The 71,075-nt window shown below is 45.6% G+C and overlaps 2 protein-coding genes across 5 annotated transcripts; one reads left to right on the top strand and one right to left on the bottom strand.

Moving 5' to 3' along the window:
* Positions 1-23,803: 23,803 nt before the first annotated feature.
* Positions 23,804-30,966, top strand: EGR2 (early growth response 2). 4 transcript variants are annotated; one of them, XM_078150731.1, is made up of 4 exons: positions 23,804-23,982; positions 24,259-24,269; positions 26,921-27,038; positions 28,464-30,966. In XM_078150731.1, the coding sequence occupies exons 1-4, from the start codon at positions 23,892-23,894 to the stop codon at positions 29,714-29,716; spliced, it is 1,473 nt and encodes a 490-aa protein (XP_078006857.1). In that variant the 5' UTR covers positions 23,804-23,891; the 3' UTR covers positions 29,717-30,966. The 4 variants fall into 4 exon arrangements, with proteins under 4 accessions (XP_078006857.1, XP_020853909.1, XP_020853910.1 ...); XM_020998250.2 differs by lacking the exon at positions 24,259-24,269 and having other exon boundaries at positions 23,910-23,994; XM_020998251.2 differs by lacking the exons at positions 23,804-23,982; positions 24,259-24,269 and adding an exon at positions 25,334-25,412.
* Positions 30,967-36,955: 5,989 nt separating this feature from the next.
* On the bottom strand, positions 36,956-38,265 carry ADO (2-aminoethanethiol dioxygenase). The gene has a single exon (XM_020998181.2). It carries the CDS (start codon positions 37,901-37,903, stop codon positions 37,046-37,048), a length of 858 nt encoding a protein of 285 aa, XP_020853840.1. The 5' UTR covers positions 37,904-38,265; the 3' UTR covers positions 36,956-37,045.
* Between the last annotated feature and the right edge of the window lie 32,810 nt (positions 38,266-71,075).

The raw sequence follows: 71,075 nt of genomic DNA, 5'->3' as shown, positions 1-71,075 counted from the left end.
TGTTCAAATCCTTGATCCCATGTTCCCATGAATCCCTGTTCTGCCCTTTATTGCCTTGTTATCTTGGGCTAGCCTCAGTTTCCTCACCTATCAAATGAGAAAGAGTGGGATGAAGATACACCTGAGATCCCTTCCATAGCTAAACTGATGATACTATTGAAGGCAGAGGACTTAGATTCAAATCTCGGCCCTGTCACTTACGTGTTTGATCGACACGTTGATTTACCTCTCTAGACCTCGGTTTCCCTATTTGTTGGATGTTGGACTCAGTGGCCTCTAAGGCCCCCTTCCCCCACTCCCCAGTTTATATCTGTGATTCCTAAAATGGCTCACAACGTTTGGACAGTGCCTTTTAGCTTGTCAAATCACTTTTTCCTCCTCTTCACCCTCCTAATCACCCTGCAAGGAGGAAGGTTGGGGCTCTTCTCCCCATTGAACCAATGAGAAGGCACTAGTTTGCTGAAGTTCACACAACCCCAAGGGACCAAAGCAGGGGCTTGAACTGGGGTCTCTTGACTTTTTCTCTTGGGCTTTCTCCACTAGTCTGAGCTTGTACAATTACTTCTGCCCTATTTCATGACCGATTATGGAGCTCCAGCACCTGTTTGGCTGTGGGGCATAGGAGTTTGTCAAAGTCAGTCATACATGTTAGAGTTAGAACAAATATGGCTCCCTGGCTCTCAGTAGCCAGAAATGTGACTATTGTTGTTAGTAAGAATAATTGAGCTGTAAATTAAAGTTATCGCTGGAAGCCGATAATTGTGATACTAATGGTCTCCAGTTTCATTTTCTGTTTGTAATTGTTTTATCACAGGTTCTTAGAACAGTGACAACAATGAATCGATTAATGTTTAGCCCTGCAGTAGGATGTAGGATCTCTGAAAGCAGGGACCGTTTTCACTGTTTGGTATATTTTGTAAACCCCTGTGGAATGTGAGCTATTGAAGGGCAGTCACTGCTTTGTTGTAGGACAGCATTTTACCCAGTGTCTGGCCCATAATAAACTATTATTATTGATAATTATTAATAATGGCAGACATTTATCCATCTCTTTAAGGTGTGTGAAGTACTTTATAGATATTATCTTAATTGAGCCTGACAGTGGCCCTGTGAAGGCAGTGTTGTTATTATCCCCATTTTGTAGAGGAGGAAAATGAAGCCAACAGAGGCCAGGTGACTTGCCCAGGGTCACTCAGCTAGTAAATATCTGAAGTAGGATTTGAACTCACATCTTCCTGACTCCAAGTCGATGACTTTCTCCAAACTTAACTGTCTTAGTTGATGGGTATTAAGTACCTACTATAGGCCAGGCACAATATGAGGTGTCAGGAGATTCAAAGACAAAACAAAAATTTCCCTGACCTCCAATAGCATTGGTGTCTTGGATAGGGTACTGGGTTCCAATCCCACCTCAGATACTTACCAGCTGTGTGGTTCTGGACAAATCACTTCACCCCTTTGGATTTCAGTCTCCCCCCATCTATAAAATGTGGGGGTAGGACCTCTAGTTCCTTCCAACTTTAAGTCTCCCATCCTATACTCTTAGATTGCATTCTTCTGGGAAGAAACATCATAGACAGAGGTTTAGTAAATCCTGTGCAATACTGTGAAATAAACATAGGATCTGGAATTCAAGGATCTGTATTCAAATCCTAGCTCTTCCTGTGTGATCTTGGGTAAGTCTCATCCCTTCTTGCACTTCAGTTACTTTTTCTGTAAATTAGATCACCTCTGAGGTCCCTTCCCACTCTAAATCTGTAAGATGGTTTGAGGAGGGAGAGAAGACTGACCATTTGGAACATCAGGAAAGCCTGCCTGTAGGACTGGTACCTGTGTTGAAACTTGAAGGAAGCTCAGATTCTAAGAGGTGGAGGCGAGGAGGTGGAACGTTCCAGGCATGGTGGCCAGGCTCTGCGAAGTTGAGGAGGCGGGACACAGAGCTTGGGGTTTGTGGCGTTCCTGGGAGGTCAGTTGGTTAGGGTCAGAGAATGTGTCAGAGAGTCTGGAATATGTCTGGGAAGAGAGGTTGGCACCAGATGACGGAAGGCTGTTAATACCAGGTGGAACAGAACATGCTTTATCCTGGCGGCTGTTGGGAGCCATTGAAGCATTGAGAGCAAGGCAGTGACTTGGTGAGACGTCTGTCTTAGTTAATTTTTGACAGCTGTGCAGAGGATGAATTGGACAGGAGAGAGACTGCAGGTTCAGAACCTCACTCCAAAGCTCTTTGCCATAGTCAAGGTTAGAGCTGCTGTGGGTCTGATGCGGTAATGGCTATTTGTGTGAGAAAAAAAAAGAGGGACAGAGGTGAGATGTGTTGTGAAGTTAGAGACAAGGTCTGGCCACGGATTGGAGATGGGAGTAAGAGGGAGGAGTCAGAACGAAGCTGATGTTGCAAACCCGGGTGACTTTGGAAGGCTGGGGGTGCCCTCCACAGAAAAGGAAAGTCTGGAGGAGGTGAGACTCTGTGGTTCTAAGAGCCAAGGGCTAAATGTCCCTTACTGAGAAGTATCAGGAGATTCTTACTACCCTAGACCCTGGGGGGAGGGGGACAAAGTATGAACCTTTGAATGTGTTTTTGAAAAAGTCATCACTTTTTAAAATTACTGGCCTGCTGGGGTAGTAGAATGATTTTGTCCTTCCCCATGAGGGGAGCATGGGGAAGTGACTTCCCTATAATGCTCTAAAATTCACAAAGTGTTTTGCCTGTATCATCTCACTTACGACCCAAGACAGCCCTGTGAAGCAGGTGCTACAGATACAATCACACCCACTTTACAGATGAGGAAATGAGGTTTCAAGAGGGGAAGGCGCTGGACCATGACCACACAGAGAGTGTGGGATTCGAACACAGATCTTCCTGACTCTTACTTCTGGGCAAGTCATTTCCCTTCTGGAGCTTCAGTTTCCTCATCTGTAAAATGTGGTTAAAAAAAATAGCACCTTTGAGAGGGCCAAAGGAGACCTGTAGTCATAGAAAGGATTTAAAGCGCTATTTAAATGTTGGCTAATCTTCTTCTTCATAACAGTGACAGCCTCTTCCATTTACATGGTCCTTTCCAGTTTGTAAAGCCTTCTTCTCATTGTCTCTGGGTCTCTGGAAGGTTCGAGGAAAAGACCTCCCCCACTAATTTCCAGTGCCCAGATCGGTTCCCATCCGAGGCTGCTCTGAGCCTCCACCCGGAGAGGGTGAGAGTGAGCCAGAGTATCCAGACTACAGAGGCCAAGGAAGGAGGGATGTCGGGAGAGGAGAGTCAAGGATGGGGAATCCTGGATCATCTTCCTGGCACAGCACCTAATTTTGTGGCTTTCTGAATATGACTTCACTGCTCCGGGGATGAGTCATCAGGAAGGCAGTTGGAAATTCTCAGATGCAACCTGCTCTTTAAGAAAAAATATGATTATCACCGATGACTAATAGCTGACAAAGTCATAGTAAGAAAATAACTCAATGGGGTAGCAAGGGAACGTCCTGATGGTGTCATTAAAGAGAAGAAGGAGAATTACAGCTTTGAGCTGTGAGATGGACACCAAGCAAAGAATGCGACGGCCTAGAGAGCAGATCTGAAGGAAGCTAGCTAGAGAAGCCTGCAACTCAAACAATGGTATCTATTCCCATAATTTTTTATCATAGCTGAGTCTCAGGTAATAGGTCTGGTTCTAAATCTTGGAAAGTTAATTAAAACCACTGAGACAGAACAGAAAGAAATCTATAATTATGTCCATTTCTCATCCAATCTGAAATATCCATTTTCTTCTCCCGGAAACTTAATCCAGACAGAAACTTTGTTGACCTAGGCCCAAGTTGTGTTTACTTTGCCAATCAACTCCTTAACTTCCTTCCTAGCTGTCTTGTGGCTCGGTTTTAAGGAGTCAAGTCAAGTCAACAAACACTGATTAAGAGCCTGCTAAGTGCAAGGTACCTGCACTGAGTACTAGAATTAGGAAAAAGAAAAATCTTTGCCCTCAGGGTGCTTATCATCTAATGGGGAGATAATGTACAAAGAAGATACAGGCTTGGATACTGAGTTAGGCTCTACACTGGGCTGATGTCTAGCTTAAATCACAAGTGATAGATGTCCCCATAGATCACCATTCTGACAAGACAGACCACTTTTAACAGACGGGAATGGTAGGTTTCAGTTTTGGCTTCATATAGGATCCCAGTGCAGACCCAGCCCTAATAGAGAGGAGATTGCTTCTAAATTTACCCACAATTCCATTCTACTTGAGGGCCTCAAATTCTTGATAGAAATATATATATATATTAACCAGGGGTGCCTAGGTGGCTCAGTGGATAGAGCACCGGCCCTGGAGTCAGGAGGACTTGAGTTCAAATATGGCCTCAGTCACTTGACACTTACTAGCTGTGTGACCCTGGGCAAGTCACAACCCCAATTGCCTCACCAATATATAATATATATATATATATATATATATACATATATATATACATATATATACATACATATCTATGTATCTATCTGCCTTTTCTAAGCTGAGCTTGTCCACATAAAAATTGGCTATGGAAATTTCTCAATTCCTGGTCACATCAGGATCAGTGGAGCCCCAGAATCTGGGGGGCTGGATCAGTCTACAGAGATCTACATTCAATCCACTTTAATTACACAAAGAGGCAATTCAGTGCAGTGGTGGAAAGTCCTGGACTTGGACTCAAGGCCTTGGGTTGAAAGCCCATCTCTGCTACCTGCATGACCTTAGGCCAGTCCCTTGTCCTCTCCAAATCTGTTTCCTCATCTGTAAAATGAGGAGATGAGGCTCTTTCCCACTCTAGATCAACAAGCTGATGATCTATGACCTAATTCAACAAACATTTGAGGAAATTCTGTGAGCACAGCACTAGACAAGGTACAGAGAGAGATGTAAAGTTTCCATAAGACAGAGAGTCTGCCCACCTTCATTCAGCCCACAGTCTAGCTGGGGAATAACACCAACAGATATTAATATTAAACAATATGAGATGTAAACCTGAGAGGCAGTGTGATCACATGGTTAGAGCTCTGGTCTAGCCGTTTGAAAGATCCGAATTCAAAACCTGCCTCAGCCACTTACTAGATGTGTGATGCCGACCAATTTGCTCAACGTTTTTCAGCTTTGGTTTCCTTATCTGTAGCTATGGCAGCTAGGTGGTGCAGTGGATACAGCCTCGGGCCTAGAGTCTGGAAGCCCCGAGTTCAAATCCAGCCTCAGAGACTTACTAAACTGGGCCTGACCCTGGGCCAGTCGCTCCATCCTGTCTGTCCCAGTTTCCTGGGGAAGGAAACGGCAGACCACTCCAGCATCTAGGATAGTTACAGTGAGGATCAAATGAGCTAGCATATGCTAAGTGCTTTGCAAACTTCAGATTGTGAGGTGGTTACAGTGTCATTGTGGTATGCCCTGGGGATTTACCAGCTGGACTGGAGTCAGAGGGCAGGCTTCATTTACCCGGAGGGAGCGAGGCCGAGGGGAGAGCTGGGCCTTAGGGTCTGGAGAGATCTCGCTTTTAACATTCCTGGTACCTACAAAGTTGTTTGACTCTAGGCAAATTCCCGGGCCTTTCTGAAAACACTGATTTCCTCAATCGCTCAAAAGGGGAACACACTAGCTCCCCGGGGGCGTTTGGGATGTTTGGCTGGAGGACTGAATGAAACAAGCTCCCGGGAAAAGTTTCTTTTTTTTTTTTTTTTTTGTCTACCGGTAAGCATTATGTAAATGACAGCTATTATTATACTGGCTGGGCCTCTTAAGTAGCTGAGTGACCCTGGGCTAGTCATTTAACCTTAACCTTAGGTTTCTGCTTAGTAAAATATGGATGATTGTACTTGCCCAGTGCACTTCTCTGGGAGCTCCGAGAGAAAGTGTTTGGTCAGCCTTAAGGGGCACAGAGAAGCAAGTGGTGGTTTTGCTTACTAGGACCCTGGCTGCTGCTCTCACTGCCTCCACGTGGGTTTGGGCTCATCTGCTATTTGGATTCAAACTCGTTCAAGCCACATTTAGGAGAAGAAAGCTCAAGTGTGGGTAAATGTAAGAGGCTGAGCAGGACACAAACAGCTGCATCTTGGCAGTGGGTCTATGATGTGATTCTGTCTCTGTCTTTGTCTCTCTCTGTCTCTCTCTCTGTGTCTCTGTCTCTGTCTCTCTCTCCCCCCCTTTCCCTCACTCCCTCCTCTTCTCTCTGTCTCTGTCTCTCTCTGTCTCTCTCTATTTCTCTGTCTCTGTCTCTCTATCTCCCCCTTTCCCTCACTCCCTCCTCTTCTGTCTCTGTCTCTTTCTCTCTGTCTCTCTGTCTCTCTCTGTCTCTCTCTCTGTCTCTCTGTCTCTCTGTCTCTCTCTCTCTCCCTCTCCCCCTTTCCGTCACTCCCTCCTCTTCTCTCTGTCTCTCTCTCTGTCTCTGTCTCTCTCTCTGTCTCTCTCTCTGTCTCTCTCTCTCTCTCCCTCTCCCCCTCTCCGTCACTCCCTCCTCTTCTCTCTGTCTCTCTCTCTGTCTCTCTCTCTATCTCTCTCTCTGTCTCTCTGTCTCTGTCTCTCTCTGTCTCTCTCTCTGTCTCTCTCTCTGTGTCTCTCTCTGTCTCTCTGTCTCTGTCTCTCTCTGTCTCTGTCTCTCTCTCTGTGTCTCTCTCTGTGTCTCTGTCTCTCTCTCTGTGTCTCTGTCTCTCTGTCTCTGTCTCTCTCTCTCTCCCCCTTTCCCTCACTCCCTCCTCTTCTCTCTGTCTCTGTCTCTGCCCCCATGGGAGCTGATTCACTGATCCATCCCTTACTGTAGCTGGACATTGCAAAAACATAACAAAACAAGCAAAGAACAATGCACTCTGCATTCTAATAAAAGCCCACTTCACTAGTACTAGGTAAATGAGGCAATTGCAGTTTATGGGGAAAAGATCTGCATTTTTAGGTGCATTGCAAGCTTAAAAAAAGCCAGCAGGCAATAACGATGGCAAATGCAATCCAAGGTTGCATCAAGAGAGGCCCAAGAGAGGGAAATAGGTGGTACAGTGGATAGAGCACCAGCCATGGATTCAGGAGGACCTGAGTTCAAATCTGACCTCAGACATATAACACGTACTAGCCGTGTGACCCTGGGCAAGTCACTTAACCCCATTGCCTACCCAAAAAAAAAAAGAGAGAGAGAGAGAGAGAGAGAGAGAGGCCCAAGGCCCTGATTTAGGAGGTGATAGTTTCCTATAGGCTGCCCTGATGGAATCACATCGGAGTTTTGTTTTCAGTTCTCAGTATCTCATTTGAGGGACAGAGGGCATCCAGAAGAGGGCCATCAGGATGGTGAAAGGCCTCAGGATCCTGCCACATGAGGACAAGGAACTAGGGCAGTTCAGCCAGGAGAAGTAGCCTTCTGGGGACAGGGCTGTCCCACAGAAGGATTAGATTAGTGAGAACTGAACAATCAGTGGAGGCTGTTGAGAGGTAAAATGAAGCTGGACTGTGGGAAAAACCTCCTAGCCTTCAGAACTATGGTAGCATGAAGCAGACTGCCTTAGCAAATAGCGGATTCTCCTCTTTGCTGGATGTCCTCAAAGGCTAACCCATCACTCTTAGCTTCTGTGGGAGTGGCTTTGTTTAAAATGTGGATTGTTAAAAATTGGTGATAGGAATGGACAAGACTGGTATGGGGGAGGTGGACGAATCTGGGACATCCTGAGCAATGCCCAGTGAAAACACCCAGGTGACCTCAATACGGAGGGAGACTAGTGACGCTGGGAGAGGGGGGATGGAGGAGACCCTCTGGAATGGGACTCCAAGAAGAGAAAGGAATGGACTTGCTGATCACTTATTCTAACTAATTTTTCCAGCTAGTCAGTTGATTCCTTTTTTTTCTTTTAAATTTTATTTATTTATTTTTAGTTTCCAACATTCATTTTTTTTTAACTTTTTTTTTTTGGCTAGTAAGTGTTATGTGTCTGAGGCTGGATTTGAATTCAGATCCTCCTGAATCCAGGGCCGGTGCTCTATCCACTGTACCACCTAGCTGCCCCCCCCACATTCATTTCTACAAGAGTTTGAACTCTAAATTTTCTCCCCTTTCCTCTCTGCTCCCTCCTTACCCAGACAGTGTGCAGTCTGATATAGGTTATACATGTTCTGTTGATTTTTCTGCAAGAGGCCTGTCAGTGATCTCAGCACTGTCTTCATCGGCACCCTCGAGCAAAGCCTATTGGCCCAGCCTATGAATCAAAATAGCAAAGGATGAGTGAGGCTGGTCCCTGACCTCATGGAGCTTGGAGTCAGGTTTGGCATCGTCCTGCACACTCTGCGGTTTGAACAACAGGGGAAAAGACCACCCCACCTGGATGCGTCCTTGTGCTGTCCGCACCTTAACGGGCCGTTGTTCATTTGACCGGTGAGTGTCTGGGAGCGTCTAAGCTTTTCTTCTGTGAAGTGAGTGGGTAGGACCTGATGATTTCCAAGAGGCAGGTGGGGGATGGTGACAGGGTGGGTATTCAGCTCCAACATTTGTCGTCCCTGAGGAAATGACAGTTATGTCCTGCACTTGGAATCCAAGTGTTTCTGGAAGGCGACCCAAATTCACGTCTTCTCCCCACTTCCATTTGTACCTTCTGTGCACTTGTTGGCTGATGCTGTTTACAGTCAGACACAATTAAGCCAAAATAAGTTAGTCTTGATTGCATAGAAATTATATAAGCCGTAGTCAAATTTCTATGGTCCAAATTAAAGAGCATCATCGAAATTAGCATAAGCCTATAGGAACGCCATTAAGAGACTTTAAAGCCTGACTCTGGTAATAATGGTATTAACTTACTGAAATTTAATGGTACTCATTCAAAAATCAACATGCAGCCCAACCTGCTTCAAACTAACAACAAAACTCACAAAACCGAAAGCCTTTGTACCCCAATTATGGAGAAAAACATTCATTCTTTCTCTTTTCATCTTTCCTTTTCCATCTCCCCTCTTCCTTTCTAGTCTTCTTCTAGCTTTTCCTTTCTTCCTCTCTCCTTCTCCTTCTCCGTCTCCTCCTTCTCCTTCTCCTCCTTCTCCTCCTCCTCCTCCTTCTCCTCCTCCTCCTCCTTCTCCTCCTCCTCCTTCTCTTCTCCTCCTTCTCCTCCTTCTCCTTCTCCTTCTCCTCCTTCTCCTCCTTCTTCTCCTCCTTCTCCTCCTTCTCCTTCTCCTTCTCCTTCTCCTTCTCCTTCTCCTTCTCCTTCTCCTTCTCCTTCTCCTTCTCCTTCTCCTTCTCCTTCTCCTTCTCCTTCTCCTTCTCCTTCTCCTTCTCCTTCTTCTTCTTCTTCTTCTTCTTCTTCTTCTTCTTCTTCTTCTTCTTCTTCTTCTTCTTCTTCTCCTTCTTCTTCTCCTTCTTCTCCTCCTTCTCCTCCTCCTTCTCCTCCTCCTCAGCTCAAGTACCATCTCCTAAACAACTAGGTGGTGCCACAGTACACAGAGTGCTGGATTCCTGGAGTCAGGAAGACCTGAGTTCAAGATACTCACTAGCTGTATGATCCTGGGCAAGTCATTTGACCTTTGCCTCAGTTTTTCATCTGTAAAATGAGGATAATAACAGTATCTACCCCAGAGGGTTGTTCAAATAAGATATTTGTAAAGTGCCTAGCACAGGTCCTAGAACATATATAAAAAAGCATTCCCTTCACCTGCACAAGGCCTTTCTTTTTACCTCGTTACTTTATTTATTTATTTGGGCTAGGCATTGGAGTTAAGTGACTTGCCCAAGGTCACACAGCTAGTAAGTGTTAAGTGTTGGAAGCTGGATTTGAACTCAGGTCCTCCTGAATCCAGGGCTGGTGCTCTATCCACTGCACCACCTAGCTGCCCCACAAGGCCTTTCTTGATGCTGTCCCCCAATTACTTTGTCTGTACTTCATTTATATTTGCATTTACATATGTCTCTGTGTACTTGTAATCTTCCCCAATGGAATGTAAGCTCCTTGAGGACAGGGACTCTCCCAGAACAATGAATACTAAAGGGGTGGTTGCTGTTGAATGAATGACAACGTGAATGAGGACGCTCTGATGTGGAGATGAAGTATGGGGCGACCTTATGACTATTCCTGCAGAGTGGTCCTAAAGTCAACTTGCTGGTGCTTTGGTAAGGATAAACTCAAAGATCACCCTGAGAATGACTGCAGATGCAGCGAATCGCCATCTCTGACACAGTGCTGATAGTCCAGGTAAAGAGATGGATGCCAACCCATATTGAGGACTTGGGATTACATCTGACTGAAACTCCCCGTGTGGCAACTCCCTCCATCAAGGAAGGCCAGTAGAAACTCATCTATAGCTTAGAGTCTTGGGAAGTTGCCAGGAGCTCAGAGAAAGCTCAGTGGAGAACATATAAGAGAAGACACGTTTCCTCTAAAGAGATAAATAACATTTCTAGTGGGGGAGCAGACCTATGATTTATTCTTTGTGAGAAATGCTCACTGTAGAAATCACCTCCACCCATCCATATTGGCCACTTGTCTGCAACTTACAGTTTTAGAGAAACATCTAGGACACAGAGAGGTCCCACAGCCACTAAACGGCAGAGGTGGTAGTGGAGACCGAGTCTTACTTGACCATCACGACTGAAAAGTCGTGTAATTATTCTCCCCAATTCACAGATAAGAAAATCGAAGCACAGAGAGCTCAAGTGGTATTTACCTAGATCTCAAATTCACTAAATGGAGGAACAAGAACTCAAACCCAGATCTTTTTATTCTAAAGGGTGTGGAACCTTCCGGCCTCTAGGCCACATGGGGCCTTCTAGGTCCTCAGGTGTGGCACTTTGATGGAATTCAAACTTCACAGAACAAATCCCCTTCATAAAAGGATTTGTTCTGTAAGACTTGGACTCAGTCAAAAGGCCTCACCCGAGGACCTGGAGGGCTACATGTGGCCTCGAGGCCATAGGTTCCCCATCCCTGTACCTAAACCTGTTGGTCTAACCACTCAACCACATTGACTGGGAATCAATTTAACATTTTTAACAAGATAGAGGGACTGTCTTGTTTGCTTTTATATGTATCCCAGTAAGTACTTTAGAAACACTTCTTTCAGAGCAGCTAGGTGGTACAGTGGATAGAGCACCAGCCCTGGAGTCAGAAGGACTTGAGTTCAAATCTGGCCTCAGACACATAACACTTACTAGCTGTGTGACCCTGGGCAAGTCACTTAATCCCCATTGCCCAACCAAAAGACAGAAAAAGAAATGCTTCTGTCTCTCTCTCTCCCTCTCTCTCTTCTCTCCATCCTTCTTACTCTCTCCCTTTTCTCTCTCTACCTCCTCTCTCTCTTCTCCTTTCTTTTCTCTGTCTTCCACTCTCTTTCCCTCTCCACCTTCCTATCCTTTATTCTTTATCTATACAGCATCTACTTATTGATGACATTGTCACATTCTGGTCCCTATCAGAGTTGGGCTGGCCACACCTTGTCTAGAGCAAACTTCTGATCTCTGGCTGCCCCCAAAGACAGTCTAACGGTCTTAGGAGTCATTATCCACTAGTCAGTGTCAGCCTCGGGGAAATGAGCTGAGATCATATCTAAACTTCCACCGATGACCCACACTCGCACAAATGGACAGACGGCTCCAAGCTGCCACTCCTGCAGAGGGACAAGTTCAGGATTCCCTTTGACAAAGGGACGAGGCCACCGGAGATAAACCAAATGAAAATGTGTGATCTGGTAAAGTACAAGGGTGGTGTCCGTGCACCGCTGCAAGAATAAAGACGACTCCAGCTGTGGCTGACCACAAGTCATCAGTGTGGCCCAGCAGCGAGGGACGGCTGTAATAACCATGAGGCATCCTCACATCACAGCCTCCGGCTAATATTCCCAGGAAAGGACTTTACAACTACAGAGGGATGGAGAAAATCCGACCCAATCTTGTCCAGTAAGCATGTATTAAGGATCTATTATGTGCAAAGTGCTTCTCACCTCTGTTCAGACCCACAAAAAGGAAGAGAGACTGTCTTTCTTTCTCATCTGGCCCCCTTCATCCTGTCATTTATTTACCCAACAAGGATTTGTTAAGTTTCTACTATGTGCTAGTCCCTGGGCTAGGCTCTGTGGGTCTGGAAACAAACCAAAAACAATCTTTGTCTTCAAGTAGTTTATGTTGTCCTTGTGGGGTGGGGAAGGAACAGCAAGAAGGCAGATAAGGAAATAAAAACTATACACAAAGTCCAATATTAGGGAGAGGGATGAGGACCCAAACTATGGTAGCCAAGGGCCTGAAGAAACGCTCCCTCCCCTGAATGTTGGGGTGGGCTCTTGGGGAAGTTTTATAAAGGACACAGACAGAGTGCCATGGGATGATAAGGCATGGAGGGCTGGTGCCACTGGAGGGAGGACCCCTTCGTTGAGATCACAGACCCGTCCATGTAGTAAAGTCATATGAACATTGTCCTTTGATGTTCCTTGGGCAGCCACCCACCTTGTCCTCTCTGAGTCTGATCTGGTCTGATGCTCTAAGGTATCCTCCCTCCTTATTCCATCCACTCTGGGGTCAACAACTGGCACAGGATTATGTGAAACCTCAGGATATCTCTCAGAAGAAGCAGAGGGGTTCCCAGAGCCAAACAGGTTAGTGAATTTGTGGAAAAGACCTTAGAATTCACTTGTCTGGTCCCCCTCGTTGTACAGATCGGAGAACTCAGGGTCCACAGTTGATGGATATTTCCTGCCTTAGATTCTTGGAGGACCTACGGAGAGCCGATGGCATTGGGGAGGGCCAAAGGTGGTCTAGGGATTCCATGGTTGTGATAAATGTAAGCCTAGAGGGGAGATTCATGTCGATCTTTCTTCTCTCTTGAAAGAATGGTCTCTGTAGACCAAGTGAGGTTAACCTATGCTGTTATTCGAGTAATTAATTATATTTAAAAACAAACTTTATAATTTCATGAAGCTGAAAGTAGCCAAGTTCCTGGGGTATTTCTGATTGTGTGCCTACAAGGCTGTTGATTGAAATTGCTGTATTATCCAGGAGTGGCCACACGCCAATACCCAACTCCTGAGCGCAACCACACTTCAGGCAGGCACACATTCTAGCTATTCGAGCTCATTCAAATGGGAACCTGACCCCGGGGACAGGATTGTTATTAACACCTGGAGTTGTAGATGAGCCAAATCCCAAAGCCCCAAGACTTCTTGCCCCCAAACCCTCCATAGACATCCAGGAGCTGTCTGTGTACACACACACACACACACACACACACACACACGCACACACACACACACACACACACACACACACACTCACTCACCCTTAGAGTCAACAAAACAAAGATGATGGTGAGAGGGAACGAATGGGAGGGGGGAATGGCTATGGATAAAATACCTTGCTCATTAATAATGGCTGCAATTCTAAAGCTCTTTCTTCATAACAATCCCCTCCCCCAAATTTCACAGATGAGTAAACTGAGGCTCAGATAAGTTAGATGGACTGCCCATGGTCACCCTGCTTGGATGTGTCAGGGCCTAGATCAGAACTCACTTTCTTCAGCCCTAGGTCTGGAGTCTTTCTAGGCCACCCTGCTTGGAACATGAACTGCTAATTGCCTCTGTCTTGGAGTTTAATGATCCACATTCACTTGGTCCCAGAAAGCTTCCAGAAGCCCCTTGACCGTTTATTCCTAGACCTTAGGGGCAACTAGGTGGTGTAGTGGAAAGAGTGCCATGCCTGGAGTCAGGAAGATCTGAGTTCAAATCTAGCTTCAGACACTTACTAGCTGTGTGACCCTAAGCAAGTCACTTAACCCTGTTTGCCTCAGTTTCCTCATCGGTCAAATGAGCTGAAGAAGGAAATGGCAAACCTCTCCAGTATCTCTGCCAAGAAAACCCCAAATGAGGTCATACACAACTGAATAACAAAGCAATTTTTACATTTCAAAATACAATAGCCCTTTGAGGAAAGTAGAACTAGTACCATTACCTCCATTTTAAAGATTGAAAGACTGAGCCCAAGATGGGTTAATCGTCTTGTCCAGGGTTACTTCTTATACCAGGCTGCCTCATTGACTTTTTCTGACTCAGAAGGCTACTGTCCAAATTCTCTACTCCTCTGCTTAGTAGCTGTGGGATCTTGAAGGGATGATTGGTTTCTTTATCTGTAAAATAGAGACAAATACATGTGATCTTAGTTTCCTGATCCTTGGTCACATGTTCCTTAGCCATTCTTACAGAGAATGCAAGGCCTACCTTGCTCACCAACCAGTCAACAAACATTTATTAAACACCTGCCCAATAGGGAAGGTGATTTATAAATCTCAAAGCATTGGAGAAATGTGGGCTATTAGTATTAAGGCTTCATCACACTCTCCTTAAAACCTCAGGCCTTTTCCTCATCATCCCCTACCTACTCAGCCACAGGCCTGCTTCCTCCCCCATGGCAGAATCTCTTTCCTCTTTCTCCTACTGTAGAGATCAGTTCCATCAGATTCAGTGCTCGGGGTCTCTGGGCCCTCCCAAGGGGGCATATGTGAAGTGTGTGATCAGCATGGCAGGCTTCCTTATCAACCACAGTTATGAGAAAAGATGTCTTGGTGGTCAGGTGATAGCACCCCCCATCACCCTGGGTGTATTTCCTATGTATCCACGTAAGGGTCTATCTCATCACAGACCAGGCTGCAGATAATAATGAGGAGCTAAGTTCATAGTAAAAGGGAGCCATGTCCGATGATCCTTTTATGAGGTGCCTGAAATGAAGAAGGGAGCATCTGGTAGGGTGAAGAATGACAAGGTCATCCTTAAAAGTTAGTTTTCAGCAAGTATAGGAGAGACCCAGCACCTTACAGGACAAGCAGGAATGTCATGGAGGTGGAGAGATGATGGCTGCAGGAAGCCACGGGGAGAGGAGCGGAAGGGCGCTCAGCCAGGGGGGGCAAAGCTGCTTGGGAGGATCTGGTGGAAGGCATGGCCTAACAGCAGCTGTGTTGCTAAACCCCCGCCCCAGTAATCATGTATGTGATTTGCCCCTCTCAGCTTTTTTATGAGAGTCTGATGTCTGAGATGTGGGGCAAAATTTCATCATTTTATTTTGTATAAACAGCATTAACCACTAGCAATTGATAGTTTTTCCTCATTGGGATTCCAGTTGGAGGAAGCAGTTGAAGGGAGAATCATCCTCAAAGAAGAGCTAGAAGGGGACATTCCATATTGAGGTATTTTGCCAGAAGTCGTGTAAGGCCGAGGGCTCTAATACACTAGAGGAAACCCATCCAGACAAAGAATCAGGAACAGGCAGAGGGGCAAAGGGGAGCAACCTGGATCCCTCTCAACACGGCCACACCCATATTTATAGAAAGCCACTTTCTCCATAGAACGGAAGCTCCTCCAGGGCAGCGACTGTCTAATTTTTGTCTTTTTATCCCCACTACCTAGCTCAGTGCCTGGCAAGTGGTAGTCACTTAATAAATGTTAATTGATAGATTGATTGCAGCAAGGGTGAAGACTAGAAGCTGGGGATCTGGGTCTTGGGGCTTAATGGGTAATTCAGGTAAGGGAGTTTTGATTAGCGGAATGGTTTGAGGTGGCCTTATTGGGTAACTTTGGTGAGTGTACTTTCCCTGCTATTGCTAAGTAAATCTCCTTTGTCAACTGTTGAATGACTTACCAGTGTCTCATTCTGTCCCAATATTGAACCTAAACTACCTGGCGACCAGCCTGAGTCGGGTCATGGAGATAAGACTTTACCGAATTGCCAAAGGGTGCCATGGTACAAAAAAGGGTTAAGCAGCCTGTCCTGAGAGGTGCAACTTTCTATAGAAGGAGGATGGAGGTCCTTGTTAAGTAGAATGAGAAGGGTGTTGAGTTGGCCTGAGCAGAACTAGACAGACCTCATCCGTCTGAGAGCAGTGGGTAGCACCCCAGGGCTTAATAACCCTATGCCAAGTGAATGCATTGTGTGGAGATGAAAACAGCTGTACCAGAACTGAGTAAGGTAGAATTCTGGGGCCAGAATGCAGATCTCTGAATTCTATTGATTCTGAAAACTGAGTAGGCCCACAGATGAAACAGGTGGTAACCAAAGCAACTTTCAGGATAAGAATCGATGAGGGTGAAGATCTGAATAATGGCAACTCCTGTGCTCTGTTTGGCATTCAAATCCTTCATCACCTAGCCCCCTCCTGCCTTTCTGGTCTTCTTACTCTTATTCCCAACGTGTACTCTCTGATCCAGCAACACACCTTCGGTCAACTCGATATTCTGTCTGGGGGTTGGGGGGAGAACTACCTCTGGCTGCTCCCCTCCCCCACCCCATCATCTCCCTCCTCCACTCTAACTACTGAGCTCCCTGGCTTCCTTTAAGTGCCAACTAAAATCCTACCTTCTACTGGAAGCCTTCCCCCATCCCTCTTAATTCTAGTGCCTTCCGTCTGTAACTTATTTATCCCATATATAGCTTGTTTTGTAAGCTCCTTGAAGGCAGGGCGTGTCGTTTGCATCTTTTTGGATCCCTAGAGCTTCACACAGTGACTGGCAAGTTGTTGTTCAGTTACGTCCAGTTCTTTGTGATCCCTTATAGGGTTTTCTTGGCAAAGATGCTGGGATGTCTGTCTTTTCCTTCTCCAGTGGATTAAGGCAAACAGATTAAGTGACTTGCATTAGTATGTGCCTAATGTGTGTTTGTAGATTGATTGAGCCTGTGAAAACCCTCAAAGCAACAATCTTATAAAGCAATGGACAGTTTTTTTCTCACCCCTCAGAAAATTGAGAGAATGACAAAGCGCTCACAGAAGACCATAAACATAGAAAACATGTAAAGGGACTCCCCATAGCCCAGAAACAACCAACACAATTCTCTCTCTGTCTCTGTGTGTGTGTGTGTGTGTGTGTGTGTGTCTGTCTGTCTCTCTCTCTTTGTGTGTGTCTCTCTCTGTCTCTCTGTCTCTGCCTCTCAGTCTTTCTGTGTGTCTGTGTGTGTGTGTCTGTCTGCCTGTCTGTGTGTCTGTCTCTCTCTGTCTCTCAGTCTTTCTGTGTGTCTGTCTCTCTCTTTCTCTGTCTTTGTGTGTGTGTCTGTCTGTTTCTTTCTCTCTGTGTCTCTGTGTGTGTCTCTGTCTGCTTGTCTGTCTGCCTGTGTCTGTCTCTGTGTGTGTGTGTGTCTCTCTGTCTCTCTCTCTCTGTCTCTCAGTCTTTTTGTGTGTCTGTGTGTGTGTCTCTCTCTCTCTGTCTTTCTCGATCTCTCATGTTCCAACAGGTTCCTAGAGTCCTCCATACTGAACACAATGTGGGCTCTCCCAAGAAGGCGAATGCATTTCGTAGCTGTTGGATGGTCAACCCCCTTCCCTTTGGATTGATCTGTCTTAATGACTCACAGAAGCACTGGCAAGCAAAGACAAGAACTTTCCGTCCTCTCTCCCCTCCCCCATTTCATGGCTTTAGTTCTTTATTGTCTAAATACACTTTCTGGCTGAAATCTGATAGCATCTCCATCCTTTCCAGATCAGTCCCTGAGCTTCAGTACTTCATCTGAATGGGTGTTTTAGATTGCTAGTCAAAAGAGTAAAAAAGTTTCTTAATGTTCTTGGGCCTCTTTACAAGAAAGATGCTAAGACAACATGAGGTAGATCATTGTTAAGGTAGAATTAGAACTTCTTATACTAATGAAGATCTTTGGAATTGCAAGAATTGGTGTAAATGTATGCAGATGACTCCTTCCTTCCTTTTGTGGAGGAAAGCACAACAGATCTAGTGGTTGAGAGACTTGGGTTCTAAACACAGGTCTTCCACTTAATTAGAGTCCTCCAGACTCAGCCCCACTCTATAGTTGGGACTCCCACAAGAAGGGGAACACACTTTGAGTAGCTGAATGGACAATTCCCTGCCTTTTGGACTTGTGTTTCCTAAAGTAGTGGACAGCAAAGCCAAGGTCTTTCCAATGTCTCTCTCACCACTCCCATCCCTCCACTCTCCCCTTCCCATCCCAGGCCCCGGCTGTATGATTCCAGGCAATCTGTCTTACCTCTACGGGACTCAGTTTTCCTATTTGTAATATGTCTTTTCCAGTTCAAACATTCAACTATATGAATCTAGTAGACCCATTCTCTGTAAAATTCCACATACTTGGACTTATAAGATCTTAAAAATAAGAGGTAATCAAACTAGATTCTCTTATTAGCTTTGTTATGGGAATGGCTTGCTAAAGCAAGAGTTTCTGAATAAATGATCCAGCTGAATTTTGACCATAGCAAAACTTTGAAGCAGAGATTTAGATTGAATCTGTACAGTACTGTAATGAACAGGTGAAAAACAGAAAATCTGATTAATTATCTGAGTAATTAATTACCATGCTTTTCTGTACTTCTGCATTTCTCCCCTATTTCCAAACATCGGGCAGATCTGAATTTGTCTGAATTAGTGGTTCTTTTCAGTGACTGACTGGTTGTCCTTAGCAGTGGATAAACAGAGTTTATCTCAGCAAGTGAGCATTTGGACAAAGAAATGCTGCATTTAACACTGAACTGTAGCCAATCTAATTCATCCACTTCCTTTCAGCGAGTGTTAAGTACTTACTTGTGTAATAGACTGCTCAGTAAACCCCTGTGACTCTCTATTTCTTCTAAGGTCTAATAGAAATTCCTCTTTGGCATTTAAATCCCTTCACAACTTGGTTCCAGCTTATCTTTTGAGTTTTTTGAACATATTTTTATTTCTTATCTTATATATTTATTCAAAATATATGTTATATATTTATTTAAATATATTATTTTTATAGCTTTTGTTTTTATTTTTGTTTATTTATGTTTATATTCATCCCTGTATCCTTACCTGTCTCCCTCCCAGAGAGTCATCCCTTTTAACAAAGATTTTTTAAAAAGAAAAAGAGGAAGAGAAAAAAATCAGCAGACTCAGTCAATGCATCCAAAAGACCTCATTTATATCCGGCGTTCTATACTCAGGGACCCCAAGCTCGGTCTTTATAATTTGGCAACATTCAATTCCAGTTGTTTTGTGGTGGTTCTTTCCATTAACATTGTTGTAGTCTTTGTATGTTGTTTTTCTGGCGCTGCTGATTTCATTTACATCAGTTCATGCAAGTCTTCTCATGCTTCTCTGGAGTTGTCCTAGTCATAGCACAGTAATATTCCATTGCATCAATGTGCCACAATTTGTTTATCTCTCCCCACCCAACAGGAATCCACTTGGTTTCTAGTTCTTTCTTGCTGTTCAGTTGTTTCAGTCTTGCCCCACTCTCCGTGACCCCATTTGGGGTTTTCTTGGAAGAGATGCTGGAGTAGCTTGCCATTTCCTTCTCCAGCTCATTTTATAGATTAGGAAACTGAGGCAAACAGGGCTAAGTGACTTGCCCAGGGTCACACAGCTGGTGTCTGAGGCTGGATTTGAATTTAGGCCTTCCTGACTCCAGGCCAGGAGCTATATGCACTATGGTGCCACCTACCTGCCCACATTAATGACTAAGGGAATCAATAATCAATAATCACTAAAGGCCTCTGATGGAAAATAACACCAGAGATGGGTCTTGAAGGAAACTAAGTGTTCTAAGAGGCTGCAGGGAGGACAGTGTCCATACCAGGCATGGGGAACAGACTGTATAGACATGGAACATGGGATAAGCAATTAGGTGGATTTGTCTAGGGGTTAGAGTATGTAAAGGGAAGTCATTTGGAAAGTTAGGATGGAGCCAGACTGTGAAAGGTCTGAAGTGGCAAGCTAGGGGATTTGCATTTTGCCATAGAGGCAATACCAGGGCAAGAATGAAGTTTACCATACACAAAAGAAGTTCAAGTGTTGTCTGGGTAGAGGAGTCTTCCTCTTTCAGATGATAAAAGCCACTTCCTTATGCTGAGAGAGAAAGAAAATGCAAAGATTTCATTAAAAGTTGTATTTTCAACACAACGAGTTTTTACAAATGTGTAGCCTCCAACTAACTGGGCCAACACTTATTGACTTGCAGCCTGAGCTGACAAGCTTTGGAATTCAATAGTAATAGACAATCTATTCATAGGATCATGGATTCGAGAGGTGATGGACCTCAGGGGCCACTCAGTCTTTGTCCCGCCCCCCTTTAGAGGTGAGGAAACAGGTACTTTGTAAGCTTCAGAGACAGGATTTGAACTTAGGGCCTTGGACTCCAGACCCAGTCTTCTTTCACTGCTCTCCCCATTCTGATTTATCTTTTTAAAAATGACGGCATAGCAATCAGTAGCTTTGACATGATCTGTTTTTTTTTTTTTTGGCAAGGTGGTACTTTTATACTTCATTCATTTTAAATGGGACAATATCCACTCTTCCTAAACATTTTCTGTATTTCCTGGTTGAGAAAGCACAAGTAAAGACTGTTATTTCATTATAGCTGTCAGTGAGATCCAATGCTGATGTCAATAACTGTTTCTGCACACTCTCTCTCCTGCTTTTTGCTGAAACCTTGACAGTGTTCCTCTACTCATTTGAATTAGCTGCATGGGTGAAACAACCAGATTTAGAGAGGGAGAGGAAAGCTTGAGTTACAATGCCTGGATGATTAGACCATATTAACTGATTGTAGATTAAGGCAGGAATGAAGGGGATGATAGAAAGGGGCTGCTCCGGAGACCACGTGACCTTACTTCTCTACCCCTAAATAAGTTTTGAGGTCAACTCAAGACTCACCTTAAAGCTATAATTGCAGTCAGTTTTAGCTGTCATTAACAGACAAGATCTTGGAGATGAAAGGCTCAGTAAGGAACTCTGAACAAGTATTTGTTTTTTCAAGACCTGTTGTCAGGTGCTGGATGAAAAACTTTTGCCTTCAAGGAGCCTCCATTCTGGGTGGGGGGAGGGGCAGGGAGGTAGATGGGACTCCACACTTACAAGGTAAATGCAAAACAGCCCCAAATAGTGGGGGGTGGGGGTAGAGCAGGAATGATCTAGCTAGAGGCATGGGCATAGGACCCTCAAGCTGAGTAGAGGAATGAGCCAGGACTTGGAAGAGGCAGAGATGTGGAAGGTAGAGCTGGGGCTTTAGCTTTGCCTGCCCCACTTAGGAATATCAGTCAAGGGGAGATGTTGTTTGCTGCTTTGTGCAGCCTGAAGTTGCTTTTTTCAGCTCTGTAGCCACCCACGGGTCTAAAGAATAACATAGTTCACTCTGCAGCTGCTGGAGTGGAGGTACCACATTAGTGTTAGGGATACTGTCTCTTCAAGCTGAAAATGGATCTGTGATGGAATCATTGTGATATTCTCTGAAATGGTGCAGGTGACTGCTCCTTCTCCACCCCTGCACGCTGTGTACAAGTCTTGTCCGTTTCTCCCATAAGTGCTGAGGACCTTCCCTGCTCACTCCCAGCACTGCAAGGAGAACACACTGGTGAGCCTCGGTCCTCACCACTTGAGCAGCCCATCTTCCTTTTCAATCTTACATTTCCCTGAAGAAATCCTTGACTTTATGGCTTTGAAGCTGCTTGTTTGACAGACTGCCTGTCTAGCCCCAAAGACAAGCTTCTTGGAGCAGGGATTATTGTTTCAGGTCTGTCTCCAAAGTGCCTAGCACATGGCTGGTGCTTAATCGACGCTTGTTGATTGTTTAGCTAAATGTGGGAGCCTGCTCACCCTCATCACATGGCTTTCCATTGTGGAGGGATATAATTTTGAATTCTCCAGAGGCAATTATGTTCCTTGACTTGTGGCCACACACCACTGGTATAAAAAGCCAAAGACTGCTAAGGGGGATATAACCCCAGTAAATAAAAGTTCAATAGACAACACAGCGAGTTCTAATTGGCTTTAGGAAGTCCAGTGCCAGGGAAGCACCAGTTAAAAGGTGCTTCTGAGAGTGATGGATTGGGGGCAGAGGAGAACTACGGGATGACAAGAGAAAGAGAAGAATACCAGAAAAAATTGGAAACCATTAGCATTCAGGCTGTGTATGGGGTGACCAGGATGGGAAACTGGGATGGGAGAAAGCAACATCTCCTCTGAGTCCTCTCAGTTCAAGTGAAAGAATTGAAATTGGCAGATGCATTAATTACCCTGATACAATCTTGAAGTCTGTCTAAGGGGCCATTTTGACAAGTCCATCTTTAGGGGAGAAATGCATCTGTTGCATTATTTAGATACATTATAAGCTCCTTGAATCCATCATGCCTGGACACACAGCTCCCTGCACATAGTAGGTGCAAAAGAGATGTAATTGAATTCTTCATTCAATTTAATCCTGGACTTCTTCCCCCACCCCCACCTCCCTTCATAGGAGGAAGAATGGTATAGTAAAGAGAATCCTGGCTGAGGAGTCAGAAAATCTGGGTTCAAATTCCATCTCAAACTACATAGACCTTGGACAACCTCTCTGGGTCTGTTTCCTTACATATAAAATGAGGGGGACTAGACAGCCTGTGAGACCCCTTCCAGTTCTAGATCTGTGATCCTGTGTATGGTCTTCCCTTTTCCTATCTCAGTTAGCACAATCCTGCTGACTCCATCAAATACCTATTTCTTAGTCATTTTTCAAACGCATCACCGATATTCTAGAGTCTAAAGGGCTGTCCTTATTTCTCTCCCACTACAACCTGGACTTTGTCCTTGGGACCTCCAGCTTTGGATAAGTGAACTTTCATTTCAATTTAAGCAGCCCGTTCCCCCAACCTGCCCTCCCTTCTAGCTCTCCTTCATGTATTGTCCTCCCCGTTAGAATGACCCCCCTCCCCCATACTTTCCCACCTCTATCTCTTGGAGGACATAGACTTGTCTAGCTTCCTTGTATCTGTAATCCCAGCACAGTTAGCATTTGATAAGTTTTTTTTTCATTCATTCATTCTTCACATGCATAGGCCCCTCAGGAGACAAGGCAAAGCTACTGCTTTCCATCAACCAAACCAGGTGATGAAACTGGAGTGGGGCCTTTTTCTGACCCACTGGTTGTGCCAAACTCCCGGGGGTAGGGATTGCTTAGCACCTTGGTCTCTGCACCCCCAGCGCCTTCCTTGCGGGAAAGGAATTTAAGAAATGCCTGCTGTCGTCTTTAATGAAGCTATTTTCATTTGGTTAATCAAAACGCACTCTGACCTGTTTTTTACTTTTTCAAACCTCAGCCAAGGTCTTTCCAACAGTGGGCTTTGGGGAGGCTAGGCCTAGACCACCTGGACCATGTGCTGCCTGGGGGAACCATTCCACACCCAAAGGGCACACTCGAGAGCACTAGCCTCCACCTCTTCTGCCTTAAGCTGCCCTATGGAGGGTAGGAGTCGGACCCAGTCCCAGCGCTGTGGCAAACGGCCCGAAAAGCCTGTCCAGGCTTGAGGTAAACAGTTTTCCGGGAACCTGCTCAGACATTGGAAAGGTCAGGATTTCGCCCGCGGAGTCACCTTCATTTCCCTCTCCCAAACAGCCCGAGCGCATCTGTCCGATCTCTACCTGTCTCCCCCATCCCCCTGGAACCCTTCTCTGGGTCGGTGTGGCAGCCCCCGGTCTGGATGGTCCTAGTGGCCTAAGCCCGCGCCTCCCTCTCCCCTGCTTCTAAGGTGGGACAGCAGAATCCAGCATCCTAGGAGGACTCCTCTCGAAGGGCCTCCGTCCCTCCGGGAACGACGTTTTCCCTCGTGGCCTGCCCGGCGCGAGCGCGGCTACTTTCCCGAGCCCTGCGAGCGCCCTGCGCGCCCTCCCCTGGGCGCTCAGGCTTAGGCTCCCCGAGCCCGGTGAGGCGGCATCGCACCGCCCCCTCCCGCGTAGCCCCCTCCAGGAGCGGCTGCCGCCCGGGCTTGCAGGCGAGGCCGCTGCCGCCGCGGCGAGCAGCCGCCCACGTGTGCGCAGAGAAGCGAAGGCCGAGCAGGCGCGGCGACCCTCGCTCACTGTCCCGGCTGCCTCCTTCTCCTCCCCTGCGGGGGCGTCGGGGTCCTGGGCCTTGGGCGGTAACCCGAGCCCCCCTCATTGTGTGCACCCTCCTGCATTTGCATAACCTGCCTGGGGCTCCTTCGCGGGGCTCCAGGCTGGCCATGAGGCTCGGGGTCCAGTCCCGGGCACCGTCGAGCCCGTGGTCAGCCAGGGGACCTTGGCCCAGCCGGTTCCAGCGCAGTCAGAGCCGGGGCGGGACGAGTGGTAAGTGCTCATTTTTCTTTAGGGGACTTTGCAGGGGCTCCAAACGCGCCTCCAGACCAGGGCCGGGGGCTGCGGAGGTCGAGGGTGTGTGGAGGCCAGGGCCCACGCCCACCTTTAGACCGCTCCCTTCCTTTAGTTCTTTTTCCAAATCAAGAGAAAGAGAGCGCTACTGTCTGAGCTCGAAACTTGCCTTAGGCGGGCATCTCCTGCTCCGAAGGGAGAGGGAGGATGGAGACTGCTCCTCCGCCGGGAGCTGGAGGGCAGCTGGGAGAGCAGCGAGTGCCCCCAGGTCCTACGGAACTCCCAGCCTCCCCAGCCCGCCTCGTACCTGTGCTGGGCAGCGGGACCAGCTCTCCCGACTTCGGGCTGTTTGGGGCTCGGAGCGTGCAGGTGAGCCCCGGAGCCGCCTGCAGCGCCGCGCTCCCTCCACGGCGTGGCGCCCTGGCCTCCTGGGTCTCAGCCCTCGGGGGGCTGCGGACAGCCGAAATGCCTGGGGACCGGGGAGTGGTGGCGGGGGTTGGGGGTGGGGGCGCCGCACGGCTTCAACTCGGGAATTTAATTCAGGCGGGAGCGGCCAGGGACCTCACACTCGCTCCCTGGCTCCAGCCAGGAGAGCCCTAGGAGAGAGGGCTGGGTGCAGTTGGGGCTGTCTGTCCTTGGGCTCTGGATGGGAAAAGGAGCCAGAGGACGGAGCGCGGAGGGGTCTTGTCTGTAGGGCCCAACGAGGTGGCCCTTACCCAGCCTTGCTAACTAACACGGGGCTCGGGATGAAGGCGGGGGTGACCGCCTTCCCCTAGCCCTGGACTTGGTGTCCTGGGACATCCCGTTTGCGCGCGGGGCGGACCGCGGGTTGGCCAAAACAGGACTCGGTGAAGCGAGACGTGGTGTAGGTCTGAGTCCTTCAGGTCCGTGACGCTCGGGGAGAAGAAGGAAGGTCTAGCAAAGGTGCCGAGACTGGACTCTAGCTAGAACGGTGTTGTAGGTGTGGGTGGATAGCACTCATAAAGCCAGAAAAAGGCAACAAGTTGGGGAGGGGAGGGTACGTTTCTAAAATTGTTTTTGGAACGAAACAGAAAGGTTTCCATCGGGGTCAGTTTTCTAAAGTCTCAAAGGAAACTCGCCGGCTGTAATTGAAGGGGTGAAACCGGAGTTACGAGACGGGTGTGTTATATTATCACCGACTCGCATCCGGGGAGGCCAAACCTGCGGTCGCTGGAGCTCCGGAGAAAGGATTTTTTTTCCCCTCCGAAAGCGAGTGCGTGCATGTGTGTGAGCGCGCGTGTAAGGGAGTGTGCGTGTGTGGGTGCCTGTGAGTGGGGGTGTGAGGTATAGTCTGCGCAGGGTTTGAACGCGGGTGTTTGGTCGCCTGTCCCCGTGCCTTGGGACGTGGGACCGTGCGTGTCCGGCAGTGGATCGGGGTGAGTAGGGGGGGAGCAGGGTGGTTTGTGGTGGGGACGGCGGTTAGGGAAGCCGCGGTTCTGAGGAGGTGGCGAGCTCCCGGAGAGCGCAGGGACTCGACTTGTCTGACTCCAGGGAGGCCGTGGGCGTGAGGTGTGGGAGTGGGTCGGGAGAGACTGGAGGCGTGCGATTGTGTGTAGAGTGTGTAGCGGAAGTGTGCGAGTGTGAGGGAGTGAGTGTGCTCCCGCGCGCGCTCGCGCGATGGGGCCGGGTTGCTGTCCAAGCAGCCATCTGGACATCCACCCCCACGCAGCCGACCGCCCAGATGTCCTGGGCCGGGAGCCCGCTAGCCGCAGCCGCCCGGGGCTCTCTCTCCAAGGTGGGGCCGTAGCCGCAGCTCGCCAGAGACCCTGGCGTCCAGCGGGGCCAGGTCCCCAGCCCCCCGTAGTGCTCCCGATAGCCAAAACCCACCCGGAACGCCTGGTTCCATTTTCGGCCCGGCTTAACGAGCGCAGCCTTTGCCCCGAGGCCGCGGCGGACTCATCCTGGCCCCGCCATGCCCCGGGGAGCCCACGGGGGCAGGTGAGGCCAGGTGCGCCGCCCTGGGGCCGGCACTTTGCGGTTTCGCGCGGCCCCGAAAGTGAGTAGGGGTTGGCCCGGCACCCGCGTCTCGGCGGCGCTCGGTTTCTTTCCGAAGTTTAATTTTCCGGAATGGCTCCCAAACAAGGGCCGGGGGCGGGGCGGCTGCCGCCGGATCCTCTCCTTTTTTGGAAAGGCCCCGGGAACCGGAATTCCTCCCGGCTGGCTGCGGGGAGGCCGGGGAGCGCAGGCAGCCCGTCCCACCCTCCCCGCCCTCAGGCTAAGCGAGGGGGGGCGCGGTGCCGGCCGACCACCTGGGCTGCCCCCGGCCGCCCTCCGAGCCCTCTGAGCCCTCCCGGGCCCCGCACCGGCCCCGCAGAGCCGGGGACGCCCGAGAGACCGACCCAAGCTCGTATGCAAATAAGCCATGTGACTGCAAAGCCGACTTGCCCGTCCCTGTTCCTCAGTCCATATATGGGCAGCGACGTCACGGGCATTCAAGGCCTGCCCATAAATACTTAGAGCCACACTTTCCGTCTAACTGAGCGAGCTGCAGTTGATTAATAGCTCGGCAAGGGGACCCATTGACTGTTACAACAACATTACACCGGCAACTCCTGGGCTCTCAGCAGCGGGGACACAGGCAGGCAGGCAGGCAGGGCAGCGAGGGGCCAATAGCTGTTTTTCAGTTGGAGCAAAGAGACAAACAGAAACTTGCTGGCTGGTTTTTATTGGGGCTTTTGATTCTTGTTTTTGGAAGGGGTGTTGTTGTAAGAGTAGGGGGGGAAAGACCGACGGAGGAACCCCGGGGCTACCCCGTCACCAAAACGGCTTCTTTGGCAATCCAGCTAGCAAGGGAGTTGGGTCTCCAGGTTGTGAGTTGGAGCAAATGATGACCGCCAAGACCGTAGACAAAATTCCAGTAACTCTCAGTGGCTTTGTGCACCAGCTGTCTGACAACATCTACCCGGTGGAGGACCTCGCAGCCGCTGCCGCCACTTCGGTGTCCATCTTCCCTAATGCCGATCTAGGAGGACCCTTTGACCAGATGAACGGGGTGACAGGAGGTAAGGAAGGTGCCTCAGTCCTTTCCAGCTCTGCTCCCCGTGAGCAGCGTGGTTTTGGTGTGTAGTAGACGGAGGGGTTGTGAGTCTGTGTGGGGGTGGGTGGATGAAGTGGTCGTTCGGAGGACAGAGTTGGTCTGGGGCATATTTAAAATAGGTAGGGGTTTATCTGGAGGAGCCTGGGTGGGTGTATCTGCTATCTGGGCAGCCCTGTGCCCAGCTTCTTTGGTGGATGGGAGTGCTTTGATTTAGGAGGAGAGATGTGCCCTGGGACTGGTTAATAGCTAACATTTATATAGGGCTTGCTATGTGCCAGGCACGGTGCTGAGCCGTTTTACAATCGTTGTAGTATGCCTCCCTTCAGCGGACCGGAGCTCAGGGAGTGGGGATGCAAGTCCTAGACAGGGTACTGGAGGCTTTTTCATCTTCCCACACCATCTCCCTACTCAGTCCACTTATCCACCACTCCAGCCATCCCCTCCCCTTGGAGCGGAGGCAAAGTGATGGGAAATTTAGGGGTTGGGGGGAAAGGAGGGAAGAGAGCCCAAGAGAGGAAGAGAATAAAAGCCCTTCAGCCTTGGGGAAAGAAGGAGGGTGCGGAGGAATGACGCCAAACTGCCAGAAGGATCCTTTGCTTCCAGAGATCCTCTCCCCGGCTTCGCTGTGGCCGGCAGAGTCCCGGTGAATTAGTGAGATGCGGCTTTGGGGAGACAGACGTGGAGGTGTAAGAAGAGGAGGCGGAGGGAAGGGGGGGGAGGTTTAAGGAGGCTGCCTCTGGAGGACAGCGTTGGGCTGGTTTCCCAGGCAATGAAAGGAAATGAAGTGGCTTCTCCAGCACCCAGAATTTCTTTTCACCTCTGCAAGTGCCTATAGGGCAAGGTCGAGGATGCTGGCTTGACTGGGGGAGGAGGTGGGAGAGAGGGAGAAACCTGTAGAATTTCTCTTCCTGCCTTGCCCCAGCTCCCTCCCTTACTCATCAGCTGATCCTCAATAGGAGGAGGGATGAGGCGAAGGAGACATGCTGGGAGGGAGCGGGAGTCCCTGGAGCTGGGAAATACCTAGGGCTCTTCTCCCCTTTGCCCCAGCCCCTGTGTGTCCCACTCCCTGGCAGCTTCCCCTGTGACTGGCTGTTGGGCACGGCTCTCTGGTAGACCCAGTTGTGTGTCCCACAGGTGAAGGAAAAGGGGGAGAAAGTTTTTGGCAGACCAGGGATGTTTATGATTGTGGTTGGGGTTTAGGGGGGAAGTGGGGAACAAAGCCTCTGTCCGTCTGCCTGTCTATAGCCCTCTGACGGGAATCCTTCAGCATGTTCAGCTTCCCTTCCCTGTGGTCCTTTCACAGAGACTTGGGTGTATGAGGGTGAGCCCAGTTTTCTCTCTACTCCCCCAGATCACCATCCCCATCTTCACTCTCCTTTTCTGGTTACAGATGGCATGATCAACATTGACATGACTGGAGAGAAGAGGTCGCTGGATCTGCCCTATGCCAGCAGCTTTGCTCCTGTCTCTGCCCCTCGGAATCAGACCTTCACTTACATGGGCAAGTTCTCCATTGATCCCCAGTACCCTGGTGCCAGCTGCTATCCAGAGGGCATCATCAACATCGTGAGTGCGGGCATTCTGCAGGGAGTGACAGCCCCAGCCTCTACCACTGCCTCGTCCAGTGCCTCCTCTGCCTCTCCCAACCCCCTGGCTGGGGGACCCCTGGGGGTGTGCACCATGTCCCAGACCCAGTCTGACCTGGACCACCTCTACTCACCTCCACCTCCTCCTCCTTACTCAGGCTGCACAGGAGACCTCTATCAGGACCCCTCGGCTTTCCTGCCTTCAGCTACCACCTCCACCGCCTCATCTGCCCTTGCCTATCCACCACCCCCTTCCTATCCATCTCCCAAGCCTGCCACAGACCCAGGCCTCTTCCCCATGATCCCAGACTACCCAGGCTTCTTCCCGCCTCAGTGCCAGCGGGACCTTCATGGTGCAGGGGGCCCAGACCGAAAGCCTTTCTCCTGCCCTCTGGATTCTCTGCGGGTCCCACCACCACTTACCCCACTCTCCACCATCCGTAACTTTACTCTGGGAGGCCCCAGTGCTGGGGCCACTGGGCCTGGGGGCAGTAGTGGCAGCGAGGGGGGTCCTCGACTCTCTGGGAGCGCTGCAGCTGCTGCTGCCTACAACCCACACCACTTGCCACTTCGTCCTATACTTCGCCCACGAAAGTACCCGAACCGGCCCAGCAAGACTCCGGTTCACGAACGACCATACCCGTGCCCAGCTGAGGGCTGTGACCGGCGCTTCTCCAGGAGCGATGAACTGACCAGACACATCCGAATCCACACTGGCCACAAGCCCTTCCAGTGCAGGATCTGCATGCGGAACTTTAGCCGAAGTGACCACCTCACCACCCACATCCGCACCCACACCGGAGAGAAGCCCTTTGCTTGTGACTACTGTGGCAGAAAGTTTGCCCGCAGCGATGAAAGGAAACGTCACACCAAGATCCATCTCCGGCAGAAGGAGAGGAAGGGCAGTGCCCCTTCATCCTCAGGGCCAGGGGCCTCTTCCACCTCCTCCTGCCCAGGGGGGACCCAGTCTGGGGGGGCCTTGGGCAGCAGCAGTGGTAGCAGCATTCTGGGTGGGGGTCCCCTGACCTCTTGCGCTTCTCGGACCCGGACACCTTGAGACCCTTGACCTGACCAGCTCCTCAAGGGTCCACGAGGCCCTTGTCCAACCCAAGCTGCATAAACACTACGACTGGTCCTCACCCCTCCCTTCAAAGCTGGAAGGGTCTGGGGGGGTGGGGACCCCATAATTGCTCTCCTTTCAGCTGAGAAACAAGTCCTTCCTGAAACTGGGCTCATTTGGGTCTCTTAGATGAGATGACTGACCAGGGGTTACAGGGAAGGATCTCAAGGGGTTGGAATAAGGATCCCTGCCCTGCAGAAGCTGGGCTTTTCTACCCTCCTTTCCAAAGGGTTGTTGGACTGGAGTTTTTACTCCCTGCCCCCCTCCTTCCACCCCCTTTTGCTTTGATGTATCCATGACAGCATCTTGACTCTGGGCATTGGAGTTGATCTGGGACCCCATGAAAATAGGTTGGGAGATGCTGATGCCTTACAGAAGTGGGCTCAGCCCAAGGCCCCAAATTGATGTGCACTTTATCTTAGCATGGTGGCTGCTTTGGGGGGGGGGGGCTGTACAGTGAGCCAAGCACAGACTCGAAATCGAATTCTGGGAGCCTTGAACAGTGGTCACAGCTCATTCCAGCCCTGTAAGCAATATTGTAGTGTAAGCTAACCTAGAGAACACAAGTGCAATCTGATGAGATAAACTTGGCAATGATGCTTTTTCAGTAGCTTGAAATTGTAAATGGCTATTTTTTCAGTGTATATTCACTCAGATATTAGTGTTATTTTTTTTTATGTGCACTGTTCTCCAAGATCTCAACTTTTGGGAAAGAAAAAGGGAAGTGTTTATGATCTATTGAAACCAGAATCAGAAGATAACTTATTTAAAGGGGGATGTACATATATTCTCTAAAACTAGGATGCATGCGATTGTGTGGACGTGTCCTCGGTGCCTTGTGTGATGTAGACCATGTTGCAGTGTCTGCATGTAAATGGGTTGCCTTATTAATTACTGAAAAATCACTCCCTGGTTTTAGTATGCCTGTACATTTCTGCCTATTAATATTTGGATTTTTTTTAGAAACTATATTTTTGTACACTGTTTTGTGACTTTAAAGTGTTAATTTTGGAGTAAAATGTCAAAGACAGATGTAAATAACATTACAAGAGCTGACTCCATTGGTTATAAGATCTCTATAGCTGTGGAGTTATAAATTGTTTATCACCATAATGCACAGCCAGTAACTGGAATTTGGATAATGGATGGTTTGTGATCCTAGTGTAAATAAATACTTTTCAACAATAGCTTTGCTGCACAAATCTTTTATGAAAGATGACAGAGAAGTGGAGGTGGTAGAAGTTGGTGGGGGAGGGTTACTTTAGTAAATATTTTCTTTAACCTCTGGTGTCTTGGGGTTATTCATGCTTTAGACAGACTTTTTTGGTGAAGGCCCAAAGCAGATTTCTCTTATGGGGTTTATGAACTAGCTTTTTCCCCAAAATGGTGAAATTGCTGAGCCCAGCCTAAGACCCCAAAGTTTTCCTTTCCAGGATGTAAGTGCCCTCTAACCCCCAAGTAATCTCCATTCATAATCAAGTGTTAGGGCTCTGGGTATTTCCCCTATGTATTAGTGTCAAAACGGGGAGGCGGCGTTTTGACTCATTGTTCCGTCCTTTAAAACAGTTCCCTGCCTGAGTGGGCCCCGGAAAATAAATACTTACAAACAAGTGCCCACTCCATTGGAGACACTTTGAAAACCATGATCCTCTAGAGGCTGGAGCTCAGAGATGCGCCTTTGTGGAAAGTGTTGTGGCGAGGGCAGGCTGGAAACAACTTTCAGTTTCCAGGATTAGGCTTTCACAACCACAGAAAACTTTTTTTGAAAAATGCTTATCTCCTATTCAGATCACAATGCGCTCAGACACTGCTGGTGACAGCATCAGTGGGCTGCCACAGGAATTACCCCAGGACTCATTTCTCTCCGTCTTTCAGTTCACCAATTAATTACATTGTCTGGTCCTATTGCAGTGGTAGAGGAGGAAGATGGAGGCTCCAGAAAGGCTGACTGGCCCAAGGTCATATAGGTTAATGGGGCTCTGGGAGGAGTAGCAAAGTAATTAGTACCCAGAGGATATTACAGGTGTGCGCGTTTAAGAAAACCACAAAAAAAATAAAACCAAGATTTGAACCCATTAGGAGTGTTATTCATATTGCTAAAGGACTCTTTGCCATTCAAAAGGATTCACCGCAGGGTTTTTTGGATTGGGGACTTCCTAGTGAATTTTAAATACAACTCCCATTTCCCAAAATCTCAGTTTACAGTACGTTTTCACAAACAAGTAATTTGGTCAAGGACTCTACCATCGCTGGTCCAAGTCTGCGCCCAGTATCTGCCAAATAATTCGCATTCACCTTTTTCGTCCATCTTCACTGCACTTCTGAGAGGATGGATGGGAGTCAGAGACTTCGTACAAACCAGTCTCGCCACCCAGTGCTTTGACACGGTTTCCCATTGTGCCCTCCCTCGCTGGGAGGCCTCCTCAGGACCCCAGGACGAGTCCGTGTCATTCCCCTGGTGGCTGGGAGGGTAACCTGTACGTGGAATACTTTCCGAGCAGGAGAGGCAACTGAAGCCTACCTGCCGCCTCTGCACTCTGCCTCCTGGCCCCCCGTTTCTCTTGCCTCCTTGGTAGTTCTAACCTGCCTTTGTTCTTCCTGAAATTAAGGCGTGCTTTTTCTACAACTAATTTAGGACTACAAAATGAGTCTGCTATGATTTCACCAAATAATTAGGGCACACAAACTTAAAAATTTGCAAATAGGTAAAAAAAAATCACAGAGGTGATTCCAACACCACATCAGACTCGTTGAGCTTTTTGATACTTTTTTTTAAAAATTTTTTTGGCTAGGTGAAGGGGTTAAGTGATTTGCCCAGGGTCACACAGCTAGTGTTATGTGTCTGAATTCAGATTTGGACTCAGGTCCTCTTGAATGCAGGGCTGGTGCTCTATCCACTTCACTACCTAGCTACTCCAAACAAATTGGTACTACTTTTAATTTTTTTGTCATTGAGCTTTTTTTGAGACTATACTTCAAGGCCCCCCCCCCAAGGCACTTTTTCAAATTTTCTAATTACAATCTACCTGGTCACTATCTTGAATCACATTTGGATTTGGCTTTCATGAGAGCATGTAACCCTTCCTTGGATTTTGGATTCTATTTAGCTTTTAAAGATCACATTTAAAGATGATTTTTTTTTGCCAACCTGTAAATGTTTTATTGAATATGACTGCTGATGTGTTCCTGTTGCTACTGGGATATACTTATTAAAAAGTAGCTTCCAGACTGTAACACCTTGGAGGTTCCTAATGCTCAGGAGATGGTTCAGCACGCATGGAAAACCCACCCATTAAAGAAACTCAAAAGCTTTGAAGAGTTGACACCAGTACACTCCTTTATTTCTGCATCCCAACAGCTGGGGAAAAGGGAAGACATTAAACCGGCATGTAAATAGTCACACTAGTACGCCAGCTGATGGCCATTTCAGGGGAAATGGGGAGAGGGAGTGGGGGAGGATGGTCAGCATTAAGCATACTGTGCTGCTGGAGATGCTAAGAGGCTGAATGGTCCCTGAACAAGTGCAGCACAAAATGAAATACAAGAAGATGAAGAAACCTAAGCCAGTTTCTTTCTTCAATGATACACAGATTTCTTGTTAAATAGAAAAAGAGTTTTGTCTGTTGAGGCAAATATTGTGCTTTTAAATTGAAGTTTCAGCTGCTTTCCATCTGACGTCTTAAAGCTACATAGAGCTTGAAGGATCCATTACATGTGTTTGCTGAAGTTGCTATTACTTGGGCAGGAGAAATGGTTTTCCACATAATCATTCATGGTATATGCTAAGGGTTCTTAAGCTGGTGTCCATGAACTTAAATTTTTTTTTTGTTAATTCAATATAATTGGTTTCCTTTGTAATATTATGTATCTTACACATTCAAAAACATTATTCTGAGGAATCTAAGACACAAAAAAGGTTAAGAACCCCTTGGTCTAGGCAATCTAATAAGCAACTAAAACGTACAAGTTGAACATTTTACACCTCTATTTTCCAAAAGATACAGTGAACACTTATTCTAACACTTAAATCCAGAAACTCCAAATGGTCCCATCAGAAGCAGCAGAATCTACGCTGGGCTTACTTAGCAAACAGTTTCTGTGTTTGACACCAGATGCCTCAGTGTATTCTAAATAATCAGCACTCTAGTCTGTCACCTGTTCCTTGAAATGCTTGGACTCTCCAAGTTCTTGTTCCTAGATCATTCAAGTTGGGTAGTATCACCCTTCTGCTGTTTGAGGTTCTCAGTTAAACATCCATTGCTGCCTCTCTGGGCAGCAGAACTAGTACAAGTTCCAGAACCACTGGGAATGGATCAGCAAAGACTGGATTCTTCCAAAGCCGAGACGTGGCTAAGGCAGCTTTAAGGGAAACGAATGTAAAAGAAGGGATAAAACATGTGGACTCAAGGAAGTTACAGCTCTCAATGTAATGTGCAAGGAATCTACTCTATTGTGAACACGCAGGCTACTTGAATACACTAGCACTTTCATTAATAAATAGCAACGCAGGCAACATTTTAATCCATGCAAAGCATACTTATTAAAAAGTTACTACTCAAGGGGGAAAAAAGAGCATCAAAAACATTTACACGGAGTACTTCTCACCTGTAAGAGGAAATTATTGCAGTTTTGTATTAAACAGAAAAAGTTTAATGATTCATTTCAGTGTGCTCAGTAGTCTCTTATATTTTAATAAACAAGAAAACACCCTATGTTTTTAGGAGTAGGTGCTGTCTGAAACACCACATTAAGCCATCTCTCTGTCTGGTTGTTATGCAGTCCGTGTGATGGAGGGAGCTTGACACAGCAGCATCTGGACTCAGTTAAGTGCATCAAGGGGCCAGCTGAATCCTTTGGCCCTTTGCTCCCTGGTCCTGAAGCCTTCGAGCAGGGAGGGATTCTCTTCCTCAACGGCCTGCTCAAGTCCTAGTGAGCTCTAGAAAAGGTGCGTTTTGTTGTCATCACTGCTGACCTCTCCTTTAATGCACTGCTCAGAGAACCCAAGGCAAGTGGTGACCATCTGGTAGAATAATCCAATGAAAACCCCAAACAAGGGAGACTGTTCCTTTTCCGGTCAATGGCGATTTCAGCAAAACTTTTGAAAAGCACCTTAAGCTTTTCCAAAAGCTGCTGCTTGTCTGAGAACCTTATTATTCATTTTCTGAATGGAATTCTGAAGAATAAGGTAGAACTCGCCTACATTACTGTCCCACTGCAGAGTTAGCAAAAGTCAGCTTGATAGAATCAGCTGTATTACTGTAAAACTTCACATAAATTACAAGTAATACTTTATCGAAGTTAATTGCTTCTATTCTACAATGTATTTCCAAAAGTAGGTATGCCATAACCATACCATAATACATTCATCACTGTGTTGGGGGGGGGAAATGAACACATTTTATATTAATGCTTTTGTAAGTAAACTGAGTTGCATATATAGCATTTTTTGTATTTAATATTTGAGCTTTCTGAGCTAGGTAAAGAGCTGCCCCGAATTGTCTAAAGGTGTATTAAATCACACACACTAGGATATCAGACTACGATGAAAACATCTGAACATAACCCTACCTCCCCCAACCACATTTTGTTAGTACACATGGAAAAGAAGACATGGGGATGTGTGTCTACCAGTAATACCACAACAGCGGTATGTCATAAATTCAGCAGGCATTTACAAAATAAAATTAAAAGGCTCCCTTGTGGAATTTATTCATTTATTCTTCTGTAAAAGCAAGGAATCAAAAGATCCCCAGCACCGGGGCCTCTGTTGCCCAGTGTGCATAAGGAGGTATAGGCACATAGTTTTCCTGCAGGATGAACATCTTTCACCAACTGCAAAATATTTTCCCTTATTAGAAAGGTTGGAACTCACACATCCCCACATGGGCAAGTCAAATCAAGATTGCTTACACGACAGCTGGGCAAATTTTAAGGAGTTTATTACTACAACTCATTTTTATTAAAAATTTTATGAAAAAGCAAATTCTATAAATAGTATAAAGAGAAAAACAATAAGGGCTCCATAAGTCTGAAGCAAATTGTCTCAAACATCTGTATACAAAGTGAAGATGCTCAGTAGTCTAGGTTAAAAAAAAATACGTAATAAACCAACCAAAATCTCCCTAACCCAAGATATTGACTGTTAATTAACAGGGGGCTGGGGAGGGTTTGGTCCAACACTTAGTGCCTTCGATGACAAAGTGTCCTCTACTCTGTTCTCTCAGCCCTATCATCTGCACCCTGCAAACATGGGAAAACTCTCCTGGGTCTGGTGAAGTTGGAGCTAGGCCTCCTCCTAGCCATTCTTCCTTGGAGAGCTCCTGGCACCGTGCTGCTAACAACGACATCACTGAACACATCAGCAACACAGCTGGAAGACCCAGTTCACTGGCACATGAGATCACTTGATTACAAGTCTTGGAGGGAAAGTGAACCATTTGTCACCATATTAATTTTCTCAGCTTTGGCAGGAAATTGTTGGAAGTAGGGGATATGAAATTTAACTGCAGGCTCGGGGTGGGGAGTGGAGGTTTACATTCAACTGCCTGGAAGCATAAAAAATGTAGCTCTTCCACGTCCTGGGATGGATTTGGAAATGCAGAATTACCCAAAATACGTCTTTTAGAAACAGAGAAAGAGGATCAAGAGGAAGGGGATTATAGTCTTTTCCCAAGCACACGTTGGAGGAATAGGCCTAAGTCTTCCAAGGGGTCCCTTGGCAGCCTGCACCATTCCTTGGCCTGTCAGCCCAGGCGAGCAGGTGTTGTCCAGGCTAAGGAAGAGTGGCTGGCTGCTAGTCCTACAAGTCCCATAAAGAGGAAATATCCCGTCCATAGGCATGCATAGTTAGTTATATTGGTTTCACCCCATCTCTTTAAAAAAAGGAGAAAAAAATAGGAATTTGCTTTCGCAGCTAATTTACTTGCACCTTGGTTTGAACACTTCATACGGCAGGAGAGTCCTCCGCCCAGTTACGGCCAGTCTCCCCTTCCCAGACACCCGGATCCAGAGGATTCAAACCGGAGGGGTCATGCACACAGACGATCACTCCGTTAGGGCCGAAGTCCCGGGGATGGAGAGACACGAACAAATGGGGCGGCAAACCAGTTACTGGGTGACTTTTCTATTCCGGGAAATGGGTCTTCGGGGGAGGGGGAGGAAGCACATTCATTATGGCTTTTGGATGGAAGCGCCGAGCTCCTCCCCCTTTCCCCTTCCCCGCCCCTGGGAAGCAGAGGATTGGGGGGGGTCCCAGGGGAGCCCCGCTCACGGCGTGACCTTGGGGCCCGGGTAGGGCTCGCCCTCGCACCAGAAATCGGCCGCCTGGGGCGTCTCGAGCAGCCACACCTCCCGGGGCACCGGCAGCGGCGCGGCCGGCCCGCAACCGAGGCCGGCGTCCGGGGGCCCGGCCGGCACGGCGAGCTCCAGCAGCCGGTAGTAGTGGCAGTCTCGGCCGTCGTCCGGGTCGTAGGGCGGGGCGAGGATGTCCAGGAAGGCGGCGGGCCCGTCCACGGCGTCGATCTGGTGCAGGTTGTCTCGGTGCGGACTGAGCAGGCACGGCGCGCTGGCCTCTGTGTACTCGGCGCGGGAGCGCAGCAGGGCCCGGCGCACCACGGCTCGCTGGCCGGGCCGCAGCGGGGGGTCGAAACGGGGCGGGGCGGCGGGGGCCTGCGGCGGCGGCAGCGGCTGCTGCTGCTGCTGCTGCGGGCCCTCCCCCGGTGCCCCCGGGCCCTCCCCCGGCAGCGGGTCCAGGCAGCTGATGCGCAGCGTGCCGTAGAGCACCTTGAGCACGCCGTGCATGCCCGGGTGGTCGTGCAGCGGGATGGACGTGCCGCTCTTGAGCAGGAACACGCCCAGGCTGAACTCGGCCGTCTCGCAGATGTGCATGTAGGTGACGGGCGGCAGGTGCGGCGGCCGCGCCGGCGGGGGCGAGGGCAGCGCGGCCCGCCGCGGGCTGATGTTCAGGTCCTCGGCGCGGAGTTGGCTCAGCAGCTGCTGCAGCTGCTGCAGGTTCTCGGGGAAGCCCGCCTCGGGCGCCCCGCCCCCGCCCCCGCCGCGGCGGAAGGTCAGCCGCGCCTGCCGGGCGATGCGCTGGATTAGCGTGGCCATGTTGTCCCGCGGCATGCCGCCGCCGGGGCCCGCCGGCCGCCCGAGCCGCCGCCGCCTCCGCCGCCGCAGCCTCCGCGCCGCAACGGCCTCAACGGCTCCCACACGAGCGCCGCCCCGCACGCGCGAGCGCACGCGCACCAGGGACCCCCGAGCCGCGGGAGAGGGGCGAGCCGGCACTGGGCGAAGGAGCGGGGTTGGGGGCGGGGGTCGGGGGGCGAGCGGGCCCTCCCTTTCACCTCGCTCCCGTTACTCCATTCATGCCGCCCCAGGGCCAGCGGACTCGGGCCGACCTCTAGACGCGTGTGTCTGCCCCGCGACTCCGCGGCGCCTGCTGGGACTTGTAGTCCTCCGCCCCCCCCCGCCCCTCCCAGAACGGGGACTTGGAGGAGAAGCCCCAGAGCGCTCAGTCCGCGAGCGGTCCAGGTCCTCGCCCGAGGAGGGGAGAGCGACTACAACTCCCAGTTCGCCCCGCGCGGCGCCGTCAGACACGCACTTCCGGCGGGCGGCTGGGTGAGACGGCGCGGGGGTGGCCGGGAAAAGAAAAAGGCCGGAGGGTGAGTGACCTCCCGATGCTGGTTGTGTCAACTGCCCTAGGGTCGCCTTCGCTCCGGGAACTTGTGGGAGGCTCTCTGGCCTGGGAGTGGGGGTGGGACAGAAAGGCCGGGGACCCCACACTCGTCTCACAGGTCACTGCTTTCTACGGAGGCCCTACTGACTGGACTATCCACCTACAAGTTTTTAAGTATACTTTATTTTAACAATCACCTTAAAAAATGTTGAGTTCCAAATTCTCTCCCAGCCCCTCCCCCACCCATCGAGGAGGCAAGCCACGCGACATCAATTGTGCTCGTCTTCGAGGATCTAGTAATCGCCTCCTGGATGCCAGTAGCCCTCAAGGAGCTTACATTCTAGTTTGGCGGTCAGTAGACTTTATTAAGCGCCTGTTGTGTGCCTGGCACAGCTCTAGGCGCTGGGAGTGCAGAGAACAAACTGTCTGGCCACGGGGAGCTGCCAGTCTGCCCCCAGGCAACGGTGTGCAGAGGCCAGTGCTCTCGGGGTGGGCTGGAGAGTCTGGTCCACCGGCATTTATTAGGCGCTTCCTGTATGCCGGGCACTGTGTGGAGAGCTTGGGAGGACGCCAGGGATTGTGAGGCCCCGGGCAGGTGGGTGGGGGTAGGGGGCTGAGCTCCTGGGCAGAGCCCCCCCCCTTTACAGGTGAGTGGCCGAGGCCCGGGGGGTGCGCCTGGCCTGTCCGAAGACACCAAAGGTGGTAGCAGAGCCGGTGGGTATGTTTGCACCCCAGGACATCGCACTCCCTAGCCCCTTGTCACTGATCTGGTCAGAATGCAGACTTAACCGGTGTGATCCTGGATAAACAACCTTCGCTTTTGGGGGCCTTAGAGTTTCTGGCCTGTAAAAGTAAGGCAGTTGAATTTGATAATCTCTATGAGGTTGTTCACTGCCCTCGGTTTTATAATCCAGAATCCCCAACCTGGGTCCCAGCAACTCTCTGCTTCCACCACCTGCCTCCCACCCAGCCCCCCAGATTTAGTCCTCCTGTGTCCTGGAGCTGGAAAGTTTCTAGGCGGCACAACGATGTTGAGACAGGACTTGAATTCCAGTCTTCTCATTCCCTTGCCTGCCCTCTTTCCACAAAACCCTGCTGCCTTGATTAGAGAATGGTAGATTTATGATACATCGTTGCACATTCACACCTAGGTTTCCTTGTGATCAGAGTCAAATAGGGGTAGGGTACACTGAAACAGAAATCCGAATTGCTCCCTACAGAGATCAGATCCACTACCTCCTTAGTACTGTGCCATGATCAAATGACTCAATCTGGCCTTCCATGAATATGGTTGCTTGGTTATTCATAGTCACATGAACTTTATTAACTGACTGCAACCCCAGCAACACTCCTCATTTCAGTCATTTAAAATAAAAGCATTTATTGAGTTTACAGAGCTCCATGCTAGTACCTTTGGGAGGGGCTGGGGTGGGGAAGGAGGGGGTTGGGAGTATAAAGATGAGTGGACATCCTTGCTTCAAAGAGTTTATCATCTAATAGAGCAGTTAAAACACACAAATAAGTAACATGGCATAGGGAGATAAGAGGAAGCCTAAGAGAGATATAAAGTTCTAAAATAATCCAGAGGAGAGAGGGCAAGATTATTTCTGCTAGGTGGGAGAAGATGGTATTGCTGGGCTTTAAAGGATGGGAAGAGTTGCTGTAGGTGGTGGAGGAAGGGATCTCAAAGTTTCCTTTCTACTATACATTAGTACAATGGTTTGAGAAGCTCAAATGTGTTTGAGTTCAGAAAAACCTGGGAGGATTTATATGAACTGATGCATACTGAACTGAGCAGAGCCAGGAGATCATTGTATACAGTAACAAATACTGTGGGATGATCAACTGTGAATGACTTAACTATTCTTAGCAATACAATAATCCAAGACAATTCTGAAGGAGTTATGAAAAATGCCATCGACCTCCAGACAAAGAACTGATGGAGTCTGAACGCAGATTGAAGCATACTCTTTCTGTACTTTCTTTTCATTTTTTTGGGTCTGTGTTCTCTTTTGCAACATGGCTGATATGGAAATGTTTTGCATGACTGCACGCTTACACTCTGTATCAAAGTGTTTGCCTTCTCAAGGGTGGGGCAGGGATGAAATTTGGAGCTCAAAAATTATTTTAAAAATATTTTTTAAATATGTAATTAAAAAATAAAAACATTCTAGAAAAATGTGTTTGAGAAGTGTTAAACAATCCTAGCGTAGAAGGTAAGATAGGCTGCAGGGGAACTGTGAGACTTCGATGTTAGGAAAGGCAAAAGGAGAAAGTGTTAAGGAGGAAGTATTCAGTGATGTATAGTGGAGCAGCCAGGTCCAGAAGAATGAGGATTAAGGAAGAGGTCACTGGAAAGCTTCAGTTAGAGTAATAGGGGTGGGAGGAGGTTCAGAGATCAAATTGTAAAGAGCCAGGAATGAGTAAGTGACTTGCGAAGGCACTGCCTTTTTTTTTTTTCCACAAGAACTGGAAGGATAGAGAGATGGACTGGTAACTTGAGAGGAGCAGCAGGATTTAGGGAAGCTTTCTTTGAGATTAATTGAGTAGGTGTGTCTTTTGAACACAGTAGAGTCCTCCCTGTCTTTGGGGAATGAATTCTAGAGGTCAAATCCTGTGAAAACAGATGTGCCTTTCCGTATGTAAACCAAACCTGAAAAATGCATATTTATAACCCAGGTCACTTGGAGGAAGTGCCCTACAAAGATCCTCTTTACAAAAGCGTTTGGGTGCCAGGTTCTTAATTCAGGGTCACTTCATTAAATCGGCATGTTGCTGAAAAGTTGCTAGCCAGGGGAGTGGTTTTAATAAATGCACAAGTACATTCAGTGAAGCCCTAAGATGACAAATCTCTTTACAAAATGAATATTCTTATAAAGAAAAAGAATAGCCTCTTCATCTGTTTTACCTGTTTGAAAAATTCACTGGGCAGACATATATGAAGTCTCCTTTGTGTAGCACACTGCTGCCCCGAGATGTGGAGAGAAGTAGCTGGAGAAATAAGTAGCAGTCTGCCCTCAGGCAGCTTCTCCTTTCATTGCCCTGGGGTCTCCTCAGCAGGCGTCCTCACAAAAAAAAAAAAAAAAAACAGCCTGCTTAAAGCCTACTTAGTCCAACTTGAGAATGGATTTTGACTACTTTCGTTTACTCCAACAAACATTTATTTCTGGTGCACCTTTCCTGAAGCCAAACCCTGCCTTTGGGGTATGAAGGAAATGAGAATTTGAGATACTTTTTCTCTTCCATTGACACTGCTTTCTTCTCTCTCCATGGTCATTCATGAGTATTTCTCGACTCTGTCAGGCCATGGAATGTGTGAAAGGGTTTCATAATAAAACAGAAGAAGCTACTGAATACTGGGGCTTGTTCTTCTCAGCACCTGCCCCGACATAACCGACCTCTGGGGAAACAGGAAGCCCCTTCACAGAACCTGGATCATGGTGGGGCTTCCTTTGCAGATGGAGTGGGCTGGTATTACTACCGATTTCCTCCTCACTCCAGCCTCCACCACGTTCAGCTGCTGCTGAGTAGGAGGGAACCCTAGGAATGTTCTGGGAAGGGAAGAAGAAGACATGGAAGGGATTACTAGAGTCAGGAAAACACATAGTGGGAAAACCACGGAGGGAAGAGATGAGAACAGACAGCTGTGCGCTATTCCCTCTGAAGTCTTTTATGCCTATAAACTATATTTATTCCCCCTCCATTTTCTGTTTCACAAGCTGACAGTTACATGGTGATAGGTAATACTGATAGAAATTAATGCCACCTTCCGCCCGCGTTGAAGGATTACATTGAGCAATGGGGGAAGCACATGAGAAAAGCTGAGATTTTCTTATAGTTGCTTAATTATCCAGGAACTGGGGAGGACTGGAATAGCCCCCAGCCTACATCTCTTTTCCCACCTCCACCTACTCTCTTATGTGCTCTTCATTCTTTACAAGATTATTGTCTAGCTTCTTTCCTCCATCTTTTTACCCTGGCCCCGCCTTTTCTTATTTCGGGCTAATTTTCCGATTTTCACCAGTCAAGCTGCTAACTCATTCAAATCCTTTCTTAAAATTCATTTGATCTAGCAAGCTCTACTGGGAACACCAAGTTCTCCATAAAGTGATTAGAAGTAGATTGATGTTTGTGAACTCTTACCAGTAAGTGATTTTTCCCCCCTTTTCAGTGAGAGAGAAGGTTCCAATTTTCTCACCTTTAGATTCCTTGGGAGTCCTCATGTGCCAAGGCCCAGTCAGCTTTGCTCTGGCTGACTTTTTTTTTTTTACAATGAAATGGAACATAGTTAGACGAGCAGAACCTTTTTTTTTTAAAGTACTAATTTATAATCAGTATTTATAATAATAAAATGTCATGGTTACAGAAATCCTTTTGCCTGACCAGTTCCAAGTTTTAGGTGTTTTGTATGATTATCATGGTAGACTATAAATTGAGTTTTTAGGAGCCGAAACAGACAGAGAAAAGGCCTGGGCTCTGTTTTCAGCTCTGCTACTAATTGCAAACTTGGGCAAATGATGATCTCATTCTATTTTAATTTCCTCATTTAAGTGAGATTAATCTGTAAGGACCCTTCCAGTTCTAAAGAGAAGATACCAGTGTCTTTATTCTTTCAGAGAAGCACTTTTGTCAGGATCCTGAAGAAGCCAGATCCCGTAGTCCAGGGTAGAGAATCTAGTGTCTAATGGACAATTTGGGCCAAAAAGAACCCAGACAATTCAAATGTGAATGGCTTTCTCCCCATTTATTTTTTTTGTCCACGTGCTTACATCCTAATCTTCTTTGCTTAAACAGTTATTACTTTGACTTTTTTTTAGTGACGAGCTTTAATGTATTGTAGAGTAAGGGTGAGTCAGCAGTGTGATATGGCAGCCCACCTAATGCTAAATTGATCTTAGTTTGCATTATTAAAGGCACAAAGTCCAGACCAAGGGAGGGGGCAGCCCCTTACACCCTGCTCAAATCAGATTGAACTTGGAGTATTACATGTTTGGATCTTTTATGTACCTGGTTATGTACATGTCTCTTCTAGCAAAATGTTTTTGCTTCTTTTTTTGTCTCTCCTGCACTTAGTGAAGTGCCTGGCCTCTAGTAAATGTTAATAAATGCTTGTACGTTGATTGATTGAATGCATTCCATTTGGGGTGTCCTTTTGGAAAGGACATAGCAGACTAGAACATACATAGAGAAAGGATTAATTGAGGGAACCAGGGATGTTGGACTAAAGAAAACCTGCTAATGGGAGTTGGGAGTGTATCTTTCCCCACCCTCCCCCATGCAGATTAACTGCCATCAGGCATTTGAAGAACTGCCCTTCTTCTGAGAAGTCTTTGGTATATAAAATGTAGTTTTATGGGTGCATATGGGAAAGGGATTACTTTTATTTTGCTTGGGCTTAGAAAACAGAATTTGGAGCAGCAAGTGACAGCTGCAGACAAGCAAATTTTGACTTGATGTAAGAAAAATCTTCCTAACTAAACTATCCCAAAGTAATAAGATGGGCTGCTTTGGGAAGTAGTGACTTGCCCCTCCTTGGAGGTGACTCTCAAGCATAGGCTAGTTGGACACTTGTTAACACACTGATAAGTGGGACATTCCTATTTGGGTATGGGTTAGATTTCGGTGAGGAACCTGAGGCCTCGAGGCCATATGTGACTTCTAGGTCCTTGGGTATGGCCCTTTGAGTCCAAGTTTTACAGAACAAATCCTTTTATTAAGGAGATTTGTTCTGTGAAGTTTGGATTCAGTCAAAGGGCAGAGCTTGAGGGCTTAAGAGGGCCACATGTGGCCTCGAGGCCACCGGTTCCCCACTCCTATGTTAGATGAAGTGATCTCTGGAGCCTCTTCCTTCTCAGATGGGAATTTCAGAAGTCTGATATTGACTTATAAGCTATTAAATTCAGTAAGCTTAAAAATAAGGATCAGATTTAGGCAGCGTAAGTAGCAAAGTCTAGCAGTAAAATGCAATGCCTTGTTTGGGTGGTTACCTCCTAGTGATGAACTATACTGGTACAAGTCCAAAGGTCTGTATTTGAAGTGGGGCAGGAGGGTGGGGTTGGAAAGACCTACTAGGGTTCTTTCTATCCCCACCTGTCCCACGCTTCCAGCTTTGGAGAGAAGGCAGAGAAGAAGGGTGAATGAAGCACAACAAAGTTCGGGGGAGAAAGCCAGGGAGAGCATGCCTGTGTGTTCATCAGTCCCACTCATAAATTGGGGAGTAGAATGAAAGCCACGCAGACGCCAGTGGTAGATGTGATTGAGGCTCCTTGTGAAGATGAATCTGAAGTCCTCGTTCCTGGGCTAGGCCTCCCAATGTCTGTCTCTGGCTGCTTGTGCCTGCCCTTCTCGTCAGGTGCACATCTGTTCACCTGCTTCCCTAGGCTGGAAACTTTCAGTTTATTTTTGGCTCCTCCTTCTCTGCTATTACTCACATCCAGTGAGTTATCGAGCCCTGTCAGTTCTCCCTCTGTAACGGGGATCAAATTTGGCTTTTTTCTTTTTCCATTGCCACCACCTTAGCAACAGACTTTCATTATCGTACTCCTGAATTTCTAACAAGTCTTCCCACCACCTTTCTTCTCTTTTTTCTCCAATTTCTTCCTTACCCTGCTGTCAGACTAATCTCCCTTATGTATTTATAGGGAAAAATCTCTTCTTCGGTGCCTTCCTTTTAATAATGGGTAAACTTCAAACTCTTTAGCTTTCATTCAAGGCCTCATATTGTGTAGGGAAAGTGGAAGGTGTGCTGGATTTTGAGTCAGTACCTGGGTTCAGATCTGGCTCAGCCACTGTGTGACTTTGGGCAAGCCACTTCACCTCTCAATGCCTCAGTTTCCTCATCTGTAAAATAAGTGGCTTGGGTTAGGGGGAGGTCTCTAGGTTTCCTTCCAGCTCTAAATCCATAAGCCTACTTTTCCAGACTTACAGTTACTCCTCTTGGCCACACGTTCATTATGTTAAACTGGATTGCTTGTGATCCCCTTTACGTTCTCCTAATTTCCATACCTTGTACCTTTGTGCAAATGGTTCCTTATGCCTAGACTGTCCTACTCTCCTGGTTCAGCTCTTTGGATTCCTATAAACTCTTTGAAGTCCAGCACTGCCAATTCAGTCATTGCTTCTCCTTCTCAGTTCCCCCACACCTACCTCCTACTCCCTGCACTTATTAGACGCCTTGACCTCTAAGGTATTTACATGAGTGCTAAGAGGTATAAACACAGTACCATTGTGTAATGCTATTTTGTAGTACGATTGGCTGTTGACATACCTTCTCTCTGCTGGAAGCCCCAAGAGGGGTTTCATCTTATCTAAAATTTCTATCTTCCCCAGTGCCCAGCACAGAGCTTGGTACTCAGTAGGTACTTAATAACTCTTTGTTGAATCTGAATGACCCACCCAGTTTAGTATTAGGGAGGCTTCCCTTCTCTCCTTCCTGTTAAGCAATGCAACAATTATACAGCCATAAATAGTTTTGAACTGTAAATTAAATTCAAACACCCTTTACTTCTCTTAATTAACTTTATTTTTTTCCCTGTTTTGTGCTTCTTGTTTTTTCTTTTCCCTCCAGAAGACATCAGCCATCTCTCTCCACCTCCCCCGCTTTCCCATCTGTCCTTCCCTCATGGCTAGGAGAGATTTTTTTTCTTTTTGCTTTATATTTAATTTAATTAATCGAGTTGAATCACAAATGGTGAAACAGTTGACATTCAGCTTCAGCAGGCAGTTAAAGGAGAGAATTGGGCTGCCCCTTTTATGATGGGCAGAGAAGAGTTGGGTGGTATGTTGTTTGGCTGCTTCTTGTAGGAAGCCTGAAAGTGGCCAGGGCAGGTGAATTGTGAAGGAACTCCCTACTATGATGTTGTGGCAACTATGGGGGGGGGGGGAAGCCGTCTTTATATTACCAGGGGAAGTAGTGAGGGGAAAATTCCTTAGAGTGAAATTATTGGTGGAAATGTCTGGTATCTGAGAAGAGAATGTTGGGTAGTTAGTATCCAATTTAATTGCTGAGCCTTTTGGAGAATTAAATTACCTTGGCTTTCCTATCTTTCTGATTTATGGAATGCACAGTAAATAATATATCTCTCTAATCCTCAGAACTAAAGGACCGTAAGGATCCAATGCCTTGTGATTGTCAAGCTCTCAACAGAAACGATAGAAATAAGGGGGAAAAAAGCTACGTTTTCTGTACCAAAGCCCTCTTGCTAACAGACTGGGTGATTTCTCATGCCTTTGTGATACTTTAGGCCTAGAGTAGTGAGAATAGAAAGGATAACTGGGCAAACAGGTGAGGACGGGTTTCCCAGAGGTCAAACCAGGAAACCAGCAGTGTTTACAAGGATGCAGCTGTTAGAGACCTCATGATGGTCTTAGCTCTCTTGTTCGTGGTGTGTTCCATGCCTAAGACCCCCGGGCAACTTTGAGAAGATCCCTTGCCTAGAAACACAGCCCCCAGGTGAACACGGACACTGGGAAAACCCTTCTGTTAACACCGTCTGTTTTACAGCTGCAACTTAAGGGTCAATTTACAGAATTCTGACCCTGAAGTCTCAGTTCCCTCTGCAATTCCGTACTGCCTTTAAGCGTCCTTGGAGATGGGGAGAGGTCTTTAGAGCCATTTCTAGCCCCTGCTAGGCCTTGCTGTCTTCTTGATTTTATACCAGGATTGCCCTGTTCTCCTGATTATGCTAATAGGAACTTAATTTATCCATTATCTATGGTGATCCGAATAAAATAAGTCAGAGGTTATGTAATAGTGGCTTTAAATGGAACATTTTTACGTGAGTATCCCTGAAATAATTCTAACTGAAGTAAAAAAAAAATCAAACTCTGCTGCCTTGGGTATTTACTTTGAAATATCCTCTGCTCCAGTTTTCTAGGCCTAAAGTGTTATGAAAATATGAGGAACAACAGTGCAGTTTGCAAGTATAGCGGCAGGAACACTTTGGTATGTAAAATGTGTCTTCTTTCTATTGCATTTGATTATCATAGTGTGAATATCAATGGAATTCATGTACTATGTACAGAAAAGTACCAGACAGGGGAGTCAGGAGGTCTGGGTTCTAATGTGAATACTGCTGCTGACCAGTAGTGTGACTGAAGGATCAACTTCTCTAGCCCTCAGTTTCCTCATTTGTCAGATGAGGACATTGGACTATATGATATCTTTGGCTATTTTCAGTTTTTAAAAAATCAGTTTCAAGAATTTTATAATTCTATAGCTATGAATTTAAGTAATTAAATTAGTTCATATTGAAAAATACCACAGATCCTAAAAAGCAGTAGACAGTTTTCTTTAGTCTTAAAAATACTATAAGAAGGTACAATCAATTAAAAAAAAATGCACACAAACACACACGTATGTATGAAATTCTCCTGTGTCGCCATCTTTGTTTGCTCTTACTTGGCTGAGGCCTCTTCCAGCTTGGACATTTTGTGATTCTTTGATGTTGATTTTCCCAGAATCTAGTGAAAACACATTAAGTATATATTGTCTTCTCCGTGAAATGACCCTGTTTCTTAAGGTAGGTTGTAGTAGGTTTTTTAGTGGAGACTTGCTATATGTTGAGAGTGTCATGAACTGTCTCTGGGCAAAGCAAAACCTCTTTTCCTTGAGTTCGTAAGTATTTATTCAGCACCTACTGTGCGCCAGGCTTTGGGAATACAAAACCAAAACAATCCCAGTTCTGAGGAGCTTACGTTCTGTTGGATAAGTTACTTACAGCTGATGTTAGCCAGCCTTTATGTAGTGCCTGCTCTCTGTTAAGCACTTGACAAATATTTTCCCTTTTGATTTTTCCCAGTTTTTATACTTCTCAAGTTATTTGAGGAAAAGAATAAGGATCAGGAGTGTGTCCTTTTTTGTCTTGTATTTCCAGTGCCTAATATAAGGCCTGGTGCAGAGTAGGGTCTATGCATTTTAGCCTGACTTTTGGAAGAACTAACAACCAATATCCCTGCATCATAAAATAATAAACCTACAGTAGAAGGACTTGGTTCAATTAGATGATCAGCCATGATTAGCCGAGAATGGACGTCCAGGCAATTAAGAAGTTTTGAGGATACCAATTTCTCCTCTTTTTATGGGCCTTTGCTGTCATTACTCGGTAACTGCTGGACTGATTAGGTCTTCACAGTAGCAGTCAATGTCATCATAACAAACTCTGCAAGTGTTAAGACCCAGATGCTAGATCCAGGAACCCAGAGAGCCATTGAATGATCATATGATGTCATGGGATTTATTTTTCATAGACTTAGGTTAATTTAAAGGCATAAAATACCCACCCTCTTCCCCTGTCTCCCCACATGTGCGCTTTAAATTTGCTCAAACCATGGTAATGACTTATTTATAGTACAACAGACTTAGTTTGTGGGTAAATCTAGAAAAGAATCATTCCTTAGCTGCCCTTCCCTGGCGGATCAGGTCATAGATCTGAAGCTGGAGGGGTCCTCAGAAGATCTCCAGTCCAGCCTCCTCATTCTTCAGCTGAGGAAGCCCAGACCCAGGTTGGTGAAGTGATTTACCCAAGGTCACACAGAGATAATGAGGGATGGGTCCTTTGGCCCCAAACCCAGTGTTCTTCCCCCTCTGCCATTTGGCCCTCTTTTTCTAAGGCTTAGCTTAGACCACAGGAAGATGAAACTGCCCCCAAAGAGCCTGGCTTTCCTGACATGCCTGTCATCAGCTCTTAAGTACTCTTAAACGAGGGAGGTCCCAAAAGGAGTCCAGTTTAATAGGTGAGAGCCCTTAACTAAATAAGCTTCCTTTGCTTTTTGAAGAACAACTTTCATTATTATTGAAATTTAGGACTTCAGGTTGGGGAGGTAGTAGGAAATCGCAAGACTGGTTTCCGTTCAATTGAATGAATATTTATTAAGTCTTTACTACATGCAAGCCACTGTATTAGGCACTGGGTGCACAAAGATTAAAAAAAAAAAGATGCCCCCTCACCCTCAACCTTTTCATCCTGAAATAGCTTACAATCCAGTTGGGGACTGGGGACTGTGGGACATGACGTGGACAGATATCAGTGTGATAGAGACAAAATGGAATAAAAGCAAAGGAGAGCCAGGCCAAGTGCAATGAGAAATTGAAAGGGAGAGGGGTGATATTCATCCACAGCTCTTTTCCACTCATCTGCCATTTTGGGATTAAGGAGAGGAATAGGAAAGAAGGAAGGGGAAAGGGGCAGAGGAACTTTGAAGTGTGGAGACAGAATTAGCATCCCCAAAGAAGAACTCAAGAACCTCCTTTTCTCGAGCATTTGTCAGACTTTTAAGGCTGTTAATATGGTATTAATGTATAGTGTGGAATTATATTCTCTCCTTTGCATCTGAAAACCCCTTGGCATCATCTCCCATTCTTTCTTGCTTTAGTCTCTGATGAAGAGTTGACCCTTCTCCTGTCTACCTGTAGCTTGATCTCATCCTTTTCTGTCAGTCATCTTTCCCCACAATTGTCCCTCTTCTCTACATTCTTCAATTTTGATCTCTTTTTCTTTTGCTGATGCCTACACACTTGGTCTCCTTCCTCCTTAGAACACCTTACCTTGATTCTGCTGTTCCCTTACACAGATGTCTTCTGGTTCTTGCTTTCACAGCCAGACTTCTAGGAAAAGGTGTCTACTTTCTACTTCCTCTCTTTTTATTCTTCAACCCTTTGCAACTCTGGCTTCTGACCTCATCACTCAGCTGAAGCCGTTTTCTCCAGAGTTAGTGATGAGCTCTTAATTGTCAGATCCAACAGTGTTTCTCTTAGCCTTCTCCTCATCCTTCTTCTTAATGGTAGTCTTTGACTGTCGTCCAAGCTCTTCTGCCTGATCCTCTGTCCTCTCTGGTTTCTATGATGCTGCTCTTGCTTTTTCCTCCTCTTTGGTGAATTCTGTTGTACCTCCTTTTCTGCATCATTAACTAGACCACCCCCACTATTTGTGGGTCTCTTCTAAGGCTCTGATATGTGCCCTTTTCTCTTCTCTGTCTACACCTCTCAGTGATATCCTCAGATTCCATGGGTTTAATGATCATCAGATGACTGCTAGACCTCATCTCTCTCCTGAGCCTTAGCTCCACGGTACCGACTGGACATTTTGAACCGAATGCCCTTTGGGCATCTTTAACTTAGCATGTCCCAAACTGAACTCTTTATCTGCTCCCCAAACCTCTGGTCTTTCAGACCTCTTGATTTTTGTCCACAGCTCCACCATGCTCTTAGTCACTGTGGTTCACAGTGTTGCCGTCATTCTCCACTCAGTCATTGTGCCTCTATGCTACCTTTCACATCTGTTCCCTCTTCTCTGCTCATGTGGCCCCTGCCGAGGGTTCAGGTCCTCATCGCCTCTATCCGAGTATTGCCATAGTCTGGCCTCAAGGCCCTCTCCTCACCAATTCATCCTTCACACTGAGGATCTATTCTCTATAAAACAAATTCAGAAGAAAGCAAAATTTTCATACAGTCCAGTATCTAAAAAAGCAAAAGACCCATTGCCTCCCAGGTCTGCTCCAAACTCCTCTGTTTGGAACACTGAGCCCTTCACAAGCTGGCTCCATTCATTCAGCCTTTCCAGGGCCAGGGTACCTTATTCTCCTTTGTTTACTTTGTGGCTTAGCCAGTGTGGTCTTCTTGTGGCTCCTCACACATGACCTTCCAACTGCAGTCTCTGTGCCTTTGCCCGAGTGTTTGGCCCTCCTCTCACCTCCTGATGTTCCCTTCCCAATTACGTTGTATTTATATTCTGTTTATCTCATTTCAGCTCCTTCTGGGCAAGACTAAAATTTGTCTTTGTTGGTACTTAAGAAATGCTTGCTGACTGATTGATTCCTTTGTTTTTTTTGAAGTATTGGAAAAGCTTAGATCACCCTAAGGTGATCTTTGGGAGCTCCTCAGACTTCCATCTGAAATAGATTTTGAATAGCATCCACTACCACCTGATCCCCTTAGAACTTGTAGAACCTTGACTGTATATAAAACTCATGTCAAAACTGTATTGTACCTTTAAGTATTATGGTAGAACTGGGAAACCAAGCCCCCCATTGGAAAACAAGGCATTAGCTAGTTTCCATCTTGCTGCATGATGTCAGGTTAAAAAGTAGTTCAATGAAAGGTAATACTTACTATTTAACCAAAATGTTAAATGTGTGATCAGAATATCTCTTATGACTGGAAGATGAACATTGATTTGCAATTTTTTATCTTGAGACTCCCCATCTGGCTGGTCTTGGAAATAAGTTCATTTTTTAGCAGCATAGTAACTGGCAATTATTGAGTTCTAGAAATGCCAATTTTAATCAAAACTTCGACTTCAAAGATAGAGAAACTTAAATGAACCATATACTGCTTCTCCATTTTATTCACTTATATGTTTTTAAGAAAGCAATTTAAATCATTCACAGAGAGAGGATTAAGGTGCCCCAGAAATGGTAAGAAAATAGCTTAGATTCTTAAATACAGTCACGTCTACTCTAAAGACTCTGACACTTCACACACATCTTTACTATCATTGTTGTTTATATCATGCAAAGATCTACCTTCTGTCTAGGAATTAAGACCCTAGAAAACTCTTTCTCTTTTTCTGTCTCTCTGAAATCTTACAATGTAGAGAAGAGTTGCTGGCTGGATTTGTGCGTCCTGATAATTTCTATATAAGCCCCACAATAGATTGATCAAAAATTAATAAATATGGATCAGATAATTAGAATGAGTGAAATCTTGTCAAGATTTTTTTAAGTGTCTTATGTTTTATTAACCTAAACTCTTCTCTGATAGAGTTCTTCAGAGTTCTGTTTTATTAAAGAGTTAATTTCTTCAAAGTCAGAGCCTTGGAAATAAGTTTCAAAAATTGTTAGATTTAGGAAACTCTGGTTTCTAAAATGCACATATACCCTAGTTCCATTTGCCAGATTTCATCCTGCTTTGGAGTTAGTCACTTGTTAAGCCCTGGTCTTTTCCTCCCTACCCTCTTCTCTGGGATGTGGTAGGAAGTGATCACCACATAAATACATTCAGCAGTTAGAGCAAGAGTTATCCATGGGATCATGGTCAGCAGTAGGTGACCTTCCCTGGCCATACACTTATTGGATAGAATAGCAGGAATCCAATAAAAGAGGCAGGTGATGGAGGTGACCAGAAGGCATATGAGCGACCTCTGGAAAGGTGTCAGCGTACTTTGCCTTGAACCCCTGACAGTGTGGCTGATGGAGACAACACTGTACTTGCTCAGTCCTGAAAGTGAGCACTTTCCTATAGCTGGTCCTGCTGTCAGGTGACCAGCTGTTGGGTGTGCTTTCAGGTGGGTTCCATGCAAATCCTCTGGTGCCAGCTTTTCTCTTCCACAGCCTCCAAAAATACCTTTACTTCTCACCAGGAAAAAAAAAAGTAGGAATGAGAGACAGAATACACTGAATTTAGTTCAGTTCAAAAAATATTTCCTAAAGGTCTCCTATGTGTAAGACACTGAGCTTGGTGCTAGGGATACAACTGAGATGCTGCCCTCTAGGATTCCTCTCTCACATCTAGGTGAGGTCTTTGCAGGTCTTCTTGTCCACTGCTGTCCTTTTACCGCAACACTGCATTCACTGTGATCTCTGGTGAGGGTTGGGGGGACTCCCTGCACTGGTGCAGATGGCAGCATGACCATAGGCAATGCTTGTTAATGTTATCAATCTGTCGTAGAAGACCGCTTACATAGGGAGGCCTCTCTGACATTTTTAATATGGAATGGATACCAAGACTCTTCCTCAAGCTATTGGTCATCTGTCATTCAGGCTGTACCACTAACCCGCCAAATCCTTGGCATCTTTATGCCACTTCTTGTGCATTGTACTCACAATGGTGTGAGTAGTGGGCTACACCTGCTTGTACCTACCATATATCTATCTTGCCATTCCAACCCCTTGGGTCACCTGCAGTTTTGATTCCTTTGAGAAAGTGGTCTTCCCAGCCATGGAGCATCAATGGAATGCTATTGAATGTTTTCATAAAATAGGCTTTTATGGCATTTTGAGCAGCTTGGAATCATTAAAAGAGCCTCTTAAATTCTGAAATGTAATCAAGCCTAATCTTTTGCTCTAATTCAGTTCTAGGCTTAGCTTATTGTGTAGCTACTGTCCATTGTATATGTATTGCTAGATTAACTCTATGGGTTGTTTATACAATTGCATGTCATAATAAAGTCAATATGTCTTCATCTGCTTTGATTTTCCATTGTGAATGGCTAGGGTGGTCTTTAAATGACCATAGATTTCATTGAGTAGAGTGTTCTAGGGCTCTATGCAATCAACTCAGTGTTATACATAAATAGGAGCTTTTAAAAATATTTTATTTTTTCCCCAATTAAACATAAAAACAATTTTTGCCATTTGTTGTTAAGTTTTGAGTTCCAAATTCTGTGCCTCCCTCCCGGAGATGGTAAGCAATCTGATATAGGTTCTACATGTGTAATCATGTAAAACATTTCCATATTAGTCATTTTGTAGGGGGGAAAAGCTTGAACAAAACAAAAAAAGAAAGAAAATGAAAAATAATATACTTCTGTCTGTATTCAGATGCCATCAGATCTTCCTCTGGAGGAAGTTAGCATTTTCCATCACGAGTCCTTTGGGATTGTCTTGGGTTGTTGTACTGCTGAGAAGAGCTAAGTCATTCACAGGTCTTTATTATACGATATTGCTGTTACTGTGTACAATGCTCACCTGGTTCTGCTTACTTCATTCTATATCAGTTCATGTGAGCCTTTCCAGGTCTTTCTGAAATCATCCTATTCATCATTTCTTATGGCACAATAATATTCCATTATAATCACATACCGGAACTTGTTCAACCATTCCCCAGTTGATGGGTATCCCCTCAGTTTCCAATTCTTAGCTACTACAAAAAGAGCTGCTATAAATATTTTTACACAGATAAGTTCTTTTCCTTTTTGTGTGATCTCTTTGGGTTGTAGACCTAGTAGTAGTATTACTAGATCAAAGAGTATGCGTAGTTTGATAGCCCTTTGGACGTACTTCCAAAATGCTCTCCAAGATGGTTGGATCGGTTCACAACTCCACCAACAATGCGTTAGTGTCCCAGTTTTCCCAGATCCCCTCAACATTTATCACTTACCTTTTTTTGTCATATTAGCCAGTCTGATGGGTGTGAAGTGGTAATATGAGGTGCATATTAACGGTGACCTTCTAGAACCCAGTTTCTCTATCTTTGTAAATATGTTAAACCCATTAAAAGTCTACTGTTGGGACTTTTGTAGCTGGCATTAATAGAAGTATAGTCATTGGAATGAAGGAGGTGAGAGTCCAACTGTGTTCTGCCCTCCTCAGAGATAAAATTTAGAGTAAGTTCAGGCTGCTCCACTTTAGGAAGAACGTTGACAAGCCAGAGCACTGCCCAGAGGAGAGCAAGAAGGATGGTGAGGGGCCTTGAGCCCATAGAGTCACAGTCATATGCCCTGTGTCGGTGATGAAGAGCATGGGAATCTCCAACTTTCCAGCTCTGCTGCTTCCTGCCTGTGTGACCGTGGGCAAGTCACATAGGCTCTCTGGGCCTTGGTGTCATTGGTAAAATGAAGGAGTTAGACGGGATGGCCTCTCAGGTCATTCCCAGTCCTAAACTGGTATCCCAAGTGGTCGTGCAGAGGGTTGCACGTGTTTTGTCTGGCCCTAGGGAACAGTGCTGGGAGCAGTAGGGAGAGATTCCACAAGCTAATTTCAGCTCCATGTGAGGAAAAGTCTCAGGGGATCTTAACTTTAGCAGGAACCTCAGGAGGTCACCTAGTTCAGCCCCTTCATTTTACCAATGAGGAAATTGATTGGGAGGGAGATGAAGTGACTTGCCCAAAGGCCCATGGGGAATGAGGCTTAAAGGTAGGGCTTGAAGCCCGGCTTCCTGACTCCAGAGCTGTGCTCCTCCCATAGCACAGAGCTGCTTCCCCATAGGCAGCTCCAGGAAGTAGCGAATGTCTTTTCCCTGGAGATCTTTAGGCAGAGTCCGGAGGACTGCTGAGCATGTGGGAATTGGGATTCGTGCTTCCCGTAGAAAGCCTGGCGATCATTAGGTGATCAGGGAGGTCTCCTCTAGGTTGGAGTTTCTAAATGTTAGCTCACTTGTTAGACTAGAGAAGAGAAGTTAATGAACATCTGGGCCGCTGTCCTTATTTTATAGAAAAAGGGACTTGCTTAAGATAGTACAGATAATAAGTAGGAAAAAGTCAGGATGCAAACCCTGATGATCTTCTGATTCCAAGACCACCACTGTTTTTACTAACATCCTTCTGCCTCCCCACAAACTGTATGTTCACTACCTGGACTCCAAGTGGAATACAGTATCTCCTTTCTGTAGTGTATGTTTACGAGGATGCTTTTGCCAAACCTCTAAATGTAGGGTGCTTAGTTTTTTCCCTCCCTTTCTTTGTCACTTGTTTCTTCACTTCCTGATTGTAACCCAAAGTGGTAGAGCCAGAATATCCGTGAGAGGCAGTCTGGATTTAGACAGTACCTACTTCCTTTGTCTGGGACTATATAGGGTTCCACTGACTTATTTACTTAAAACAGATGCTCGTTTAACATAAAGCGTGAGTTCTCTAGTTCCTTGGTGGAGTCACAGATCCTGACTGGCTAGAGTAACAGTAGCTGACATTTATATAGCCCTTTAAGGTTTGGAAAGCACTTTGCATGTAATATCTCATTTCTCTCATTTGATTAGGCAGCTAAATGGTGCAGTGGATGGAGTGTGGGCTTGGAGTCTGGAAGACCTGAATTCAGAGCCGTCTCAGATACTAACTGTGATCCTGGACAAATTAACCTTTGTTTGCTTCAGTTTCCTCATCTGTAAAAGGGGGATAATAATACCAGGGTTCTTGTAAAGATAAATGAGATAATAATTGTGAAGGGCTTATCACAGTGTTAGCTATTATTATGCTTCACATAACCCTGAGGGAAGATGCTATTAGCTTTCTCCTTTCACAGGTGAGATAATATCACCAAGTCACCTCTCTTCCTTGGTTGCTGTTCTTCAGTTGTTACAGACTGTTCAAGACCCGATTTGGGGTTTGCTTGGCAAAGCCACTGGAATGGTTTGCCATTTCCTTCTGCAGCTCATTTTGCAGATGAGGAAACTGAAGCAAATGAAGTAAAATGATTTGCCCAGGGTCACACAGATAGTAAGTGTCTGAGGTTAGATTTGAACTCATCTTCCTGACTCTAGGCCCTGTGCCCTAACCACTTTGCCATCTAGCTGACCCCTCCTGCTTTGTGGTTCATACTATTCATATCTACCAACCAATCAAAATCCTGGTAGCTGTTGTCTACAGACTTTCAAGTCACTCCCTTCCTTCCTCAGTGAGTTCAGTACCTAGCTCACAATTGCTTTTTTCTCTTCCTCAATTCCTGCCCTCATATTAATTAATTCTCCCTCAAATACCCTAACCATTCAGTTACTCAGTCTACTCACTTCCCATAAGCGACTCTTCCACCCCACCTCAGCCGCACTCAGAGATGGTCATACCTTTGATCTTACCATCACTCACAAATGCACTACTTCTATGTTCAAGAATTCTGAAATACCCTCACCCAGCCATGATCTGTTGACTTTTCACCTCTCCCTCTGCCTTCTCTTAACCCAAGTCTTTCTCTGCATCATGACCTCTTTCAGACCATCTCTCTAGCATTCTCTCCTCTTCTCATCATCTTGACCTCTTGGTCAACCAGTTCAGCTTTACAACATCCTTTTCTCTTGAATCCCTAGCCCCTTTATCATATCACTCATTACACCCAGCTAAGCTTCAGTCTTGGGTCACTCCCACCATTTGCTACCTTCACTTGTATGTATGAGTTGTTGAAAAGAGAAAATCACGCAACAATTCAGACTGAGTCCACTACTGATTTATGTTGCGTAACTGCAGCTGGGCCCTCTGTCCTGCTAGGCAGTCCTAGGCAAAAACCTGCCATTATCAGCTCACTCTCCCACTCTCCACAATGGCTCTTCCAGAAATCTCCCAGGGCTCCCCCTCTTCTCACTCTGTTGAGAACTGTGCCTCATGTTTTATAGAAAAAAATTGAGGCTATTTGCCTTGAGTTCCCTCTTCTCCTCTTTTTCTTACCACCTCTCATGTGTCTTCTGTCATTCTCTCCTCCTTCACTCCTGTCTCAAATGATGAAGTGGTCTTACTCCTTACCAAGGCTAACTCCTCTGCTTGTTCAAGGGATCCCATTCCATCCCATCTCCTTTAACAGATTGCCTCCCTTGTCATTCCCACTTTTCCATTTATTTTTCAATCTTTCCCTGTCTACTGGTTCATTCCCTACTGCCTACAAACATTCCCATGTCTCCCTCATCCAGAAGAACTTCCACTTGATTCTTCCATCCACACTAACTGTTGTCCTAGATCTCTTGTGCCCTTTGTCAATGATAGGTGCCTCCACTTTCTTCCTCTTGCCTCCTCCTTATAGTCTGGCTTCTGACCTTGTCATTCATCTGAAATTGTTCTCTCTGGTTACTAATAATCTCTTACTTGCCAAATCCAATGACTTTTTCTCTAGCCACATTCTCCTAGCCCTCTCTGCAGCCCTTGACACAGTTGATCACTCTCTCCTCCTTGATTCTCTCTTCTTTCTAGGCTTTTGGGACATCATTCTCTCCTGGTTCTTCTCCTACCTAGCTGGCTGCTCCTTCTCTGTCTCCTTTACTGGTTCCTCCTCTGCTCGTACCTTCTAACCTTAGGTATTCCTCGTGGTTCTGTCCTAGGTCCTCCTCTCTTCCTCTGTGCTACTTATTTGGTGGACTCCCCAGCATCCAAGGATTTGATTACCTCCAAGCTTATGTCTCTAACTACCTTTCAGATATCTTGAATTAGAGTCCAGTAGACATCTTAAACTCAACATTTCCAAAACAGAACTTATTCTCTTTCCCTCTGCGTCTTCTCGCCCTCTCCCACCACCTTCCCTATTACTATAGAAGGCAACATCCTCCTTCTCCCTTAGGCTCACCACCTAGGAGTCTGCCTAGATTCCTCATTATTTCTCACACCCTATATCCAATCTGTTGCCAAGGCCTGTCGATTATACCTTTGTCAGCATTTCTTAACTATGTCCCCTTTTCTCCTTTGACACTGCTCCCCCCCACCCCCCTGGTGCAAGTCTTTATTGCAGTATCCTGCTGCTGGGTCTATCTGCCTACCTCAAGTCTCTCCCCACTCCTCTCCCACACTAAAGTGATTTTCCTAAAGCTTAGATCTGACCGTTTTACTCTTCTATTCAATAAACTCCAGTGGCGTCCTTCTGCCTCCAGGATCTGATAACACACGCCCTGTTTGGCATTCGAAGCCCTTTGTAACTCAGCCTCCTATCTTTCCAGTGTTCTTACACATACTCTTTGATCCAGTAACACTGACCTCCTGTCTGTTCCTTGAACAAGACACTTAATCTTTTGGCTCTGGGCGTTTTTTCTGGCTGTCCCCTGTGCCTGCAATACTTTACCTCCTCACCTCTGCCTTCCAGGCTTCGTTTGAATTCTAATTAAACTCCCTTCTTTTATTGGAAGCCTTCCCCAGTCCCTCTTAATTCTATTTACCTTCTATTTGTTAATTATTTCCAGTGTATCCTGCAATATAACTTGCCTCGTATGTGTTTGTTTGCATGTTGTAAGCTCCTTGAGGGCTGGGGTGCTCTTTTTCCTCTTTTAGTGTCTCTAACACTTATCACAGTGCCTGGCACATTGTAAGCACTTAATAAATGATTGATTGATTGAGAGAGAAGTTGTCATTGTGGTATATTAGGAATCAGAGGACCTGTGTTTGAATCCCAGCTCTGCCACCTACTTTAAGCAAGTTACTTTCACTCTCAAGGCTCAACTGTGAAATGAGAGGGTTGGCTGTCAGACCTATGGAGAAGAGAAGAATTTGTGACCAAACAGGAGATAGAGAACATTATGAAATGCAAAATGGATAATTTTGATTACATTAAATTAAAAAGTCTTTGCACAATCAGAGCCAATGCAACCAATATTAGAAGGGAAGCAGAAAGCTGGGAAACAGTTTTTACAGCCAGTTATCTTTTGATAAAAGAACTCATTTCTAAAATGTATGTAGAGCTAAGTCAAACTTATAAGAATACAAGTCATTTCTCAATCAATAAATGGTCAAAGGATATGAACAGGAAGTTTACAGATGAAGAAATTTAAAAATGCTCTACATCACCATTGATTAGAGAAATGCAAATTAAAACAACTCTGAGGTATCACCTCATACCTGTCAGATTGGTTAATATGACAAAAAGAAAATGATAAATGTTGAAGAAGATGGAATGATGGAGAAGATTGGAACACTAATGCACTGTTTGTGGAGTTTTGAACTGATCCAACCATCTGAAGAGCAATTTGGAACTATACCCAAAGGGCTATAAAACTGTGCATACCCTTTGATTTAGCGATACATTGTTAAGTCTGTAACCCAAAGAGATCATAAAAAAGGGAAAAGGACCCACATGTACAAACATATTTATAGCAGCTCTTTTTGTGGTGGCCAAGAATTGGAAATTGAGGGGATGCCCATCAGATGTGGAATGGCTGAAAAGTATATGAATGTAATGGAATACTATTGTTCTATAAGAAATGACAAGCATACAGATTTCCAAAAAAAATGGAAAGACATAAATTAACTGATGCTGAGTGAAGTGAACAGACCCAGGAGAGTGTTGTACACAGTAACAGCAACACTGTGAGATGAGTAACTCTGATAGATTTAGCTCTTCTCAGCAATACAGTGTTCTAAGACAATTCTCTAAAACGTTGGGTTGTAATCTTTTTGAGGGCAGAGACTGCCTTTTGCCTTTTTTTTTGTATCCCCAATGCTTAGCACAGTGCCTAGCACATTATAGGCTCTTAATAAGAGTTTATTCATTGATTGAACTAAGAATATTTTTTGTAATGGAGATAAGCTAGGAGCCTTGCCAGTAATATCAGGAATGAAGCAGTGATGTCCATTATCACCATTGCCATTTAGTATTGTACTAGCAATGCTAACTGTAGCAGTAAGACTACAAGAAATTGAAGGAATAGGTGTAGGAAAGAAGAAACAAAACTATCGCTTTTTTTTGCTGATGATGTGATGGTTTACTTAGAGAATCCTAGAGAGTCAACTGAAAAACTAATTGAAACATTGAACAACTTCAGCAGAGTTACAGGATTTAGAAGAAATTCACATAAATCATCAGCATTTCTATATATTACCAACAAAAGAAAGATAAATTCCATTTATTGTAACTATGGACAGTGTGAAATGTTTGGGAGTCTATCTGCCTGGGCAGTCGCAGGAACTATATGAACACAGTTACAAAACACTCTTTACACAAATAGAGACAGATGTAAATGATCGGAGAAATATTAATTGCTTTTTGGTAGACCAAGACAGTGTAATAAAAATGACAATTCTACCTAAGTTAATTTACTTATTTAGTGCCATCTCAAACTACCAAAATTACCTTATGGAACTAGAAAAAATAAAAATCCATCTAGAGGAACAAAAGGTTGAAAATATCAAGAAATCAATGGAAAAAAATGAAAAGGAAGGAGTCTTAGCAGTATCAGATCTCAGTAACTGTACTATAAAGGTGTAACTGTCAAAACAATTTGGTACTGCTTAAAAAATAAAGAAGTTGATTGTGAAACAGATTAGGCATACAGTATACTGAAACTAATGAGCATAGTTACCTAGTGTCTGAGAATCCCCCAAAATCTAAGCTTTTGGGGCAAAAAACTTAAAACTGTTGGGAAAACTGGAAAGTAGCCTAGCAGAAATTAAGGATGGCCCACTCACTCACATCATATACTGAGATAAGCTCAAAATGAATACACGATTTAGATATAAGGGGTGACATCATAAGCAAATTATTGGAGCATAGAAGAAATTACCTGTCAGATCTATGGATAAAGGAAGAGTTCATGACCAAACAAGAGAGAGAAGTTTATGGGTGGTAAAATGGCTAATCTTGATTATATAAAATTGAAAAGTTCTTGTATAAACTAAGCCAATGCAGCTAAAATTAGAAGCAAAGAACTGGAGAAAAACCCCAAAACCTTTGTATTAAGTTTCTCTGATAAAGGTATCTTTTTTAAGATATATAGGTAACTGAGTCAAATTTGCAAGAGCAAGAGTCATTCCTCAATTGATAAATGGTCAAAGGAAATGAATAGGCAGTTTTCAGAGGAAGACATCTAATCCATCAATAGCCATATGAAGAAATGCTCTAAATCACTAATAATTGGAGAAATGCAAACCAAAATATCTCCAAGGTAGCACCTCGAGTCTATCAGATTGGCTAAGATGACAAAAAAGGAAAATGACATGTAGGAGGAGATGTGGGAAAACAGGTACAATAATGCATTGTTGGTGGGGTTGTGAGCTAGTCCAGCCATTCTGGAAAGCAATTTGAAACTGTGCCTCCAAAGCTATTAAGTTGTGTCTGACCTTTGACTCAGTGAGATCAAAGAAAGAGGAAAGGAACTCACATGTACGCAAATATTTATAGCAGCTCTTTTTGTGGTGGCAGAAATTGGAAACTAAGAGGATGCCCTTCAACTGGGGAGTGGCAGAACAAATTGTGGTGTATGAGTGTGATGGAATAGTGTTGTGTTGTAAGAAATTATAGAGGGAGTGGTATTAGAAAAATACCAGAAAAATCTGAGAAGACTTGTATGAACTGATGTGAAGTGAGGAGAGCAATGTATGCAGTAACAGCAATATTACAAAGCGAATCAATTTTGAAAGCCTCATGAACACAACAACTAAGCACAGTTCCAAAGAATTCATAATGAAACGTGCTGTCCACCTCCAGATAGAGAGCTGATGGAGTCAGAGCGCAGACTGAAGCCCATCCCCTCTCCCCCCAACGTGGGGATTTGTTTTATGTAAATACACACATTTGTAATAGGTTTTGTTTTTCTTATCTTCTCAATGGGTAAAGGCAGGGGAAAATGTGAAACTGAAAATAAAAAGGTTTTGGAAAAATAAATATGTCACTTTCCCATCTATTCATGGACTCCCTGAAATCTGTCCATACATTCTCTATCTCATTGGTTGGACTCAGGTTGGGGAGGCACCTGCCTCCAGGGATTGCCTTAATAGCTCATTTACCTCTGTATTCCTGAAATGGAGATTCACCCATGGGAATTGGAAACCCTTTGGGGATCCATACATAAAAAGCTGTAATGTACCCTCAGATTGCTTTGTGCTCTGCACTCAGAATGTCCCCCCACCCCCATATGCTGACTCACACCCCACTGACAGTGCACTGACTCATGCCTCCACTACCTGCACATATTCAAGTTAATGAACTAATCACTCTCCCTGCTTTCACATACCATCCTCTTCCAACTCAAACTGTGCTCAGAATATACCCCATCCTAGGCACTGAGGGATAAGCTTCCAACTACACCCACTCCACTGAGTATACAGAACTCTTTTATAACCTGTTGGGTAATTGCAGACTAGCAGAATCTCAGAAAGGAATGGACGAATGATCGAATGATAAATAAGCATTCATTTATTAAGTGCTTACTGTGTGCAAAGCACAGTGCTAAGCTATGGAAGTAGAAATAAAAAAGCAAGACAGTTTCTGTTCTCAAGGAATCTCCATTCTAATAGGGAAGACAACAGATATAGAAGGTTTCAGCTACGAGTCAGATGGAAAGGTCCCATGTCCTTTAGGGTACAGTGGCAAAGCAGTGGCCGTGCGTTTTCTTTAATGTCATTTTCACTGATAACATCATTTCCAGTTCTGATATTAAACCATTTGATAACACCAAGGATTCAGAGGCCATCTTGTCTGGCCCATATGTGAAAAAGAATTCCTTCGCCCTCATACCCAATATGTGGGAATCCAGTGACTCCTTAAAGAAATCTAAGAGGGAACCCACTGTCTCCTGAGGTAGACCTGTTCCATTTTGGGACATCTCTAATTTTTGCTCAAGTTTTTTTGACATCAAGCCTTGCTGTCCGTCACTATAACTTCAAGTGATCCCAAAGAGCCAGTATGGCTTGATCAAGAGTGACTCATGGCAGAATAACCTCATTTCCTTTCTTTAAATCAGAGTTGTGAGACTGAGAGATCATGGGAATCTTGTACGTAGAGTTTGTCTTGATTTTGCAAAGTATTTAATAGCCATTTATTCTAGTCTTGTGGAAAAGATCAAGAGAGTGAGCAAGGTAATAGTGTATATTTGAGTGGATTCAGGACCAGCTGAATGCCAGGCCCAGTAGTTCTAGGTCAACTTGAAAAGTTTCCAATGGAGCACCCCAGGAATTTGCTTTTGATCTAGAGTTATTTAACACTTTTATAAATGAATCACATAAAGGCACAGGTAAAACGTTTAGCAGATTACAGGTCTCCCAGAGCTGGGGGTGGGAACAAGCATTGGTTAAGTGCCTGCTGTGTGCCAGGCACCATGCTTTACAGAGTCTCATTTAATTCTCACAACATTTCTGGGAGTTAGGTGCTAATACTATCACCATTATACAGTTGGGGAAACTGAGGCAGACAAATTAAATGACTTGCCCAGGGTCACACAGCTACTAAGTGTCTCAGGCTGGATTTGACTCAGGTCTTCATGACTCTAGGCCCAGTGCTCTAGGAGGGTTAGTTAACATATCAGATGACAGATTCAGGACTGAAACAGATCTCAAACACATACAATGTTAGGTATCTGTTATGAGAAAATTTAGTAGGGAAAAATGTAAAGCTTACACCTGAGTTAAAAAAAAGTCTTAACAGGTACAAGATGGGGAAGGCATGGCTAGAAAGCAGTGTATTTGATAAAGATCTGGGTGTTTTAGCAAATTGCAAGCTGTCTATGAGTCAAGAGAGTGTTAGACTAATGGAGAGATTGCAACAGCCTGCTAAAGGCCAGAGAACCCCTGGGAGGAGATAGGCAGGCCTGCCCCATCTGCAGTCGTGGGCTTGCTTCTGGGTGGCCTTTCATGAGCTGCAGCATGATCCAAGAGGGGCAGCTAGGCCCATGAATAACACCTTCATTCTCTATGATGATTGCTTTAGCCTGTAGAGGAAAGGGCTTAGGAGGAACTGAAGAATTATTATAAAGTATGTGAAGGGTAGTTAGAGAGAAGAGAGGTGGGATTTGTTTTGCTTGGGGCACAACAGCTGGAAACTGTAGAGGCAAATCTCATTCTGATGTCATAACCATCCGTGATGCTTGTTCAAATATGGGCCAGACTCACTGGTCTCTGAGGTGGCTTCCAATGCTGAGATTCTGGGATTCTCTGAAACCTGGGGACAAATCCTGGCCTGCTTCTATTACCTGTGTGACTGTGGCCAAGTCGTCTGACCTCTCTGGTCACTTTCCATATCTGTAAGCCGAGAGAGTTCAACCCGATGTCCGAGGTCCTTTCCACTTCTAAAACAGTGATCCGATGCAAATCTTTGTGAAAAGAGGATTCCTTCATGGACTATGGTGCTGGTTCTCACTTTAGAATTTTTCTTTTGGCAAGTTTTTCCTTTTCAAATTTTGTCTGTAGGCTACTTCATTTTTACAGAGTTTATTGTCCACAGTTTCATCCTTCTCTGTTCATCCTGATGATAACTTATTTCTGTAACCTTTAAGGCTTACAAAGCACTTTTCTCACAACAACCCTGTGAGGTTGCTGTCTCTTTGCTGCTATCTGTCTTGTAGGTTGACAGCAAAAGTGTTATCATCTCTGTTTCACAGATGAGGAAATCCAGACTGATGGGGAAAAGTGACTTGCCTTAGACCTGGAGCTGGTGAGTATTGGAGCTCAGACACAAACCTGTGTCACCTGACATAGTCAAGTGCTCCTTCCACTTCCCCAAGCAGTTTAGCCTTCTCCATTGGCCTTTTCAACCTCTGCATGCATAGTATGTCCCCCAAATCTAGAATGCATTTCCTGCTCACCTCTGCCTGGAATCCTTGGCTTCCTTCAAGGCTGGGGAACTTTCCTGATCCCACTAGCTGTTAGAGCTCTCCTCTCAAATTAACCTGTTTGCTGATCTGATTATATGCACTAATAACTAACATTTGTATTGCGTTTTAAGGTTTGCAAAGCACTTTACAGATGTTGTTAAATTATCACAGCAGCCTTGTGAGTTAGCTGCTATTATTGTCTCCATTTTAGAAACGAGAAAACTGAGGCTTAAAGTAGTTAAATGACTTGCTCAAGGTCATACAGCCAAAGAAGTATCTGAGGCTAGATTTGAACTCAGGCCTTCATGGCTCCCAGTCTAGTACTATCCATTATGTTACCTACTTGCTTCATCCCTCTACTATAATATAAGCTTGTTGAGGATAACAACTGTTTTCCTTTTTGCCTTTGAATTCCCAGGGCCTAGCACTTAGTATAGCATTGAGTTGAATTCTCTGAACTTACTTTCTCACCATTGAATACATATGACTTTAGTAATAATAGCTTTAATGTGTTAAGCATTTAAGGTTTACAAAATGCTTTACAGATATCTCATTTTATCCTCATAACCTTGGGATATAGGTACTGTTATTATTCCCATTTTATAGATAAAGAAACTGGGCTGAGAATGTTGAAGTCACTTGCCTAGGGTCACACAGCTAGTAAGTGTCCCAGGCTGGATTTGAACTTTTTTTTTTGACACTTAAGTCTAATGCTTTATCCACTCTACTACTTGGCTGCCATGATAATAGCGCTATACCCACACCTCTTTTCATGGCTATATAAGCCTTCAACTTTTAAGAAATTCAGTTTTCCTTTGCATACCCTTTGACCCAGCAATACTACCACTACTAGGTTTGCATCCCAGAGGGATTTAAAAAAAAAGAGTCTTATATATACAAAAATACTTATAGCAACTCTTTTTGTGTGGGAAAGAATTGGAAATTGAGGGGATGTCCATCAGTTGGAGAATGGCTTAACAAGTTGTGGTATGTGATTGGAATGGAATACCATTATGCTTTAAGAAATGACGAGCAGGATGGTTTCAGAAAAACCTGGAAAGTCTTATGTGAACTGATGCAAAATGAAATGAGCAGAACCAGGAGAACATTGTATACAATAACAGTCATATTGTAGTATGATCAACTGTGAATGACTTAGCTCTTCTCAGCAGTACAATTATCTAAGTCATCCCAATTGATTTATGATAAAAAATGCTTTCCACCTCCAGAGAAAGAACTGATGGAATCTGGATGAAGATTTAAGCATAATTTTTAAAAACTTTATTTTTCTTTTTTTTGTCTGTTTTTTTCCACAACATGGTTGATATAGAAATATGTTTTGCATGACTGCACATGTATAATCTCTATAAAGTTGCTTGCCTTCTCAAAGAGGGGGGGAGAGGAGGGAGGGAGAAAAAATTTGGAACTGATTTTTTTAAAAAAACCTGTTTAAAATTGGTTTTACATGTAATTGGGAAAATGCATAAAATTTAATAAATAAAAGGAATTTAGTTTTCCACTCAGGCTGTAAGGTCACTAGAGAATGACCCCTATATCCTTTATTGAGACCCCAAGGGACCTTCTGTCATAAGCAGTTACAGCCAGCCTATCCCCACAGTTAAAATATTTAGCTACTGACATGTAACAACTTCTTTCCCTATTGGGGATGGCCCATGAACCAATTAATAATCTATTTTTTCAAATTGCTAAGGTACAGCGGCCTGGACTCCTAACAGAGAGGAGAAGAGAGCAGAGCCACAGGAGTGGGTGGAGAGCCCACTGAAAATCTGCAAAGAGGGACTTTAGTGTGGGGTTCCCCAGACCTAGATGGGTGAAGAGAAGGAACTGGTGACACACTGTCTTATCAGTGTCTAGATTTTAGTTAAGTTTGAATCAGTAACTCATATTCTGCAAACTTGTCTCTTTCCATACTTTTGTGTATTTTTGTTTTCTTGGTTTCTTAGCTGTTTACTTTAAAAAACCACACAAAACCTGTTAACTTTGTCCTGGCTGATCTAAAAGGAAAAATGTTCTTTTTTTCACCCCATAGGGTGGAGGGGAGGAGCACTGAGTGGCCCTGGAGTCTGGCCCTGAGCATATGATTAATAGCCTTTGCCATCTCAGGCTGGTATCTCTCTTAAAAACATTTAGGGACCTAAATGTTTCCTCATTGGTGAAATGAAGTAGTTGATATAGGTGATCTCTAAAATGCTTTGTAGCTCTCAGCCCTATGATTTTGTGGTCAAAATAGTTAGGGAGATATCACTGTGCCTACAGAAATTAGAGGCGGTGCTGGGATCTCACAAAAACTTGTGACTTGGGGCAGATAGTATTTGGAAGTCTAGGAGGGACAGAGATCGGGCAGCTGTAGGCGCCTCTCCCCATCTCAAGTCAGCAAAGAGACTGAGGGCTAAAGTCCTGTCTTGGATTGGGAGCTTCTCAAGCAGCAAGAGAAGTTTCATCTGTTTGACTTGCATTGTACACAGGTTAGGTGGAGAGCCGTATGCAGAAAGGCCTTTCGTAAATGCCTTTGACAAGTATATCCCTTTGTGTTTCCAGTGCATCCTCTGGGATACATTCCTGGTACAGAGGATGGTTACTGCAACTAGACTCTGTACTGTGGGATAGCTCGGGAAGCCTGGGAGAACTTATAGAGATGAGAAGATGAATTAGGCTCCCAGATACAGCTGTGATCCATTGCCAGGGTGAAAATATGCTTAGCCACAGAGATGAGAAGATGCTACCCTGGTATAGTCATAAACTATGCATGACTTTCCTTTTTTTCCTTCTACTTCCCTTTCTCTTCCAGAAAAAGAAGGATTAGAAATGATTCATCTTAGATTCCTGAAAGTCAGCTGTGGAGTCTTAGGTTGGGGGGAGGGGGATAAAACGATTTGGAATTTCAAAGAAATGTTAATTTGAGAATTTGTGATCAGCAACAGCATCCCTGAGTCCTAGTCCTGCTAGCTGAAATTTAGTGTGCACAGTGGCTGTCCACCCTGAAAACGAAATGAGGCAGGCAGAAGGCTGACAGGAGTATGCATCTACCCCATATCTTCTGGGGGGAGGTTGGGGTGGAATGGACCTTTGTCTCCCTTCTGTTCCTTTGTGGGGCCGTCTGTGTACGGGGAAAGAAGCCCTGTCTGACCCATTGTGGTTGGGAGTGACCAGTTCACTCTTCTTTTGACCTTTCCCCTCCGCATCGAGGGGAGAACTAGCCCCAGTAAAAAGGATTTTGATTTTGATAGTGTTTTAGTGTTATGTTTTTGAGTCTCATGTCATAGGCTTCATATCGTCTTTAGCAGGTGGCTACATAAATTGCCGCCAAATACCAGCATGGAAATGAATGTGAATCCCCTTTGACAATCTTGTAAATGCTCTGTTCCTAATTATCATCATGATGGTAAGAGCTGGGCGTGGCTCTGGAAGGCACAATGGCAGCAAACTGGGGGGAAGCCTAATTTGTCTAAAGAGCAATTTGGCAAGTCACAGCCTAAGAGCATGGCTCTGTGAGGCTCCGCTGGCTCATTGTTCTCACTACTGGCCTCTTGTTTTGTTTCTACCCTGCCCTGGGCTAAGCTGTTGCCACAGTTGGCCTAGAAAGGAGATCAGGAATGTTTAGTGTTGCTGCCTCCCACCCACACCCGTGCACTTCTTTCTGTCCAGGGCCTTTGCCCCATTTCTTCTCTATTACCGATGAGCTTCTCAACCTTGTACTCTCTCACCTATGTTGCTTTGGAGAGAGAACCAAGAAACTTACACCAAACAGGACAGGCAGACAGGCTGTCGGATTTGATGGATTAGTCTTTCTTCACGTTTCTCACACTGTGCGTAGAAAAGATCGGAGGGAAGCCAGCTTGGGAACTACTGTATGAGAGAGCATGAAATGGTCACTATGTATGGCCTGGTGTTGTGGTACTTGAGAAGAATAGGAAGGGATGCTACCATGAGGTCACTTGCTCCGTTGGTACAGAAATGGCTTAGGTGGCGTGTTGATTGTTTTTATGCCCGTTGGACATCAAGAAAGACATGTGCAGGCCCCTGTCTACATACTCTCCATTTTGGTTAATTTTCCCAAGCTGTCAATTCTGATTCTGGGTTATTGAAAGGGCTGCTGGCTTTTCAAAAGTAAAGTCATTCAACCATTTCTCCTTCACAGACTTAGAAGAGCTCCTTCATTCAGCCATTCATCTAGCATTCATTAAATGCCTCCTCCAATTAGGCAATGATTTAGGTTCTGTAGAAAATACAAGAAGAGTCATTTGGTAAGACATGGCTTCTGCTTTTGGGAGATTAGAATATGGTTAGAAAGGCAAGAACTTAGTAAAAGTACGACACCCTCTAAAAGTCCTTCAAACATCACATTGAGGCTAAGGAAGTTACATACAGAGCCATTTCCTCCATAGACATCCTTCTCAAAGGCCTCCCTCTCATTGCTGGCCTGGATCTCTATGGCTATGCCAATGGAGCAGATGTGGAGTTGGTTCTACCAGACTGGCAAGGCTTCAAGTCCGAGCTGAGTGATCAACTTTGTCTTCAGTCTCAGGCCTGGCCTCGCCAAATTCAAGATGATCCCCGGTTGGCCGGAAGATAGGACTTGGAGGCACAGCGACTCTCCAGGGCCAGGCACTTAGTCACAGAAGACTTTTGACTTGCATCAGTGAAGGGGATAGTAATTGAGAAGAAATAGCTTCAGATGTTAAAGTAGTGAGGCATATACCAAGTACAAACTGCATAGCAGTGCTGTGGGGAAAACACAGCATGATGAAGGGTCAGCCAGGTGAATTAGGGAAGACTTCTCAGTACAGCCGAGTCTTGGTCTCGTTCCTAAAGGAAGGAGTTGGCGTGAGCTGGTAGAAGGGAGTTGGTCTGCTTTGAGATGTCGTCATTCTGTGAAATATCCACAGTGGTTTTTGCCAGCTCCGAAGAACAGCTCTCTGCCTTGGTCCTTTCTGATGTCTCTACTTGTCTTGATACCCTAGGCCAATCCCAGTTCAGCACCCTGTCTGACAAACAATAAAATCCCTATCTTGTTTGTCCATTTGCCCTCTTTGCCTCAGGGTACCTCTTCAGTGGCCTCTCTTGAAGCTGTCTAGACTAGAGGAGTTGAGGCCCTCCAGGGCCCCAGCCCTTTCCATTACACAAGGGGAACCTGGACCCTCAGTCTCCCTTGGATTCAGCAGCGTTCTGTCTACACAAGCCTGCTCTCTGTCATGGGGGCTTGCCAGATCTCTTTGGATAGTTCCTGTCATATGTGGATGTCCCGAAAACATGCATTTTGTTTTTCAATGTTGTTTCCAATCAGTAGGAGGTAAGCTCCTTGAGGGCAGGGACTGGTTTTCTTTTTTGTCTTTGTTCCCCCATTCTAGCACAATGTGAAATTTATAGTTGGCACCTAATAAGAGCCTGTTAGATTTAGGTTTCTCATGTTTGTCAGCACACACTAGCTCTACACGTCCTAGGCCAAGGGTTCTCAACCATTTCAGTTAAGACCCTCTGGCTGCGGACCCTGCTCAGAATCATGGTTTTAAATAACTGAAGGAAATGCTAAGTTTCAGTTAGTGGTTAGTGAAAATAAAGATGTTATCTTTTTTTTTTTCCCATGCAAGTTCACAGACTCCCTGAAATCTATTAGTGGGAGTCTGTAGATCCCAGGTTAAGATCTCCTATTCTAGGAGACCACTAAGTTGAATTTGTTTCCTGTT

This window comes from Phascolarctos cinereus, unplaced genomic scaffold, assembly GCF_003287225.1.
Source record: "Phascolarctos cinereus isolate Bilbo 61053 unplaced genomic scaffold, phaCin_HiC Scaffold_3;HRSCAF=262, whole genome shotgun sequence".
Classification (NCBI taxonomy): domain Eukaryota; kingdom Metazoa; phylum Chordata; class Mammalia; order Diprotodontia; family Phascolarctidae; genus Phascolarctos; species Phascolarctos cinereus.
The sequence above is the reverse complement of the archived record's forward strand: the minus strand, read 5'-3'. Positions and strand labels throughout refer to the sequence as shown.

Bases quoted from the DNA above. Each gene is read 5' to 3' on its own strand.
- ADO (XM_020998181.2), bottom strand. From the start codon at position 37,903: ATGCCGCGGGACAACATGGCCACGCTAATCCAGCGCATCGCCCGGCAG.
- EGR2 (XM_078150731.1), top strand. From the start codon at position 23,892: ATGAGGCTCGGGGTCCAGTCCCGGGCACCGTCGAGCCCGTGGTCAGCC. The intron at 27,039-28,463 runs GTAAGGAAGGTG...TTCTGGTTACAG, and splicing joins GATGAACGGGGTGACAGGAG to ATGGCATGATCAACATTGAC.